Source organism: Emys orbicularis, chromosome 9 (genome assembly GCF_028017835.1).
Source record: "Emys orbicularis isolate rEmyOrb1 chromosome 9, rEmyOrb1.hap1, whole genome shotgun sequence".
In the NCBI taxonomy this organism is placed as follows: Eukaryota; Metazoa; Chordata; order Testudines; family Emydidae; genus Emys; species Emys orbicularis.
This window is the reverse complement of record NC_088691.1, coordinates 18,877,585-18,948,881: the sequence shown is the minus strand read 5'-3', so window position 1 is coordinate 18,948,881 and position 71,297 is coordinate 18,877,585. Positions and strand designations below refer to the sequence as shown.

Here is a 71,297-nt window from a genome sequence, read left to right as displayed (position 1 = left end):
CCCTCTTGTTCTTGTGCTTATAAATATGAGTGCTTCCCACCTGGTAGTCTCGGGATCATTACATCTGTGTTCTTCTAACATATTTGCTTTTCCTCCTAACTCCTGGGGAAAATGCTGGTACGAAGCCTTTCCAACACAGCTGTTCCCTCCAATACTGATATTTTGGCCGGTGACTTGCACCTGACCAAATCAAAGCTAGATTCTCAGAAGCAGCTTCCTTTAGCTTTTCTGCTCTCTAAAGAACCCAAGCCCACTGAAGTCAATGGAAAGAGACCCACTGACTTCAGTTGGTTTTGAAGCAGGTCCTAGGCCACTATGGGCCTAATTTTTCAGAGGTGCTGAGCAACTCCAGTGGGACCTGTGGAGGCCCAGCACCCCAAATTAGAGGCCACTTTTGAAAAGGCGAGTGTTTAAATGAGATCAGTGTGATCAATTGTACATATCACCATTCTGCCAAGTCCTCAGTTGGGATTATCCCGGCTGGAAGAAACGTTCAACTCTTGCACTGCTGTTTTCATGCTCAAAGAGCATTTTGCAGAAATGGCACTTCAATGTCTTCGAAAAAAACAGTCACATGCTGTAAAATAAACATTTTTATCTGTATTGGTACTATGTTCTCAGTGTCATTCTAAAGGCAACCTTCATCTTGCCTTATGGTAAACTGGACTTCGGAAAGGACATGTTTTCCACACTTGATTTTGTCCATTACGGGAACATTTGCCCCAATCCCTGATGCTATCACCCCAGAGGGCTCTCTGTCTTCTAGGAAAGACAATTGCCTTAGCAGCCTAGCTAGCAAATATCCACTAGAAATGATACAACACACACATATGTGCCTCCATCGAGTGCCAGTTCTGCATCCACGGAAAGAAAAAGCAATTTCCAAAAGAATTTGCAAAAAGAAACTTGGCCCTGTGTCAAACTGCTCCCAGGTCTGTGCGCTCAGCAGCACAGGCCATTTCAGGGGCAACAAGAGACAGTTATAACTTGTGAGCAGGTTATAACTGAAACAAGGTCTGATTTGTGTTGAATACAGCAGAACGCAAGTGTGCATAAGCTGGAGCTCCAGCCTGCACTAGGAAATGTGGCAGACGAAGTTCCTGAAGAAAGCAGAGCTCTGAGGCAAATGAACTCCAGCCCTCTCTGACTTGTGCCCATCCCATTTTGGCAAAGGGCTGTTTGGGATAAGTGTCCACAATGACAATTTCCACTTTTATGGAGCCTTTCATTAGAGGCTCTCAAAGCACTTGGCACAAGTTGGTAAAGCTTGTTATCTCCATTGTACAGCGGAGGCCCAGATGGACCGTGTGACTTGCACATGGTCACATAGTACATAAGTGGCAGAACAGGAATTTGGGCTCCTGCTTCCCTGCCCCATGCTCAAGCCAGTAGTCCCTGCAGTCCAGTACACATCCTTATACTATACTACTGCAGCACCTTTCTCCATGCACATGGATAAGTCTAGGCTGTCTCTCTTCTCCTTTCCCATCTCTGCCACTTTGTGGGCTCAGCTTTGTAGCATGGCAACGTCTACTGGCAGAGTGAAGAAGCTGCAGCTTGATCAAAGGTATTCAATTGCTTTACTGAAAAGGCAGGCAGCAGCTGCATTATTAAGGCCCAATCCTACTGCGTGCCCATTGAATTTGCCCATTGAAGATATTCTATGGCAGGGATCGGCAATCTTTGGCACGCAGCCCGTCAGGGAAATCTGCTAGTGGGCCGGGCCAGTTTGTTTACCTGCCACATCCACAGGTTCGGACGATCGCAGCTCCCACTGGCCATGGTTTGCTGCTCCAGGCCAATGGGGGCTGTGGGAAGCGGCGTGGGCCGAGGGATGTGCTGGCCACCCTTCCCACAGCCTCTGTTGGTCTGGGACAGCGAACTGTGGCCAGTGGGAACTGTGATTGGCCGAACCTGCAGACGCAGCAGGTAAACAAACCGGCCTGGCCCACTTGGCGGGCCGCATGCCAAAAGTTGCGGATCCCTGTCCTATGGTTTCCCACAACTAGCCAGTGTTGTCCAAGGGATAGCGCACTGTCTTGGGCCTCAGTTTTACCATCTGTAAAATGGGGATAATGTGCCTTAGCTCCTTTGTAAAGTGCTTTGAGATCTCGTGTGTGGTCCTGGCTCAATTTCTTGGCTCAAAACATGGCAATTCCTCCCCCACGTACATACCTGCCTCGTTTCTTTGTGACCATGCAAGCCTCACTGATTTTTATCCTTGCCTGGGGTAGGCAGGGACAGTCTGCACTCCACTTACTCTGGACGAGCTAGCCTAATGCTGGCATGCTAATTTAACCAACATATCACATTCTTCCACAGGGCCTCCCTGGGAGCGGGCCAACACCTCACAATATTACAGCAGAGCTCACCCCCCGCCCCCCCCACCCCCCCTCCAACAGTTACCTTCTCAATAGATCTGTCCAAATAGTGTCCTTAGTTGTAAAGCACCGGTGATGTGCCATGCAAATTAAGCCAGTCCTAGCTCTCAAAGAGCTTACGGTCTAATAGCCAGACAGCTACTGGAGCTGTATAAGGAAGCTTTAAGGGGGCCTTTTCCCTAATACAGTTGTAATGACTCAACAGTCCCACTGAGTGGCACTGCTGCTCTACAGTTGGGTTGCTGAGAAACTTAAAAATAACAGGAGTACTTGTGGCACCTTAGAGACTAACAAATTTATTAGAGAAACTTAAGAAGATTTAGGACTTTTTCTACACTTAAAACACTACCTTGGCGCTTCACTGTAGACATGGCCCCTACGCCAACAGGAGCACGTCTCCTCTTGGCATGGTGACCAGACAGCAAGTGTGAAAAGTCGGAACGGGGGTGGGAGCTAATAGGCGTCTAGATAAGAAAAAGGCCAACTATCAGGCCTGTCCCTATAAAATCGGAACATCTGGTCACCCTACTGCCCCACAAGGTGCAATACTGGGTTTACAGTGATGACAGTGGCACCATGGTGCCAGCCCACACTCAGAAGGGGCCCCAGTGCCCGGACCGTGTCCCTCCACCCCCGGCTCTGCCCCGAGGCCCCACCCACAGCTTGCTCCTCTTTGTCCTCTCGTTTCCTGCCCCCTGGGCGTGGGGCCAGTGGGCACAGCTGGGCCGGGCAGGCTCTTGCGGGGAGGAGGGAGGGTCATGTCCCAGGCGTCTGTCCCACTCCCTAGCCCGGCTCCAACTCTGAGCCGTCTCTGCTGGCCGTCACCTGCGGGGTCCCACCCACCTCCCCCTGGCTGAGCCGCCTGGGACCAGTGCAGGGGCCGGCCCGGTCCCCGCTCCCACACTGGCCTGGCTGAGCGTGCCGCTCCCAAGGGGCTGGAGCAATCCCCAGGGGCTGGAGCAATCTGCCGCCTCAGCCCAGCAGACATGGTCACCTTCCAGTGGGGCCAGTGAGTGTGGCTGGGGGGGGGGATGTCCTCTGGGGGAATCTGTGGGGCGGCACTGGGCAGTGTGGGGGCAGAGGCCCTGGGCAGTGGGGGGGACGGCTGTGTGTGTTGGGGCACTGGGCAGTGGGGGAGGGTCTGTGTGGGGTACTCCTGGGGGAATGAAAACAGGTCCATTCCCCCCCCCCCGGGGGGGCAGATTTCTTTGCTTCCCTGCAGAAAGTGACGGAGAAGTAAAGGGAAGCTGGGGGGGAGGGGCACGCTGGGGCTGCTCTTGGGGGCAGTTGGGGGAGCATTGCCCCCCCAATAGAGGCAAGAGGTTGGGGGGGGGGTACACAGGGTCACATGCCACTTCCCCCCCCCCCCGCATTTCTGCATGTGCCGAGCTGCCTGGCTGAAAGCTGGATGCCAAAAGCCCCTGTGCCTCTAGATTCCCCACTGAGCCGCCCACACCCAGCTTGTCCCACACAGACCCCCTCGTACCCCCATCTGGTTCCACCCACACTAAGCCCCTCTGCACTTGGCTCCTGCTGCCAGGTTGCGCCTGCCTATCCACAGCTGGTGCACATGGAACGGAGGGGCAGGGCCTCAGGGTGTTTCTGGGGCAGGTCCAGCCCTGGCACTGTCTCAGGGTCTGGTGCAGCCTCACTGCCAAGTCCTTGAACCGGGGTGGAGGGAGACTGCAGGGTGATCGCCCACCTCCATGCAGCCAGTGGCCTGTGCTCCCCACTGCCATGCTGGAGCCTCCACCTTTATTTATTGACAAATAACATTTGCAGAAGTTTAAAACGTGCGCAGAATTTTAATTTTTTTTTAAATGCAGAATTCCCTCAGGAATATGAGGTGTTGTGCACTTGTGGCAGTGGAGGGGGGGGGGGAGGGAGAGAGGGTGCGGGGCAGGGAGGGTGGTGGGCAGGTGCTGTGCAGTTGTGGGGACCAGTGGGGGGGGTATGTGTCTCTGGGCAGGGGGACACTGGGCATAGCAGGTCTGGGGGGGGGGTGCTGGGCATAGGAGTCAGTAGGAGGTCTCAGTGGTGGAGGGGCACTGGGCATAGGGAATCTGTGGGGGAGGTCTCTGGGCGAGAGGGCATTTGACATGGGGGCGGTGCTGGGCATAAGGGGGGGGATACGGGGAGGGGTGTGGTGTGGGCCTGCGTTCTGAGGGCCAGTTTACATATGGCAGCTGCGGGCTGCACAGAGCAGGGCCACCTCTGCCCCATTTACTCCGGCCGGTCCCTTGCTCCAGTGACCGCTCCTCCCCTCCCCCCCACACACACACCATGCCCCATTGCTCCCATGGGCGGGGGGGGGGGGGCGCAAATAAGTTTGGTGCCAGGCCCACATAAGGTTAAGCTGGCCCTGGCGAGGTGATAGCATGGGCACTGGAAGAAGACTAGTGCTGGTCTACTTTGGGGGTTAGCTAGGTGTAGCTATGTCACTTGGGGAGCGGGGGGTGGGAGTGGATTGTAACTATACTGATGTAGAAGCCTAGCGTACGCCTCCATTCGCGTTTTGCAATGGTGTTGCAGTCATGGTGGTCCCAGGATGTTCATGAAAAACAAGATGGGGGGGGGGCGAGGTAATAGCTTTTATGAGCACCAACTGCTGTTGGTGAAAGAGGCATGCTGTCGAGCCCCACAGCACACTTTTTGTGTTCTGTAATGTACTGGCAGCTTTCTTTGCAAACAAACAAAAAAAACCGTGCTTGGTAGCAGCTGTGTGACATTCACTCCACTCATAAAATGGTTGCTGGACTGGTCGCACAAATCTCCACCCACCCCTTTAGTCTTGCAACATACAGCTTGGCCCTGCTAATCATGAGCAAGGCCTAACGTTTGCACAAACCAGCGAGGTAGGGGCTGGCAAAGCAGTTCGCTTGTGAGGCTGCTGTACTGTACGGATGTGTTTCATGGCCAGCAATGATCCCTGCTACATTCAGCAGCATAGCTGGTGTGTTGTACTTGGCTGGACCTACTGCATTTGACAGCAATCCGGCATGTAACACAGCCACTGAAATTGGCCCCCCTGCTTCACTTCCATTTTGCTGGAGGCCTGAGGTGTGCCGTGTTGTGGGCAAAGGAGGAATGTCACAGCTGTCCCCAGCGCTGAGCTATGTGGGCCAGGATGCTGAAATGTGGAGCAGGAACCACTGGCTTTTCTTTGGCTCAAGTTGTTTTCCTGGCTGGCTCTAGGTGTAACGTGTCCAGGCATGCTGGGGGGGGGGGGGGGTGGTCAATTCCCTGCTGGTGTAAATTGCACAGCCTTCAGTGCCATTTTGCTGGCTTTACCTTGGTGTATGTGAGGGCAGAATATGGAGCCAATCAACGATGTTCAGTTTTGGCTTTCACACTGCCCTTTGGCCTTAGCTCACCCGACCTGTCGCTGATGTCACAATAAGCACTAACTCCACCTCCTCAAGCTGACTGACTGCCACACACCCTGACTGCACCCAAACCAACCCCTCCTCCCTGCTGCTCCCCCAGCGTGCTGCCCCCTCCACTGCCAACCCCCTCAGCAACTCTGCCAAGTGGAAAAACCTCTCACTAGCACTCTCCCTCCCCCTCCCCCCCCCCTGGGCACCAAGCCCTGAGAAGCACCTATCTCAAAGGCCAGCCCCCCCCACCCCATGACCCTGCCTCAAAAAGAATGCCAACTGCCCCTCCCAGCTGCCACCCCTACACGCTCCCTCCCCCAATCCCTCTAGAGCCGTGTTCCATTGGCACCCCATGCTGACTGCATCTACCATGCCAAGCCCCAGGTCCCCAGACAACATGCTGGCACATCTTCTGCAAAATGCCCTGCTCACAAGCTGCCAGCCCTTACGACACAGCCATGTTCCAGGGGGTTATGAATAGAAAACAGGTGGCGTTAAGCCTTGGAAGATGCTACCTTGTAAAATACCCACTGAACTGTCCACCTTACCGTTGGAAAAAGTGAGGTGGGGAGCACACTGGAAATATGGGGTTACCTCACAGCAGGCTTGAGTCTACTGATTGCCCGGCGCATCTTATGCTATCAAGTGCACAATTAACAATCCACTCCCGACTCAAGGACACAGGCATGTAGAGCACAGGACATACTTGCTGTTTCGTCAGCTGTGCGCACCAGCCTCCAAGGCAAATCATCACCGTCTGTCGGTGTCTGTTTGACATGAGCCTCTCGCAAAATCTGTCCTACAAATGATTGGCAGCATTTGACTTTTGCAAGACAGGCTCAAACGGCCACATTCTGCCCTTACGTGCACTGTTTTGGGGTTGGCCATGTTTAGCTAGCCCTTGCAACCATTAGGTGGGAGGGATAGCTCAGTGGTTTGAGCATTGACCTGTTAAACCCAGCGTTGTGAGCTCAATCCTTGAGGGGGCCACTTAGGGATCTGGGGCAAAATCAGTACTTGGTCCTGCTAGTGAAGGCAGGGGGCTGGACTTGATGACCTTTCAAGGTCCCTTCCAGTTCTATGAGATAGGTATATCTCCATATATTATTAGCCTCACAATGCCCCTGAGAGTTGGGGGACTTATAGGCTCCCTATTTTAATGATGGGGGTTGAATGCAGAGAGAATAAGGCCTGATTTAGAAAGGCATCTATCTGCCTAAAGTTGCAAAGTGGTACCTAATGGGAGTCATAGACATCACCTAAACAAGTTAGGGGCTTAACTCACTTAGGTGCTTTTGAAAGCCCACTTGGTGTCTCTTTAGGCACTTCAATACCTTTGTAAATCTGTCCCTAAGTAAGTGACTTGGTCAGGGTCACCCTGAAAGGCTGAGGCAGAGTCAGGAACTGACACAGGTCTCCTGAATTTCAGTGCACTGCCTGCCTCGTGCCATTGCTCATAAGATGAAAAAACCCTATCATAGGCCTTGGCTACACTGGCGCCGTACAGCGCTGCAACTTGCTGCGCTCAGGGGTGTGAAAACGCCCCCCCCCCCCCCGAGCGCAGCGAGTACAGCACTGTAAAGCGCAAGTGTAATCAGAGCCTGCAGCGCTGCACGCTCGCTCGCAGTGCTGCAAGCTATTCCCCTCGGAGAGGTGGAGTACACTCGCGCTTCACAGTGCTGCCGCAGCAGCGCTGCCATGGCAGCGCTGGGAAGTCCTGAGTGTAGCCAAGGCCATAACTAGGGCTGTAACCTGTTTCTGTCCATTCAGCACCATGGTAGCTGATGTTGGTTCTCTGAAGTGCGAACCTAGACTCTATATGACATTATGTTAAGCATAAACGGCATATAAGGCAAGGTCAAGACAGATGTGAGTGCCTGGAGTCTGATTGCCTCACTTGGCAGATGCTCACTTTACTATGACTGGCATGCTGTCAGAGAGAGACACAGTGGGTGAGGTAATCACTTTTATTGGCCCAACTTCTGTTAGTGAGAGACAAGCTTCCAAGCTACACAGAGTTCTTCAGGTCAGACCTAAAGCATTCTCACCCACAGAAGTGAGTCCAGTAAAAGCTTTTCCCTCACCCCCCTTGTCGCTAATATCCTGGGACCACTACAGTTTCAGTGCTTTTTGGCATCTTAGCGGCAGGGCAGGGCTGCTAGTGTTAAGGTTGCCCAACATTTCCCATTATAAGCCCCTGTTTTCAGTTGTTTGTAAGTTTGCCAAACATTAACAGTTTGGATTTAAATTTTTACATGCCATGTAGCTGCCGCAGCAAAATTTCAGTCAGAACAATTCAGGTGTTTCTGATGAGGCTAGTGAAAAATATGTGATTTTGTCTATCTTTTCTTTGAGAATCTCTAGTGCCCACCTCCACCCCTCCCCCACCCCCTCCAACCCCCACTTACTTTGGAGGAGGAACTTGAAATTTGTTGGGGGTGGGGTGGGGTGTTTCTGTCAGAGATGCCATCCCCATGAAAATCCATCCAACTTTGGTCATGTTATAAACCTTTCAACAATTGCAGTTTGTGCACGCTCAGTATAGACGACTTAGATTTTCACCTCTAACTTCCCTGAGGATTCCATCCACACTTGGCATGTTCCAGCCTGGGGCAACTATCCCTGCAATTGCAGCCCTGGCCCGCTGTGGGCCATGCTATGTCTACCTGAACTGCGAGCAGGAAGACTGTCTCTCCTTTGCTCTCAATGCCATCCCTGCTGGGCCTGGGCAGCATGGAATAGGAAGCTGTCTGAGCAATTGTAGAGAGGACAGGAGGCAGATCTGCAGGGGGAAATGGATTGGGACAAAAAGCCCGGAGAGGGGAATGGGGGGAGACTGGGACTGGTGGGGAGCAAGATGGAAATGGGATCTAGGAGCTGGGTTGGGAAAGAGTGGGCAAGGAGACTGACAGAGCTGGGGGAGGGGAATACTGGAACTGCCTAGGCTAGGAGCCTGGGACTAGAAATGAAGGGATGAGGAGAATGGGGCTGGGCCAGCATCCGGAGGTGAAGATTTGGCTTAGGATGAGAAGGGGGCCACCTTAGGGATCTGGGGCTGACTAGGTGAGAAAAGTGGCACTGGAAGGAGGAGCCAGGAATGGAGGCGAGACTGGGATAGAGACAATTTTGGAGGAGATAGGGCAGAAAGGATCATGCTTGCAGGGGAATGGGCAGAATGGGCTGTGGCCACTAGAGCAAATTCCCCTCGACTCTGGAATGGAATCCAAGATTCCTGAGTCTCACCATTCCTCTGCTGTCAGCAAATATCTGAGAGACCCACTGGCTGGCCATTCTGTGCCCTGAATGAGGCAGGAGTCTTGTGATAACCGTGTGTGATAATGTAATTAGCAACTGTCTCATAATGCATGTGCACAAGCCAAATTAAGGCTGCACAGGCAATCTTAATTCTGGCATTTCCTGACTTTGAGTGCTTATCTCTGCAACCGTAATAATGTTCTTTTAACATGGGGAAGGTGTGTGTGTGTGTGTTAGAATAAAAGATAAAGTTCCTCCTCCTTGTGACTTGTTTGTAGAGGCAGGGAATGTGGCTTATCTCCCACTGTGTAATACATATTCATTTATGGCATTTTATGGTTTATAAAAATGATAATGGGCAAAACATAAACTGAAAAATCACAGCACTAAGTGAAGTTTCCAAGTGGCAGAGCAGTGAAATACATGGCTGTCTAGAGCTTTGTAAAGCCAAGAGATACAAGAGCTCCAGCATCCGATGGAGGATGACAGGTAGGAGGACTCATTGAGGACTGACAGCTGATGAGTTAGTGTGAATGAATGTTTTGTCTGAATATAACTATATGAATCAGTGACAGTAGGTCTCAGAAAGGCTTAAAACATGAACAGTGTGAAGGAGTGATGTCTGCCTGAATTTGCAGACAGCCTGGAGGAGGGTGAACTACCCTATATGCATCTCAAAGAGGTGTTATCTCCAAGACCCATAGCTCTAGAAGCTTCTGCCAATGCAAACCCCGCAAAGGACTGCGTGTGTGGTAGGAAGAAAAGACTGCAGCAGGCCCAGTCCATACACTGCTGCCAGTACACTTACCACCCATGTTCCAAGTGCGGGGAGAACCACAGGGGGACCCATGTCACAGGGTGCTTAGGGCCCAAGATTGTCTTAATCCAGCCCTAATATTATTTTGCTGTACAACACAGGGAAATCCTATGGAGAGAGCTGAGAGAACACAAGTCAGTGGTATTTATAACTTTTATTTGCAATACTTTAGGTCCAAGTTTCAAACTGCAATATTTTTACACTCAAGACACAGTCATGCACAATCCATATTTCAATTTTCTATTGCTTCAACCACAATTTAAAATAACTTAATGTTGGAAAGAAAAAAATCTTTTAAAAAAATGGATGCTGAGGTCAGTACGATGGATCCATGCCATCAGCATATTTACAAAGTAAATAACTTAGTTCTCTTTTTAAAAAGCTCGTAAGTACCTCTTAATCCAAAGTTACAGAAGAATTTCACTACACACTTTTTTTTTTTTTTACAGATAAACACATCCTAAAAAAAGGAATGTACAGCAAAATGAGATACATTTTTGATAAACAATGAAAATGTAGGATCCTCCTGTTTACTTTTGTCTGGGTACCCTGAAGAAAAACCCAGCAGACACTAGTATAGCTGTAAACTAGTTGCTTCTGATTGACCGGGAGTTTACAGGTAGTTAAAACTCAAGCCAGTTAATGGTTGCAGGATTCTTTTGCCAGATCTTACTAGAATGTATGTGTATATGTGTGTACAGCACATGCAGTGCAGTATAAATATACATATACAAGCTCTAGAATAACTCCCTGGTGTAGTCCCTGGACTCAAGATCTACCCATAAGGTTAGTTATTATTTCCACCATGGCCTTCTGGTCTGTGCAGTACTTTGCAATTGGGTCATGTCCGTAGCTCACTCACCCTCCAAGTCCAAGCAGCCAGACTATGGGATCTGCAACCGAAGAGTTGACCAGCCTTTTGTTGTTGTTGTTCTACAGACAGATTTATTAACACGGCCTAAGACTAATATAAAGATTCAGAGCAATTGTGCACACATTTCGTTTGTAACCTGGAAGTTCAGAGGTCAAAATCTTAGCAGGCATGGATGCAAAAGAATGCCTCAAAAGTGCAACATTCGGCCTATTACATGTAAAGCACCATGTGCGAAAGAATAGGCTGGGTCTGACCCTCTTGCACATCCCTGCTTATCCAGGGAATACTTCCCAGCAGCCAGCACATAAAGTGACATTCTGTTTGGGTGGCTCTGCCTTATCAGAACTTGCTAATTAAGGGCCAGCTGCTGCTGTCATTGAAGTCAATGCCAAAATTCTTACTGATTTCAGTGAGAGCAGAACTGGATCCTGTATCTGTTCCCTAAGTGTACAGTAAGGTTGGACAAACAAAACAGAGAATATTCAGCAGCAAAAGGATTTTAGTTTAAAACAAATCAAGCCAACATTATTCCCTTAAGTCTCCTACTATATTATGCCAACATGTCACATCTGGGAGACAGGCTCAGGAATGTCTTGGGATTGCAGGCAGTGATCTAGTGGAGGTTATGCCCACGAGGGACTTGTTCTCCAGGCTGAGGATGCCGATTTAAAACACTGCTGTAAACAGGCAATCGAAAAAGGACTGAAATGAGAAGTGTGACCACTTTGTCTCAGATAATGATACTTTGTTAGAAGCCACTGAGGATGGAAGGAGCAGAGAGGGGTTCACAAAGAGTAATAGCAACCAAATAAAACGTAGAGACTAGGAAGAGCCGTAACAGCGGAGGGTTAACCCCCTTTTGCTTCTCTCTTTGGAACTATTCGTCTAGCTGTTCCAAGTCCCTGAAGGGAGTGAAGGGGAAGACACACAAATGATAATTGCTAGGTGCACGTATTTCTTCACTTGTAGTCCGTGATTCAAACACGTATTTGAAAGTGTGCATTGACGCCTCTGAGATCCATCTGCAACGATTGCCAGCTCACTGCTCCTGATTTCAATCCTCTCTTTCCCTACTTGTTTTGACACCATTTAGTAGGCAACTGGTAAAAGCAGGTGTCACTGGCCATGCCTTGCAGTAATTGAGCGCTAAGCATGAGTGGCTATGAATGTGGGCCCCACTGGCTTGGAGACAGCTGCACCTGGCACACAGATGCTAATGCAGGCATTTTTAATCCTTTGGGAAAATGTCAGGTGCAAAGCCACCATGCTCCAAAAGTAAAAAAGGTCATTTTTCATTAAAGCAACTTTAACACTAATATATTATGTTACCCACAATTTCCTTAGTCACGGTCAGATTCTGAAACTTAGTGCTTACTCAGAAGAATAGCTAAGCAGTGATAGTATTTGCAGAATCAGACCGATGACTGACCAGAAGGCACCAATGAAGAGAACATAAGCTTCTTTCCCCCACCCTGCCACACCCTTTTTGAGACTGCAGATATTCCCAAAGATCCACACAACCTGTGCGTTGAGCCAAAACAGGTAGATTTCACCTCCAAGTAGGGTTTTATGCATTTGTGACACAACCCCAGTATGCTGGCTCATCTCTGAACCATTCATAAACAGGGGAAGGTGTAAGCAAGATTCTGCAGGGTTCACCTAGAGAACTATCACTTTAGATCAAGGATGGGCATGAGCAATGAGATGTTTTAAAGATACTTGAAGATCTCAAGATGCAGATGCTCTGGTAGAAACCCGAGCGAGATATCAGAACGGTCGTTCTTGAAACACAAAGGTGGTCCTTTCCCTTGTCCTGAAAAATATGGTTTAAAAATGAAGATACTTGCCCAGTCCAAGAGAATAACTAGCTTGAAAGCTGGAGGCTTTGCTTCTGGGCCTTAGTCACTTCCCCCCACCGCCCATCTTTAAGTTACTGAGTGTGAATGAATGATACTCCATTGGGGAAAGATGCAGGCTAGTGGCCTTTTATACAGCTCATAAAGGCTATTCTAGCTTTGCTGTGCATGCCCTGGTGTTTCAAGCAAAGCAACATTTCTTCCTGCCTTCATTGGTAGATTTTATGGAATCTCTCTGGCTTGTCAACCAAGTCGTATGCAAACCCGCTGAGCAACGAAATATATTTATTTACATGCTTCATGTGCAGTATTGAGGAATACTCCTTATGTAGCCAAAACTATGACTCCATATTGGAAGTAACAACTACATAGGCAATTGGATATGATTTAGTATTTCCCTTCTTTAGTGACTGGAATGTATTTGGGGCAGAAATTGGGGGGACGGGCTGATAGGAACTATAATGTTGAGGTGCTCTCATTAGCCTCAAAGAAACCTGAACAACAACAGAATAAATAAATAACTGAGTTCATCTGTGTACAATGAGATTTGGCCAACCAGTAGCCAGTGATGGAAAACAGACACATACGTATTTACAAAAGCAGAAAGACACAACAGGTGATAACGCAACCTTTGCCCGATACTGTGACCAAAACCTGAGAGCACTGTAAGATCCAGCAATTCCTCTGGCTCCCGTGAATGCATGCAGAAGCCTTGTTACATGTAAGGCTTTTTTTTTTTTTCCTTTTCCATTTTCTTAAATAAATAATCTGTACTGTGCTTCTCAAGCTTCCCTGATTTTACAGCTTTCTTGCTCCTGTCCTAGGACCTTTCGGAACCCTGGCGAGCTAACGGCCATTTTCACACCTCATCATTATAGGGGACTGGAACAACATTTGAGATCGGGAAGTTCTTTACTGTATTACGAATTTAAAAATAAAATAGGAAAAGGCAATTAACCAGTCTATTAATACCTGGAATGAAAGTGTCTGAAACACGTACAGTATGTTTATCTTTATATATGCTTTTGGCAGGAGGAACAGCTTATCTCTAATACTCCTTAAAATATACATAAATAATTGCCTAAACCAGGGATGGCTCTCAAAAAACAAGATGGTACCAGAGACTTATCTGATTGCTTACATCTTTTTTGTTCTGCAAAGACAATGCCTATCCTGATGTGCTATTTTTCAATTCTGTAATTCACACACAAGGCCTGTCTTTTCAGAATTGTTTTCCACTTCCAAGTCTGCCTCCAAATCCAGGAGGATATAAAAGCAACTGCTATCTTTCTGCATCCACTGGCTTGAAGCATTTAGTGCCACAGAATCTCCCAAGCGAAGAGCTTTAGGAATGCTACTACTCCCTTAGATAAAGGGACATAAAGTAATTGGTCCCTTTTACAGAGTACTCAGCTGGGCAATTATAGCTTGTGTGCTGGATGCAATCACTGGCAGGAACTGGATTTCTATTGAATCTTGTTGGCATGCTAGGAATCTTTTTAAAAAGTAAAATCTCTGGATTTGGTGCTGCAAAATAAAATAAATATTTTTACAAATAAAATAAAAATTAAGGCCTCTTATTAAAGCAGTTGCATTTAAAAAGCCAGTGTCAACAATATTTCACACACTGGAGCATACACCATTCTGAAGTGTATATCTTTGATTATACCTTTTTAAATTTTTTCTTTGAAGGGTGGAGCTGGGATAAAAAGGCAAAATATTTATAGCTGAAGAAAACAACTAGTGAAAAAACCCAGCAAATCGAATAGCATAACCTCCCAAAAAAGATTTGTTCTGGATATCCAGCAGAAATGCTCCACAGAAAGTGCTTTCCTTTCAAGGGACGGATGTACGCACCTTTGTGGATACAAAGACAAGAAAAAGCTACCCTGGAAATAGAAACTGTCACTTGCCCCTTTACTTCTATGTGGAATTTAAATTCATTTCTTTACGATTGATTCTTTACAAAATAAGGTTGGGCCTTTGTGAGCTTGCATCACTGGATTTTCAAAGAAGCCTAAACTCCCATCTCCTAGATGTCTAACCTGAGTTGACAAAGACAAAAATGATCCCACTACAGAAGAAGAATCTTTACTTATTTGGGCATAAAACAAAAACTTGTTCTGCATCCCAGGAGATGGGGGAAAGTTAATTAGCAGCTGAGTATGGTAAACTAATAAACACTGCCTCAGTCAAGCCCCAAAGAAACTGAGGTGGACAAATAATGAGGGTCAGCCAGTTGGCAATATTAATGAAAGTCACAACCCAAAGATATCACTAAAATCCAAAGCCAAACGAAGGCTCAAGGCCTAATCCAGGAAAGGGCTGAGCACACCCTTAATTCTTACTAATGACAACGAGTTGAGGATGCTTAGCAACTCTCAGGAATGCTCAGCTCCTTGCAGTATCAAAAACTAAATGTGAAGTCACGGTGATCTACAGTCGAGGATTTATTATTATTTTTACAGAGGCAGGCTCCCCACTACCAATAGCCACATCCTACTGTTGTTTCGAAGGGCTTTGATTTTTAAATGTAGTATTAACCCTAAAATCCAGCAGCAAATATTCCATACACATTATTTTGCTGAGTGAAAGCCAACCAGGTCTGTCCATTCACATAATACAAATTGTTAATTAAACTATTCTGCTCCTTTACAAATAAATTTACGAGCCAGTACAATCCTCAGTCATTTCCAGCCATTATTCTCTCCTCGACATACACATACTAGCATTAAGGTGAGTTTGGTGCATGCATTGAGGGGAGAGTTAAAGGCTGACCCAGTTTATGGCCTAAGAGTATTTATGTACTCTAGACTGCATTTACCTTTCCCTCCCTTCACCCAGCACTACAAAACCCTTGTTTAAATACATTTCCTCCACCCTCTTTTGTTGCATTGGCAGGAGAGCTCATGCAGAATAAAATCCTGCAAACTCTTACTTGAGTAGCCCCAACATTTTCAATAGAATTATTCACATGACTAAGGGGCACTCACTGGAGTAACAGTTTAGAGCACTGGGCTGCCTAATTGATTGGGAATTTTACAGACGCTACCTGTCCTTTTTCAGCAGTCATAAGCCAGCCATGGGGATGGGCAAACTCGGTTCACACAATCGCTAGGCTGAATTCTGCCCCTCTATTAAATCTGTGCAAACCCAAATTTAAATAGGGCTGCATTGGCATGGAGGCAGCCGATAGCAGATTTCAGCCTACTGTTGGTTAGGGTCTCATGCTATGAATAGCTGGTGTAATCCCACAGGGCGCTGAGTGCCTCCCGTCTGCAAAGGGGCTGAGCGTCCTCAGCTCCCTTCAGTGGGAGTGCCCGTCTATCGCACTGCTGGGGAAGTTGTGTGCTGAGCACTTTGCAGGAGAGATTCAGCACCTAGCAAGACTGGGCCGCCATTTGCATTACAGCTTTGTAGCAGACGAGCCCTTTCTGAGCAAACTTGCTGACCTTTCTGCTTTTCAGTTTACAAGAACCTCACCAAGGCAAAAGTACCATTGTTAATTGCACAAATCATGCTGCCAAGGACCCGAACTCTGTATGTTCACGGTTGAAAGCATATATCTCATCAGGATGCTCTTCCTGCTCGGCAGGTGATTTATTTTTGGTTGGAAAAGCACTTTCACTTTCATCCTTACCATCTAATGGTACCATGAATGGGCAAATACTAGCAAATGGGTTGTATTCAAAAGACAACTCAGCCTGGAGGAGGTTTCTCAATGCAGGAGGACCCTTCTTCCATTCCAAACCAAACCAAAAAACTCAGAAAAGTGATTGTGAATCTTTAAGAACCAACCAATCATTTAAAAGTGAAATGCACAGGATGGTCACTGGGAGTCTCGCTACTGAGTTTGTTTGACCGTGGAGATGGCTGAGACAACAAGGCGATTTCTGGCCTGGCAGCTCGGTTTTGGGCCCTGTTTCATCTGAGAAATAAATTAAGAAATCAGAGAGCAGGAAGAAGACACGTGATAGGTTTCTAGTCCTCGAAGAGCTGGAAAACAGCTGGCCTCCATCATGACTGTGACTGTTTGTCCTTATGTCTGCCTGTCCTGCAGCACAAGAATTGAGGTTTTACAGAGTTTTGTTCAGTCCCGCTCTGGAGGGAGCTGGCCTGGGGTAAAGCCAGTCCACAATGCTAGCGGCTGCTGTTCTTAATTGCTTCCTTTGCTGCAATGATGAGAGGAGTCAGGCTGGAGAGAGGCTTGGCTAATTTCAAAAATGGATGCTATTAAAAACAAAAACAGAAAGAAAAATTATTCATTATTTTCCATTCAAAGCCCATTTACCCTAACTTTCAAGCAGCTTTTTTGTTGTGCTTGCGCCATACTTAGGCTCTAATTTTAACAAGACGCAATACTCTGTAACTTTTCAAAACACGAAGGACAAATTCATCTCTGGTGCAATTCTAGCGACTCCTGGGATGAATTTGGCCCAATCTTATTGTAGGCCCAGATCCTGCATTCAGAACCTCTGAGGCGCAGGTTCACATCAGTTGCCTTTTGCATGAAGGCAAAATTCTGACTACAGGGTGCTAGGTGACAGAGTGCACATTGGCCTCTCATCTCTGGGGCCAGACTCTCATCTCATTTACACTTGTGTTTCAGATTTGGTTAACTTCAAAGGATTTCCTCCTTAACTGAACCCAGGTAAGTGGAGGAGCATCAGCCCCACCTCACGCCCCCTTTCCCCTGCCCCATTCAAATGTCGTTACCTGGTTCTGAAAAGGAAAATGATACACATTACAGAACAGCTACTGCTAGTGTGAAAAGTGCCAAGCTTGAAGTGTAATGCACTATGAAGATCCGACTACGCCAACTCCCTGTATAGCTAGTGGGGCTCCATATTTGGAGGACACAAATGCCACCACTTACATAGACTTTTCACTTGCAATCACCTCCCACACCTGTGCCCATTTTACCTGTAAAAGCTCCTTGGCAGACCCTCGTCTGTCTACGTCCATTTCCAGACAGCGGTTCAGAAAGTCTCGGAACACAGCAGAGAGTCTCTCAGGATTCTGAAGTTCTGGGGTTCCATTAGTAGCTATCAGATACAAAGCCTAGAGAAACATTAAACCAGAGGGTTTAACCTATTAACCTCAACATCTAATAGGTATTCCTGTTTAAGGCCAGGTCTACACTCGCAACTTTTGCTGGCAAAGCAATGTCCATTACAGGTGTGATTTTTCGGTGACATTTCTATGCTGGCAAAAGCCCTAGTGTAGATACATAAATGGCTTTTGTCCATGTAGCTTATTGCATTTGCTTAATAAGCTAGCCCAACAAAAGCAATTTTTTGCTGGCATAAGTTGTGCCTGCAAGGGGGGCGGGAAGGGGGGTTGCTGGTATAGCTACCCTGGCAAAACATTTAAAGTGTAGACCAGGTCTAAACACATACACCTCTACCTCGATATAACGCTGTCCTCGGGAGCCAAAAAATCTTACCGCGTTATAGGTGAAACCGCGTTATATCGAACTTGCTTTGATCCACCAGCGTGCACAGCCCCGCCCCCCCGGAGCGCAGCTTTACCGCATAATATCCGAATTCGTGTTATATCAGGTTGCGTTATACCGGGGTAGAGGTGTATTTCAAAGAAACAAGGAATAATTCAAGTGCATCTCTGCAGTGCTCACTGTTCCCTTAAACACCGCTTCCATATGACTGAGTGATGCAGTAGATACTTCCATTCATTCTGGACAACTGGTTATCACTGTGATTTTGTATCATAACTCAAGTGCAGTGCACCAGTTCATCAATTCAGAGAGGAAAATAGGGAAATTTAGGACTTGATTTTCAAAATACGCCTACAATTGCATGCCCACTTAACAGGTACACAAAGTAGATGGACAGCTGCATGGTACAAGTTGCTAGAGAGTAAACTGAAGGTTTTGCCAGCTGGACAAGTGACAATGGGGCTCTGATTACTGGGGGGAGGGAGAGGACAGTTTGGACTACTGGCTAAGCACATTAGCTGGATGTTTTTGCAAAAGTATAGGGGCATGTCTACAATACAAAATTAAATTGACTAACTTATGTCGTCATACAGCTGTCACAGTAATGCTATCACTTGTGCATGTCTACACTTTGCTCCTTGTGTCGGCGGTGTGCGTCCTCACCAGGAGCGCTTGCACCGACTGAACTGTCAGTGGAGGGATTGTGGGATGGCTCCTGAAAGCCAGCAACAGTTGATGTAATCAACGCTGTGTCTACATTGACACTGCATAGACCTAACTACATCGACATTGGCTCCACACCTCTCGTGGAGGTGGAGTTATTAAGTCGGTGTAGTGAGCGAGTTACATCAGCGGGAGCAAAATTTTAGTATAGACACTTACAAAGTTAGGTCAACTTAAGATGCCTTGCGTCAACCTAACTCTATAGTGTAGACCAGGACTAAGAAATTAACTAGTTAATGCAGACATTTCAAGTGTAATCTTTGTTTCAGAGTATGCAACCCATTGAGATGAATGAGCTAGTTCACACTTCAAAAATGATTGTTTCAGAAGACTCAGAAAGATAAAACTATATCCGTTATGCTTGTTTCACATTTTCAAGGTCATCTTCTAAACCCAAAGTTGTAGAAACATAATTGGAACAAAATAAAAATAAAGGTGAAAGCTAAGATTCTGAAGCAAGCTAAGAATTCAGTGGCAAGGGTTGAATTCCACAGCAAGTTCCTGATTAAGCATCCACTGGGCCATTTGAGTGCACAAATACTCAGTTTGTGCACACAATCACATCATCAGCAAATATAAGCATGGCACACAATTGCACATGCATTTGTGTCCCTTCATATTTGAAAATACAGTCCTTAATGCTTGTGGATAAGGAGTAGTATATGTTTGTCATGAGTTGAGGACACATCAATGGACCTCCAACAATGTCTTATACTTTCATTCTGCTCTGCAAAACCCAATATGTTTGTTCTGGATATCTAATCAGAACACTGTGACACAATCCTGCGAAGGGAACATACCCAATGAGGCCTGAGTGAAGATCATTAGACACATTTCACTTGTGATAGAGGCCTAGAAAGTTGAAAACCTATAGCACAAGCCTATTATGCCACTACAGGATGTTGTTATGACATGAACACTTTGAATCCTTTCGTAGGTTACAAAAGGGACCTATGGAACCCTACCAACTCTTCGCACTTGGACTTTCAGAATAAGAGGAGGCCTGGAAATCCCTCCCAAAAAAATGTTTCTATTAAAACAGTACCAGTTCTGTCCCATTAGCATTCAGACAGAGAGTCACCAAATCCACGTTTTTTTACCATCTTAAAGATAGAGCAAGACTTTCTAGGCCTAAAAGTTACCCTCTTAGAGCAACTGCCGTACACAAGCAGATATTTGCTTTGATCTTAGAGGGTACCCAGAATTTATTTACACCACTATCCATCCAGAGTAATTTGACTTCGCGGATATCTCTGGATTTACGCTGATATCATTCAAATCTGTGCCACTGTGTCTGAGGACTGCTGAGTTCATAGCTGAATTGATCATTTTCAGCTTTTATCACCTAAATGACTCCATCCAGACTGGAGACATTCAAGAGGTCAGATGACTTTTTGTTTCCAATGGACTTTAAAACTTACTGACCCCCTTCTGTTTGCTGTAGGCTTAGTATCAATATACGAGTTGCATCTGCCCTGTTTTGAATTCCAAGTCAAACAGGAGCTGCAGGTTAAATGCAGTAGCCCTTTTAAAAGCTGACTCACTGTGCTGATTTCATCACAATACATGAGTCATGAGGAATAGTCATCCTTAGCCAGGCATTTCAGGGGAAGTGGGAAAGGAGGGAATTTTATCATTTATGTTTTGCAAAGTAGGGCAGAAAAAAAATGTCCAGTATGTAGGAAGTGAGCACATTTCACATTGGTAGTAATGGAACTGCAAAGGGGCAGTAAGCATTTGGCATAGAGAAAAAAACAGGAAGGATTCAGCAGATAGTTATGGCTGCGATTTGGGAAAGTTAGATACAAACCTTATATGGGTCACATGTCGTGCCCACGTGTGTTAGAATCAATTTATGAGGACTCTCAGGCTGGGAACTGTAGCATCCAAAGCACTCTAGAAATATTTTGCAATTTTTGATGAAAACTAATACAACTATGCAACAGGTGACTCATAGATCAAAAAGAAGAAAAGTGGGTTTTTTTAATTGAGGCTTGGGAGAGCCAACATGGATTTAAAAGTATATTGCATTTTTGTGCACTCAGGCTTGTGTCTCAGGGCCTGAGTGCACGTCTGGCACAGTGAAAATCACTGTGAAAAGAGAGTAACACTATTGCAGGCTGTATTCATGGAACTGGAAGCGAATTAGGATCTCCAGAGGCCAGAAAAGGGCACATGTGGCATAGACTGTCTCTGAACACTTGTAGTTCAAAGTGGAATGCCTTTCCCCTGCGCCTGGGAAATGACACAGGCTTTTGCATCAGGATGGCTATTAACTCTGTCCATGATTAATGACCTTTAAATGCCTTTATTATTTATTTATACATTTATATTGGTGCCAGCAACGAAAGCACCTGGGCACCTTGCATTATTAAAACAATTATTCACAAAATAAAGTATCAACCCTTCAGTTTAAAGCTTTGCAGAACTCCCGGAACACAGACAAACCCTTAAACACAACCATTACAATGACCTATAAATCTGCCAGCAAATTGGCCAAACAGGTCTATGGCTAGAAGCTCCCCAGACCACCCATGGGAGCTGGTTTCAGAGGCATGGACCCGTCACTGAGGATGCCCTGAAGAGTTTACTTCTGGGAATTAGGGTGAGCCAACAGATCATAACTTCAGCAGGGAGAGAGACCACCTCTTTGATTTCACCTGGGTGGGAAGAGGTATAACTGAATTTGAATGCAGTCACAGATGAGAAGCCTAATTAGCTTTGCAATAATTGATTTGCAGCTTCTAATCCGCTCGCTGATATCATATAGTAGGGAGATTGCAGCAGGTCAAAATCAGCTAGATTTCAGAGGACCAGCTGGAGACTTCAGTGACGCTAATTTTCCTTGCCAGAGTTTGGGCCAAATCCTGGGCATGAATGTTTCTGCAAGGGTTCCCTGAGGAAGATGATGGTGTATGGAATCATTCTCCCCACAAAGGAGCAGAGCACATCTGGTTGTGTTCAGAGGCCACTGCTGTAGCACCAGGGCTGCAGTAATAGTGTCTACTGCCCTGCCCTTTTGGAGGTGGGGCTCCCACGTCGTGTAATTATCAATCCACTCGCCATGTCCCTTCCCCCACAGTTCCTCCGTGCAGTGGTGCAGAAAGCACTGGACAGAAGCAGTCTGCAGGTGCAAATTATTGTGTGCAAGTGAAGGAAAGCCCACAGTGCAGCCTTTCCACGCTTAGCACCGCATACCCCCAAACTGTGGCTTTCCAAAAGAATCAAGAACCTTTTGCAAAAGGTTCTGCAACGTCAAGTTTGTTTAAAGCCCTATGGGCGACTTCATCCTTACGGTTCTTTTCCTTAATGGCAATGACCAACACAGTTTCGCCTCCAACATTATTTTTGTTCATCAGAGGCAGCGGTCTGTGTGCTGATGTGTGCAGTCTGGATATCACAGATCAGAACCTATGAGTATGTCTACACTGCAATAAAAGGCCTGCGGCATGGCCAAGGCTGGCCTGGGTCAGCTGATGCTGGCTTGTGGGACCTGAACTCACGGGGCTATGCAATTGCAGTGTAGATATTTGGACTTGGGCTGGAGCCTGGGCTCTGAGTCCCTGTGAGGGGGGAGGGTCTCAAAGCCTGGGCTACAGCCCAAGCCCAGGTGTCTACATTGCAATGTTTGACTCCACTGCTAGGGTTGCCAACCCTCCAGGACTGTCCTGGAGTCTCCAGGAAGTAAAGATTGTCACGTGATGAAACCTCCAGGAATACGTCCAACCAAAATTGGCAGCCCTACCCATTCCCTGAGCCCGAGTCAACTGACCCAGGGCCTGAGACTTGGTGCCGCAGGTTTTTTACTGCAGCATAGACGTATCCCATGAGAGAACCCAGAGGCCATGCTTTGTTCTGATATTCTCTCTACACAAATCTAGAATTATTTATGAAATGTTAATCCATGGTCTGAATTCCTCCTAGTGCCATAGGGAAGGGAGATACAAGCTGTACTTCCTCTGGTAAATGTGGGCTGCGGTACCACTCCAGGAATCCACCCCAGGGAAGGGAGACCAGTGTTTAGCTGGGTGTTCATTCAGTCATAGAATTATGTAAGATTGTCCCTTAATATTCACTCATTTTAATATGCAAATTGATTAACATAGGAAAGGACTAAATTTCTTAGGACAAAAATGTCAACTGTTCCATAGTATAAATGCCCCAATTTTTTACTACCAAATATTTGTGTTAAAACATAACTTTAAAACTGCACTTACTAATAAGTCATTACAGATTTCACTATAAGATAAGACATTTCATTTATTTAACAAATATGCATTTATCTGTATTTGGAAAAATTCTCCTTTCCCCCCCCTGTTCTGTTTGAAATTCTTTTCACAAAACTTCATCAGCTGGAGAAACTTGGACTCAGAAAGATTCTTGTCATCAGAGATACAACAGAAGGAGATTTCAGAAAACAAGCAGACATACTAAGAATTTTTTAGCAGCCCTGAAGGCAAAAATGACACATATTGAGAATAACTCCATGTCACTTATCTTCTGAGGTGCCCTCATTTATGTGCCTATAGCAACAGTGTATACTGGTATACTGCAATGATACTGTTGAAACAATATCGAGCTTGTGTGGTTTGGACAGGATTTTGTATCTAAAAGTGGGAGAGCATAGAAGGACAGTGCTATATGATTCCACTTGCACCTTACCCTGAGAGGATTTTCATTAAGGTACGGGGGTTCTCCTTCCACCATTTCTATTGCCATGATCCCTAAGGACCAGATGTCAACTTTGGGGCCATATGCTTTCCTTGTCACTACTTCCGGTGCCATCCAGTAGGGAGTCCCCACCATTGTGCTCCGTTTGCTCTGCTCAGGTGTGATCTGAGCACAAAACCCAAAATCAGCTGCAGAGAAGGGAAAAAAAATACTGTTAACACCAACTTGGACTATGAAGCAAACAAATACAAATATTCCATTCTCCGCACAAGAATGCATCAAGGTATCTGGCTGGAAACATGGCCATGCTCTTGCTTACGTAACAGGATATAACCAAACAACTATTGAATTTGATTGTTTAAGTTCTTTTAACAAAGTCGGACTCTACAGCTCTTATTTATGTGAGAAACTGCATGTCTTTCAAGCCCTTAGATCAGAACTCTGGGCTCCAAACATAGTCAAATAATTTTGAGTCACCTCAAAATTCTGAGGTTCTGAGATTTCCCTGTGTTGTTAAAATTGTTCTAAAATGAAACATTCCTTGGCTGCAGTGGCCAATGTACTATCACTTCCTTCTGATAACTGGCAGTCAGTTAGCAATTCCATAACAACCACTGGAATAATACCACCTGAACAAGAACACCTACTCAATTTGACAGATCCATCCATCCCGAGAAGAATGTTGTCACTCTTGATGTCTCTATGGATCACTTGGTTTGAATGTAAGAAATCCAGCGCTTGCAGGCACTGATATAAAAAAGGAACATAAAGGTAAAAATTAATGGCCTGATTTCATTATATGGGGGGATAAAAATATCTTTAAAAGATGTAATTTCTAGATGAATTGTGAGTAATGGCAGAATATTGTGCTGTCAAGTGAAATAGCTTGCTGCTTCAACACTATTAGAATAATAACTTTCTAAATGAAGGCACATTAGATTTTGAATTAGAAATGTCAATTATTGTTACAGACTATAGCCTGGAAGCACAGACGGAATGATTGCTGCTACAGTGAATTTTGCCATCTCTATCCCATATGACAAACTATTATTTGCCAGAAAAGAAAAAAAGTTCTTTCAGTATGAACTGGATCACTATTGGCAAAATGCTGCATGACAAAGACTTTGGGGTTACAACTTACAGCAGATTTTTAAATATTTTTTAGTCACGTAATTTCTCATACTTGAACAAATTAGCATTTGTTTTTACTTGCAGTTTTTTACATTCTGTGGCAAGATTATTTCCTTTTAAAGGCCAAGGAATAAGGTGCACTGCTGAATTACCGCAGGTAAACATTCAAAGAAGCAAAGCTAAACACTACCAAATCAATAAAAAGTGCCATCAGAACTGAATTTTATTACAAGGATGACATTTTTCAGCAGAACATAGATCTGATTTCCTTTAAGACGCTCTTCCTTCTCCAATATTAAAAAGACAACTTATCTCAAAATACATCTTTGTTTATCCTTTACATTCTTACCACACCATTACACTACATTACACACTATCCCAGCAAGCACATCCATGCATGGCACCTCTTACCTCCCTACACACAGCTGCTATCTGTCCTTCATCCATACAGGTCTCAGTAACAACGTCCGTTAAAGAGCCTCCTGCCAAGTATTCCATAACTACCCAAAGTTCATCGCCTACTAGGTAGCTGAAACAAGAAAATGAAAACACCACCATCAGTAAGCACAACTATTTACAGAGCTGTTTTGACAAAAAGAAACTCGCAGATGACTTTGCCTATTTGGCATTTTTCATTGATGACCAGATATAATTAACAGTTCACAGTGTTAGAAGAATGTGTGTAGTCCAAATGAAAAGGTAATACGTTATAGGCAATACTTTAACTATACAGCAAGATTTAGATAGCAAAAATGCAGTTTAGAAAATGTAAAGAATATGAAACTAGGCTGTCTCACATTACTTGTTTATATAGAAATATAACCATTAACTCCAAGAGGTATAAGATGCACAGCAGCCAATGGTGTCTGAAGATGGAATTTGATCAACAGTTTGGAAAACCTTGAATAATATAAAGATAGGGAAAGGAAATCCTTCATGTGCTGCCTGCAGAAAACACAATCCAGCTGTAGCTGAATGTTTTTCATGTAGCCTATCAGAAGCAAAGAAGTGACAATACAGCAAGAACATTTTTTTGTGCATTTTTGAAGCATCCATGGATATACAAAAACAATTTTAAAACTGACAAGGCATCCGTTTCTGAAGTGCTTTAAACATGAACATTTAAAAAAAAAAAAAGAAAAAAATCCCAACAGGAATCTAGTCTTCACTGAAATTACATGAATGGTATCCTAGTGGGAAGCACCAGTTGACATAGATTCTATCACTATTTGCCAGTGCCCACTTAATAAAATAGGAAGAATGTGTCCTACTAATAAAACGTGCAGATTTATGTAGTTATTGACATTTTTTTCAGTAAAAGCACGTGCTGGTCAACATTTTCAAAAATTGTGTCTACATAGTTTGTGGGAATCTTTCACATGCACACATGAAGGATAGCTTTCTGTATGCTTGTGTAAATGGATCCTTATGTTCAGTGACCTGCTTTGTGTGCACAAATGGTCATTTGCACACAAAATTTAAAAAAAAATGGTCTGGCTAAATCTTTGACGCACCGTATATAAACAAGCTCTACAATGATAACGACTGGCACAACTTACCTGTCTAAATAGTTAACAATATTAGAGTTCTTATTTTCCCTCATGACCAGGATTTCATTAATAATTAGTTCCTTTTTAGGCTGCTGCTGGAGATTCATTTGCTTTATGGCCACCTACAATGACATTTTGTTAAATACTAAGTTTAATAGCATAAATAAATGAAAAAGAAATAAATGTGTTTGAGACCATATGTTTCAGAGCAGCTGAGAACTATACCAAACTGCCCTTTTATTAGGCATTTGTGCTCAGTAACTTGCATTGCAATACTCTGCTTTATACTTTGAAATCCACACTATTTCACCCACTACTTGGGTGCCAATTACAGAGTACACTGCCTTACATGTCTTATTTTGCAAAGTATATAAAATGGCTTTAAAAATGTCATCTTCTACTTAATATCACTAACATTCTGCAGTCCTAGCTTATTCCAAAATGGTCTCAATTCATTGCATTCATTTTTGCAAGTAATTAGTGATTTTGGTACTTTGAGTAAAATAAAAAAATAAAACCATCTTGCAATAGTATGGCAACAATACAAGTTCAATAACTATTCTCCACAGGGAAGATTATTTATTCCCCTTACATAAATTATATAAAATGCATATATCAATTTCATACAAAAAGTGACATTAAAAGAACATTATTAAGGCAGAAGAGACATACTTAATACTGACATTTCCTAACTTGAGTGCTTGACTTGGCAACCAAAATAATAGTCTTTTAATGAAGTCTTGTGTGCAATTTTCTAGGTTTGTAAAAAATAAAAAAACCTGTAACCCCCACCACCCAGATATTCCATCTCATAGCATCATACTGGCACCAAGGTGGGTCATCAGCAGGATTAGAACCTCTAGATCCACCACGCAGATCTCTGCCACTTGAGCTAATGAAGTAGCTGATAGCAAAATTAGATTGTCATCCTCTACGTGGACCAATGTTAGAAGGGAATGAGATACTTTGCCAGCGGGTTTCACAGATGTTTGTAAATAGCAGAGGAATGGTGAGAGGCAAATCTTGGGTTCCATCCCAGACTGCAGACTCTTCTGCCCATATCTGCCCCAAGTATGACTTCTTTTGCCATGTCCTCTGAACCTGTCCCTACCCCAGGCTTGTCTCTTCTTCCCCACCCTGGTTGCTCATCCCAGTCCCATTCTCTTCACCTACCCAGTCCCAGTCTCCACTCATCAGGCTTCTTATCCCAGTTCCACTCTCCTTGACCAACCTGTCCTAGTCTCCCCATCTAGACTCTCCATTCCACTCCCAGTCTTCACCCTCCCCTGCGCTCCCAGTCTCCTTGCCCAGACATTTCCAGTCTCCCCTAGTTCCTTGTCCCCTGTCTCCTTGCCCAGCCAATCCCAGTTCACCCTAACCTGGCTTCTCATCCAATCTATCTCCTTCCCTCCCACCCCTGGCCTTCCATCACCTTCCCACCTCTCCCTTGCTTATGTTCCCCCTCCCCATTGTCTTCCTCCCTGGGCTCTTCATTTGGTCTCCCCCACCTCCCCAACTCTTTGTCGCACTCTCCTTGCACAGCTGGTCCCAGTTCTCCCCCTGCACACTGGTTTCCAGTCTCAGTCTCCTTGCACAGCCAGTCCATCTTCCCCAACCCAGCTCCCAGACTCACACTCTTTGCCCAGCCAGTCCCAGTTTCCCCCCAACCCCTACTCCCTGTTTCCCCTTTTCCTCCCCATCCACCACCCTCCTTGTCTAAATCTACTCCTAACCCTCATCCCAGGTCTGACTCTTGTCCCCTCCACATTTGAATCAGGCAGCTTCCTTCTCCACACTGCCTGGACCCAGCGGTGGGGGTGCGGGAGTGGTAATCGTCTCCCTGCTTTCATTCCTGGGCCCAGCCCACAGCAGCAACTTCAAGAAAAGTCCTACTCAACCCCCAGCTGGAGCATGCCCAGTGCAGACAGAATTTGGGGGAACTGAACTGCTAAAAATCTAAGACATCTCTACTGAGCACATGTAGTGATTTTTCAAACGCTTATAACGTTGCCAAATTTGAGCAGATTATTAATTGGGATGCAAAGGCACATCCCTGATAGAAAGGCCAAATTTCAAGTCCCCGCTTCAAAGCATGGAGACACTAGAGATTCTCAAAGAAAAGGTTGCCAGAATTTTTAAACATGGACAAAATAATGTAGTTTTCAATAGCCTCATTCTCAGAGATAGCTGAACCATTTTGACTAAAAAATTTCAAAAATAATGTGTGGCCTGCAGCAGATCTCTGGCAACTGAAAACAGGGTCTTATAACAGGAAATGTCAGGCAACCATTATATGACTTGGTATTATCTGTCCCATATGCACCGGAGGTGAAATTCACTCCATCTCAAAAAACAAAGGGTTTGAATGGGGAATGAATGAAATCCAGTTTATCTAACATGGGACAAGCAGCCCCTTCATGGCCACTACTCCAGCTCTGTGTTGGCCTCTTTGGACCTGGTTAAGAAATCACTTCCCTGGAATGCAGGTGAGCAGGAACTGTAAGGCATCCAAACAAGGAGTCTCAGATAGACCCCTCCCACAAGAACTGGGTAAGGTCCCAATACTCCAAGCATTTATACATGTGCTTAACTTTAAGCACATGAGCAGTCAGTCAATGGGATTATTTCTGTGATTAAATTAAGCACATATGTAGACGTTTGCAGGACTGGGGCCTAAACATGTATTTTCATGGTAGATGTTAACTATTCTAAACCATTCTAAAGGGTACAGGAACCCTTATAAAAATCCCATTACTGTATATTAGTCACATAAGCAGTTTAATGTGTTTGTGTCTGATCCTGAGAGAAGTCACTGGAAGCTTTGGTGGTCAGCACCTCTGTAAATCATGCCATTTTTATTTGGATGTAGGGGTCTCACTTTAGTCACCTAATCTTGCAAATGTTGACCTTTATACAGGATTTTATATAATTTAAAAAACTTTGGTTTGAAAAAAAAGAAAAGAAATTAACATGAAGGTGACAACTAAAAGTAGCAAATCTTGGGAAGTTCAAACTCAAGACATTCTTAATTTAAGATCTCATTCATTCTCCACTCCCCGCACCATGACCAGCTATTGCAAGGTCACACTTAGATCAATGTGTAGTGTCTTGTACTGTGAGACATGACCTACGCATAAATGGATGTTTTAAGGACAGTTCTTTACCTTTAATTTTGAGTTTTCTTGTTTTTAATGGTCTGGGTCAACCAACTTCAATGTCACTAAAATATAAAATTGTGGCTTAATAATGCTCTGTCTTTAATTAATATTTGCAATGCACTTTGAAGATGAAAAGTGCTGTAGATAAGTGTTAAGGGATATTACTATAGTTGAATCAATTATTAAGATAAATTGGAACGAAGTGACGGAAACATCCATCGGCTAATCTGACAACAGGTTGTTGTGTTAATACATTCAGTAATTAAGACAGAGCTAGCATGTCCTTCTGTGCAGGATATAACTTCTCTTTTCATACTCTTTCTGGTTACGCTTTCTGGCAGTGCTTAATCATGCTATTGGACAACTTTCTCAGGTCACTGCAATGAACCGTATTTATTCCTAATACCAATTAGAGATGGGCTGAACTGTTTGACAAACCCTGGGTATCTTCAAGCCTGGGGTTATCCATAGGTCTGTAGTTAGGTTAGAGGATGCACAATCTATATTTCTCACTAATCTAAAGTCTGATCTACACAAGTTTTGTGTGTTGTACATTTACAGATATGGGCTCTTTTGATATAAATACCTTTATACTGGTATAACTGCTTCCACACTATAGGATCACACAGATCAGTAACAAAAACGATGTGTAAACCAGCAATAGGTGCTATCTGGGATGCCTTTACAGATTTCTCTCTATACCGCAATACAACCCGGAATGCTGTAATACTCTAGGTTGCTAGTTGGGATTGATAAAATTTAAGAGGATGCAAGAACTGGTTTGAGGAAAGAGTAGGTAGGGGAAATATTCCACTTAACAACAGGCAATACTAAAGGTGAAATGCTGGTTCTATTTAAGTCAATAGCAAAGCAAAGTAACTGATACCTATATGTGAACAATGAGTATGACATAATATTCATAAAAGAGAAAATATTGAAGAATTACATAAAAATCCGGATTTAATATTAGCACTCACCTCTTGTCCTGTGGCAATGTCTATTGCTGTATAAACAGTACCCGATGCCCTAGAAAAAAACAGCAGCCAAGAAGTGAGGGGATGTACAGTGCCTTTGAGCAAAGTTAAATGCATACACCATATCTCTGCCTAAGATGTTTACAAAATACATTTATTCAGCCAGCACAGTATTTAGCTGTGTACAACAAACCACCGCATTATGCAAAGGATGCAAGATAAAAACCCAAGCTCAGCACCTGAGTGAAAGGAGCACCCTGAGTCATTTGTTGTGACTAGACCTGGCCAAAATGAAAGCAATTTTTTTCTATGAAAAATGCTTTTTATTTATGTTTTGGGCTTTTTTGTTGAAAAATGAAAAACCAAAAAATGTTCAGGGTCCTTTCTCCCCCCCCCCCCCCCTAAGCCAAACATTTTTGCATCCAAACTGTGACAAAAAATGAAAAATTTTCATTTTCTTCTGTTTTGTTATTGCAGGAAATAAGATACATCTCCCAACCAGCTCTACCTATGACCCCTCCAGATGATTTAGGGGTACACTTTATGGGCTTCAGAGGGAGCTGTGCTCAGTCCTCCTTTCCTAGGAGCGCTCTGGGGACTCTGGCAGTGGAGGATAAGCAAGCAGGCAAAAATTAGGGAAAAGGATTCCCTTTGTAGATCTTCCAGGAGTAAGGGTACGTCTACACTACCCGCCGGATCGGCGGGTAGCGATCAATCTATCTGGGATCTATTTATCGCGTGTAGTGCAGACGCGATAAATCGATCCCTGATCACTCTCCCGTCGACTGCTGAACTCCAGCTCGGCGAGAGGCGGAAGCAAAGTCGATGGGGGAGCGGCGGCCGTTGATCCCACGCCGCGAGGACGCGAAGTAAGTGATTCTAAGTTGATCTAAGATACGTCGACTTCAGCTACGCTATTCTCGTAGCTGAAGTTGTGTATCTTAGATCGATCCCCCCTCCCCCAGTGTAGACCAGGCCTAAGACACAGTCACAAACTGAGGATTATCAGTGCCTGAGATGCCGTTAGTTTACTACCCGAAGATTACAGCCTACACTGGGTTTGCTTGTAGGCTTTCTGCAAAGCCACTGTTTGTTTTCTTTAGTCTTAAAGCAACAAGCAACCCTTGACAATATCTCAATTTTCCTAAAGGTTTATCTTAACATTGATGAAAAACATCTAGGAGAGATTCAAATGTGGTTGAGTTGAGCTACTTATGTTTTTTCCTCTCTTCTTGGATGAAGCGCTGCAAAGTTTATTTCCTATTCTCAACATCCCGTTTTCTGCCCAATTGCTCACCTTCTATGAGCTCTCTTTTGGTTTTTCAACATTGCACAGCTGTCCTGATATTTTAAATGTTTTCCTCAGAGCCAGAGTTTGCTGATCTTCACAACATGGATGGATGATTTAGGAAGCCTGAGGTTCTTCTTGAGGCAGAGATTTGCTGAGGCCTCGGGCTGGCCCTGAGTTAACTTGCTATATTGCGCTATGTGATTTTTAATTGTATACATGCACTTAGAGATTATGTTAATTTTATTTGTAAAATTCTGCTAGGTGAGAAGTCCTAGACTCCTAAAAATGAATACAAATAAATAAATAAGAAGCCCCAGATTCCTAAGCACATCGAGGCACTCGGCAGCTTCCTATTTTAGGGTGTCAGACATTTGAATCCTTCATCGCCCTTACATTCATGTTTCATTTTCAAAGCAGATCTGGAGTCTGTCATAGAGCCACCAGAAAATAAAGTGACACACTGATCGGCATATGCAGACTAGACAGTCTGTTTTTTTGCCATCTGTTCCTGATTAAGAAAGATTCTTTCCCTACAGTGTTGTGGATGACTAGAATTGGGAAGAGGTAATACACAGAGTAAACCACCTAACGGATTTAAAAGTCAAGGGGCCATGGTAACATTTGTTAACACTACTGGAGGCTAACACCTGAATTAAAGCATTGGTTCTCAAACTGTGATCATCTAGGGAGCCTTTCCTGCTTGTCTGCAGAAGTGGATGGACCAGGATGGAAATGTTGGGAAGGGAAGCTGGAACGTTTACTTACTCTGAGTGAAAACCAGCTAATTTCAATTGAAACCAGTGTTGCCCAGTGTTACACGTTAGTTCTGTTCACCTCGAAGCTGAAATATTTCCATAGCATTTTAATTTGCCAGACTCACTCTTTTGTGCACCACAGACTGAGTGCCTGAACTGGAAACAATGTTATAATTTGGCATGCTATGCATTCTTTTAATATAAATGCAAATGCATTTTTCTATGCAAATGCATTTTCTAATTGTGGAGATTAATCCAATTTGTTTTCATAAAAATCCAACAGTTTATTCAGGGTTGCTAATACTGAGCTGTACTTCTTAGCTCACGCCTGTTAGGGTTTATTTAAAACAGCTATTTGAATTAGGATGCTTCTTTGTAGGCGCAAGGCTATCTGCTAAGAATTTAGATAGGAATCAGAAACTGATTTGAGCCAGTGTAGCCTTCTCTATCAAGCAGCCATAACGTATGTTTCCTAGGTATCTTGAAATGTCCTCAAATCCTAAACCAAGGACAAACCCCCCAAAAAGAGATTCAGCTCTGAAGCTCACCTATCTCTGAGTACTTGTGGCACCTTAGAGACTAACAAATTTATTAGAGCATAAGCCACAAGTACTCCTGTTATTTTTGCGGATACAGACTAACACGGCTGCTACCCTGAAACCTATCTCTGAGTGCGACTCTGCTGACTAATGTCCACTGTTTACTAGCCATATGGAGCACTGCTGAGTGATTGCCCACCCAATTCACTTTTCCTTATATCCAAAGCTCCTCTTCAACTGAAGTCTGCCAGGGAACCATGTCTTCCCCTCTAGTCTCCAGTCTCCTTATTAACAGCTACTGAAAGATCTAGCCACTCATTTCCTATTCTATTACTATCTTCAATATCATATTAACGGATTATTTGTAATAAATGCCAGGAAATCAGCTCAATAACCTGTGTCATCTTCATTAACATTAACTAAATACATAAACAGCCACATCATCTCATTTACTATGTCCCATCCTGTAAATAAGCACATCAACTCCTTGTCTCGCTTGAAAAGCAAAGCCTGAGTGGATAGCATCCTCAGAACAAACTTCACTTCCCACGTGCTTCAGCTCTCTTTTGGGATCTGTATTCAGTGCCAGGTAAAGGAGCATTTACAATTCCCTTTGCCAGACTCGTGAAATATGTGGAATGAAACTTTGATATCACAGCCGTCAAAATATATTTTCATCTTGGCTATAAGATTAAACTTCTGTCCTGTCCTCATAAAACCAAAGGGGTTGTTTTTGTACGTCTTTTCTTTGAATGCAAACACTGCTCTGCATTTGTAAGTCCTTAATCTGAGTCATTATATATTTTTCACATTTTAAAAAAAGATGGGAGTGTCTCAAAAAAGCTTCTTTCAGGGAAGCCTGCAATGATTCAGATGCTAATCCAAAATTCTGTGGTTACAAAATCAAACAGGAATTCTTAAGAGAATAGGTTCTCTTTCTCAAAGTTGTGAAAGATATTATACATCCCACTTTTAAGTGACTAAGAAATCCAGCAAGAATAGCTTCTCTCACTATTTTCCTACTTGCAGGTCTGAAGTTTAAAGTCATCACAATACACAGTAGGTAGAGAGTTGATAGTGATGCTGATAGTTAAGGCGGCTCAACGTTTTTCATTATAAGACCCTGTTTCCAGGTGCTTATAACTTTGCCAAACTTCAACCATTTGGGATGAAATTTTCCATGTGGTGTGTTGGTCTCAGGCTACTTTTTTTTTTTTAAGCTTCAGCTAAAAAATTTTTTTGAAAGTTCAGCCATTTCCAAGAATGTTATTTTGCCTGTTAAAAAATTCCTACAACTGTTTCATTGGGAAGCTCTAGTAAGTCCACGTTTGGAAGTAGGGACTTGAAATTTGGTGGGAGAAAGCAGGTTACCCTAGTGTCAAGGGTGCCTTTTGCTGTCCTCCTGACATTGAATGAGGCAGGGAAAGTTGTGTAAAAGAAGTGTGAGATCATTTAATTAAATACTGTCATAATGCAAATGCACAAGCAACCTTAATTGTGTAATTTCCTAACTTTTAAGAGCTTGACTTTACAACTTTAACATGTGTAAGACGGGTTGTTGGGGTGTTTTGGGGAAGCTTATATCTATATATATGAAGTTAACAAGAGCTCAAAATGGTTCTGGTCTATTTCAAGTTGAATTTTGGGCAATAATTCCAGACAGTTCTTATTTTATCTAAACTTCTTTGCATGATCATATTTTGGAACAAAATGTTTGCCATCAAAATAAGTTATTTTGGTAATAGCAATATTTATGTGCCTTGTAGTTCCCTGACAACCACTGCACTCGTCACTATCTGTAGTTCTAGGGTAAAGTGACCTGCTTAAAGGAAGAATGTGTTCGCTACAGTCTTAACATTGTTCTGTAGTGTCTGGACAGAAAAAGAAATGCAGAGAGAAGTGAGTTTGTTTCTATAGTTACATAGACCTTCCTTGTATCCATTGCTTGCTGTTTTCAGCAAAACTTTCCGCTTAGAGGCAAGGTCATGGTGTGTGTGTGTCTCTCTCCCCTCCCTCCTCCCTCTCCAAATTCACATAATCCCAACTAAAGAAACAGCCTCTTCATGTCTTTGATAAAATTGCTGTCTAATACACTGGAGTACAGCATGTTAAATTTAGATTTTCTGTGAAGTTTTGCGTAAAAGTGAATAACACATAATGCTCCAGTTCTAGAAGCCCAAAGTAAGAACACTGTTAGAATAATGGCTACTAAAGCTATACCTGCTTCTAAACTCCTGGAAAGATATTTGCTTCTACAATGATAATACATTGTTTAATGTACAACCCAGGCAAAAAATCTTATGGTTTCCCATAAGATTTCATGATGGTTATCAGAAATGCAAAGACTTTAATTCTTCTGTAAATAATATTTTGTGGCTGTGGTAAATAACTTGCAGTAACACATGCTATTAGTGTTTGTTTATCTCATCACAGGATTGCAATGATCTCATCTTTGTAATGCACAGCTCTGGTGAGAATATGCCTCGTGCTTAATCTACAAGTGATTAGATTTGTGATTTCACAAGTCAGAGAATTTCCACAAAAACAATACCATAAAGAGGCACCACCATAGCACAGGAAGACACAAGTTTTCATTGAATTAAGAACTCAAGAAGTTAAAGAAGAGCCTAATTTCTCAATACTTACATACATGCAGTTTGACCCCGTTTACAAGATTTACATTCTAAAATGTATATTTATGGACATTAGAAAATACTCACATTGGGACTTAAGATGATCAAAAAGTTCCTATCTAAACCCATTTAAAGCACCCTGTAAGGTGGACTGTGGCTCTGTTATACTATTGGTCATATTACGTTTCATTTCTGGTTTAACTCTAACTAGCACATTTGACGTTGTACAATCAGAATGAAGATGTACTTTTATCTATTTTAAGTGATATAAGGTAAATGAAAGTAATGAAAGCTGACATTATTTGAAATCGTCTTCCCATAACTGCCCTTTCAAACCAGAGTCTTTTTATTATAAATCTAAAAGAAAAAGCAATGTGAGCTTGAAAAGACATGGCCTCTTCTTGTTCTGCATATACCAGTTCCAAGTCAACCAGAAGTTACAGAAAATTCAAATCCAATAATATATACAATGCGCAAAGATACCTGCTAACCTCAGTACCCTTAATTCAGTGATAATTATTGCTGGTAACCTGAAGGCCCAATTCTGCTCTTACATGATGTAAATCAGGAGTAACTCCACTGAAAACAATGGAATTACAATGTTGCATAACTGGCTGTGATGGAGAAGAGAATCAGACCCTATCTGTAGTCAGCGTTGGTATTTAAAATGCATGTCACACACCACACAATTTCAAAATTACCTTGTTCTTACTAGTCTGATAAAGCATACATGGGATTCCATTCTGGGTAAACGCCTAACACTTTGAAGACACCATGTTTCTGATTACTAGCAAATGCTGTCTCTTATGGCCAGCTACGGAGGATTCTGTGCATCAGAATGAATTGCATTTCTCTATACATACTTTTCATTATATATGCTGGGAAACAAGTTATTTAGCCTCTGATTTTTGTTCTCAAATTACATGATTTTAAACCTGACTCCTGAAATATTCTCTTTAACCACTAAATGATTTTTGACTAATGTCATTTTGAGCTGTACAATAACACCCATCAGATAAAATGATAAATGGCATTTTTTATGCAATAAAGTACAAGGTAAACTTCTGTTTCTCTAGTAGGCCCATGTAATTCTTGGTCATATCAAAATTGGCTTCTTCCATGAAGGCAGATGAACCACACCACACAGATGAGGGATGACAAGTTTGCCATGTGCCAGTAACTTATGCAATCAAGCCAGCCATCATGAAAATTTCTTTGATGACTCCTCTTGGCCGCAGGAAAACACTGATCAATGTGGAGGGAATAAGTACAATCGAAACGAATATTCTGAATGTAATAATAAATGGAGATATACCTATTTCCTAGAAGTGGAAGGGACCCTACCCTGAAAGGTCATCGAGTCCAGCCCGCTGCCTTCACCAGCGGGACCAAATACTGATTTTGCCCCAGATCCCTAAGTGGTCCCCTCAAGGACTGAACTCACAACCCTGGGTTTAGCAGGCCAATTCGCAAACCACTGAGCTACCCCCTTGTCTTCAATGAGGTAATGCCAGCAAAGTATCTGGCACATATTTATACATATAACTCCAACTGTACTTACCCTTGACCAATTTTTTCAAATCGTGTATATTTCTTCTTAGGGTCACCAACACTCACAATGCTTCCTGAAAGAAAAAAGAACAATGAAGCTCTCTTGAAAATGAGTAATATATCTTCAATGACAACCTGTGGCAAGTCAAAAATCCACCATTATTGCCCGGCATTATTGCCATTATGTGCAGTTTAGATTCAATATGATACTACTAGAGCACACGGATTAGAAATAAGAGTAGCAGTTTAATAATTCAGGTGGCATCTACTTTTTTTTTAATCCATTGATGAGTATGTTTGACTCTGGAGCTGGAAAGAAAACTAAGAACACGAACTGTGGAGAAGAGCTCACATAACACTCAGACATGAGTTAACGAATGAATAAATATGCAAATGAGTTTGTATGCTTAAATGTTAATGAGTGCTAGCATAACAATGCTAATTTCCTCAGAACGAGCTAGTCTTTTTAGGATTCCGCAGGGGGGTTCATACTTTCATATATTGAACCCAACTTTGTTTTTGGACTCAACTTTTATAAACAGTTGCCATGTAGAGACTAGGAAGAAAGTGATAAAGAGTTTCCTGGAGTGACTCTCCATTAGCCCTTCCTTGGTTTGCCTTTTTAAAAAAACAACAGTTAACATCAAATAATTAATCACAGGCTTTTGACAATCTTTATTACGTAGGCTTCATTGTGAAAGAGATCTAATTCATTTATATAAGAGCAACACTCTTGTCTTCAGTCTGACTTTGATCAGTAACAAACATTTTACTCAATACTTTACAGTGTACACACATGCTAATCTTACTACATGAAACGGCATTTAAAATGGATTAGAAGAGCAGCAGTATTCTTCAGACTGTAGCTTTTAACTTCTTTAAAAAGTTATCTACATTAATAAGGTGCTAGTAATTTTATAAATAAATTGATCTCAATAACAAGCTATGGTGGATGGAGTGCTGCCCTCTACTGAATAATTATTGCAACAACAGGCATTGATTGAAAGGCTTTGCATGTAATATTCAGAAAGTTGCAAATGAATTAAGGGTGGGATTTTCAAAAGTGTGTGATTTAGGAGCACAAGTCCCATTGAAAACAAAAATGCTAATAATTTGGTAGTTTCTTGCTTGGCCAGAAGTGTAAATGGGCTGAATCAGGAGCAAATAGGGCAGTATTTGGGAAAGAGTGTGTAAGCAGAGTCTGAATGAGCTCTCACCTGACATCTAGTGGTGAGCTGTGGAAAAGGACTTGAGGAGCAGATCTCATTTGCATGGGCACACCCACCCTGCCTAGGTGCTCAGTCTTCTTGTTATGCTTGTGTGAATCGAGGGCAGCAGAACTGTATCTGGCATACCCCGATTGAGGGACTCACCCTCAGCTGAACAGCACTTGCCAGGCAGGGGACATGGGTTCCAAAACACAATGAGTTAAGAGAGGGTGGGGACTGGTACTTATACCTGTTAGTGTGGGTCCAGTTTAAGGGTCCTAGACACCATTTGACCCCCCCCCCTTTCCATGGTATAATAAAAGAGCTAATTTAGACTCAATTGAGGATCATGTTACATGCTGCAGAGCTGAAATCACTGATACCTAGATCTAAGTATTAGACCTACTTTGCAAGAGACTGCCCAGTGTGCACCAGCAATGAGGCTCCTCCACTAACAGCTGAGAGCTGTGTTAAGTGGTGAGCCCTGAAGACAATCTTGGCGATTGGCCAGCTGTGTGGCTGGTGGAGAGGCTCAGCGAGCAGGCGGCTGGTGGAGAGGTGCAGCCAGCAGAGAGGCTGATGGAGAGGTGTGGCCAGCAGGGCGGCTGGCATAGAGGTGTGGTGAGTGGGCGGCTGGCGGAGAGGCGTGGTGAGCGGCCAGCAGGGTGGCTGGCCGAGAGGGCCAGAGCAGAGCCCCACAGAGAGGTGTGACAATTGGCGGTGGGGCGGCAAGTGAGTGCCCGAAGCAGCAGAGCGTGTAAGGTGCCTCCTTACCCACCCCTTCCACCCAAGGTGGGAGGTGAACTCTGCAGATGAACCTCTGAACTCTGGGGCAGCACTAGCCCAGGACAGCAACTGTGAGTGGGGTGCAGAGGAGGGACGGGCACGTTAAAGGGACTTTTGGGTTGCTGGACTTAAAAACCTGACAAGAAAAGGACACTGCCCAACTTACTTGGGAGTGGGTCTTTTGCTCATGGTTTATGTTTATAAACCCTAGTTGTGGTGTTTTCCCAAATTAATGCGGAGTTTTTTCCCTCCTTTTATTAAAAGTTTTTGCTACACTCAGACTCTGTGCTTACGAGAGGGGAAGTATTGCCTCTTAGAGGCTCCCAGGAGGTGATGTGTAATTGTCCCAGGACACTGGGTGGGGGCTCAAGCCAGTTTGTGTTGTATTGGTGAAAAGGAACCCCTAGATACTGAACCCAACCCTCGTTGCTGCTGGCTCCACCTGGCAGAAGGGTTACATGTGCTTAAATTGGGTAATGAAGCCACAATCTTATAAACGCAAATAATACAAAATTAATGTTACCTTTTCTAGTCCATTTTCCTAGATAAAACATAAAAACTGATGAAAAGTAAAAACTAAAGCTTTAATGGCAGGGTAAATAGCTACTAAAGATTTAATGTACTGTGTATACTACTAAAATATGTTGAGAAGATTATTCCTTGACTGAGAAAAAAATGTCTGGAATGTGATGATTTTTGTGCACATATCTGGAAATTTACACCCCTCTCTCTCTCTCTCACACACACACACACACACACACACACACACACACACACACACACACACACACACACACACACACACACACACACGTACACGTGTTTGGCTGTAATTCCAAAATATGGACATCTAGTTGAGCTGCCAGTAATTGTAAGTAAGTCTCTTTCTCGCTCCTGTCTACGGTATTACTATGGAGCTCAGTGCTCTGGTATCTAATGCTAATGGGCATCTGATTGACTCCTCTCTGGCCAGTGCAGTGGGAAGCACAGATATTGTCTGGTGCACCCTTTAGTAAAAGAATCCTGCTGGTCAAGGACCGATCCCTAATGGGGAGCTGTGGGGAACGGGGATGTGCTGTGGCACGTGCTATACTACTCTCCCAACCAGGAGCATCATGATCCGCCAGCCAACACTTGCTACTGATCCCAGCAGATGTTCTTGCTGGCTGGAGGTGCAGCAACCGGCTCCCACACACCTCATCCTATAAGAGTGCAGCACAAGGTATTCTAACTGTATTTTCAGACTCCACGTCAAACATTTATTGAACTCAGCATTTCAGAGACCTTGCTAGAAGTTAACTAGTTTACACTTAGGTGGAAAAGCGATAATCCCCACTCACTGACAAATGATTGATAAATGGAAGAGAAATGGCCTCTCTTCAAGTGTGTCATGGGTTTGCTCAAAGCAAACTTCAAACAGAAGGACAGCACTGAAATGCTATTGATTCCAGTCCACTTATGCTCTCTGAAGTTGGTAGAGTGATTATATACGGCCACTAACCAACCCTTTCCCACAGATTGAGAGAAGTGCAGTAAATGTGTTTAAAATAAAAATAATAAAAATGACATCCAGAAAGGAGAAATGAAATGATTCGATTTTAAAGTAATTAAATACTTCCCATGATAGAACAGTGATTTCTGAGGAATATGGAAACAATTCTCTGCATTGCTCTTTCAGTTGTAGACACACAATCACAACACTTTACTGTCCCCTTTAACCAGAGACTTTTTTTTAGCAGGGAAAAATGTATTACGAATGTTTGTTATTTTAAGAAACAGTAGTGTCCCAATGACAGTGGCTTGGAATTATCCGTAATTAGAATGAAGGGCATTTTAGGCATAAAGGGAACTTACACAAAAATGCTTCATGGTGAGTTGAGATTCATTATAGCAGAGAGGAGCTATATTGCAAAAGAGCCACTTCTTCACCTTGGGAATAATTATATGCTCTCCTGATCCTCTGCAGTGGCGAGGGCACTGGCTGCTGGGGCAGAGTACACCTTCATTTTCATTTGATAGATGATGCAGCAAGACGAGCCAAACTCTGTTTTACTCCACAGGAGGGACAGCTGCACGGAGACTTACTTCTCCTGCATGGAGCAGCGGCAAATGCTCTTTAGCCTGGTCCATGCCACAAAAAATACCTGTTGCTGACAACAGATGCAGCTGAATTGATAATGAACACTGTTTAGCGCCAATCAGAGCCTAGAATAAACTGTGTTCAGCATCCCTTCAGAAACTGTACTTAAAACCTGCAGTCTGCAAGGTAGTAACTGCTGTATTCCAAGGGGAGTTGCACAATGGAACTCTATTAGAGCAGTGATACTTCCTATAAGAGTGAGCTTCCTTATAGGAGTAGAAATCCTCTGAGGCTAGGTCTACACTGGGCGGGGGGAGGGAATCGACCTAAGATATGCAACTTCAGCTACACGAATAGCGTAGCTGAAGTCGGCGTATCTTAGGTCGATTTACCTGTCCGTGAGGACGGCGGCAAGTCGACCGCTGCCACTCCCCCATCGACTCCGCTTCCGCCTCTCGCCGCGGTGGAGTTCCGGAGTCGACGGCAGAGCGATTGGGGATCGATTTTATCGCGTCTACACTAGACGTGATAAATCGATCCCCGATAGATCGATCACTACCCACCGATCCGGCGGGTAGTGTAGACATACCCTGAAATGCATAATGAAAGACAGGAGTTTTACTATATTCCATTTTGCTGCAAACAGAGTCTCCAAAGAATTGTATCCAGAATCACCCTAACATAGGGCTGTGTTGAATACTACTAAATCTGTGTCTGTATTGACGGCAATAGTGTACCCATCAAGAGGACTTTCCGGGAGCTCACTCAGAGGTGTAACAAGACACTAGTTTCCTGCTACAAGAGATCAGAGAAGAAAGAGACAAACAAATACATTTAGGTCAAAATTTTCAGAAGTGGCCACTGATGTTGGGCATCTCAACTTTCAGGTACCTAATTTTGTAAATTACTTTAGTAAATTTAGTTACAGTTTCTCCTCTCTTCTTCCTTTTACACCAGTGCAAACCAGAGTAATTCCACTGAAGTCAACATTATACTGTTGTAAGACCCCAATTCAGGATAGCACCCTGTAACACAGGTCAGCACTTAAGCATGTGACTAACTTTAAACTTACAGTTAAGAATATGCATAACTGCTGTCCTGAACAGGGATGGACTTAAGCTCATGCTTAAGTGCTTTCTCAAATCAAGGCCTAAAACAGGCGTATATGAACGCACAATCAGGACATTTATGTTTTACAATTTAATGGAAAATATTAATGATTTCATTGTAGACAGAATTTCATTTTATCCCAGCTCAATACTAGAGCATTTTCTCACCAGTAAAATATGTGATGAAAGTGATCACAAAGGGGGAGGGATAGCTCAGTGGTTTGAGCATTGGCCTGCTAAACCAGCATTGTGAGTTCAATCCTTGAGGGGGCCATTTAGGGATCTGGGGCAAAAATCTGTCTGGGGATTGGTCCTGCTTTGAGCAGGGGGTTGGACTAGATGACTTCCTGAGGTCCCTTCTATCCCTGATATTCTATGATATTTCACACAGAAGAGAACTGAACTAATTTGAAGGCTAGGATTTCTTTCTAAAATCTCCACGTCACATATTTGCTCGAGGCAGACCTTCAAAGACTTGCTCATGTGGATATCAGATTCCGGAGCTAGCAAAAGGAGAGCAGGTGGTCATAATGCTTCAAAGAAATAAATGGAAATAAATCCAGGGCTCAGTTCTAAGCTGAGAAACACGGGCAATTATAGCTGTACATCTTGAATAATCCATTGCTGCAGGTATGCATGCCTCATGAAACCAGCAGTGTGCATGGGGATCTCATGTTAGAAACATACCTCAAATATGTAGCCTTAGCTAAAGTAGCCATTATGAGTTAATATGCAAGGGGGTAGCTACCTGCACTAGAAAATATCTACTAACTCACTTCATTGTCTCCTGGATACTACCTAGCTTCTTTGAGATCCAACTCTTAATAGATCTACCATAGAATCATAGAAATATAGGACCTGAAGGGACCTCAATAGGTCATCTAATCCAGTCCCCTGTGCTCAAGGCAGGACTAAGTAATAACTAAACATTCCTGACAAGTGTTTGTTTGTCTAACCTGTTCTTAAAAGCCTCCAGTGATGGAGATACCACAACCTTCCTGGGCAATTTGTTTCAGTGCTCAACTGTCAGTTTTTCCTAATGTCCAACCTAAACCTCCCTTGCTGCAATTTAAGCCCATTGCTTCTTGTCCTATCCTCAGAGGTTAACAAGAACAATTCTTCACCCTCTATCAATCTACCAGTCAATCTGCAAAAGGCACTACAGTAACTCTACAGTAGTGTTTGGGTTCACACTTTTAAGGGGTAAGCATTAGGATTCCTATCAGATTGTAATGATGTTCGTTAGTTAATACTAGCAGTGATGAACAAGAGACACCTTGAGCACAGGTACAAGCAGTAACATTTGCCTGGTCAGTAAAGAACCACACTCTCTGCTGTGAAGAGGCGGCTGTTATTAAAGTGTTGCATTACAGATTATCTCAAACTTTTATTCATTTTAAGGACACATTTTTCTCAATTCAGAATGTCGTTGACTTCAGAATCAAATTTAAAATGTTAAAAAAAAAGATCTAGAACTCTCCACTCAAATTATTTATCAACTAGTTAGAGCTGGGGACAGACTGAAATGGCCTATTCTTGGAATCTGAGTATCCATCTGCTAAGAAAGTAGCAATGATCAGTCATTTTGCTTAGAAGCCTGAGTAAATCTCTTCTGCTCTAGACTTACCAGGATTTGGCATACATCCCTGGACCATGACCAATTTATTTTTTGGGGTAGCTCACAAGTAGACTCATTACAGAATTATTTGGTTAGGAATTAATTGTGACAAAGTCTCATGTACATACTACAATGGATGCATTGATGGTTAGCTACTGAGAGATGCTTGCAGAGATGTAATGTAATCAGTTCTCAACGATTTTTAATCAGCATCTGATTACCCCAGATTACTGGCACCAACTTCTTTTTATACACTTTTAATGAGTGAAGCTAAACAGTAAAACTAAACTGAGTATAGTATAAAGACAGATTTCCATTAAAAGGCATTTTTTTCAGGGTTTTATAACTTCCGTTCTTTTATATCTATCTTGATTTGATAACATACACGTCACGGCATACCAAACCCAGCTCCAGCAACCTTTAAAATGCATCCTGTCCTGCAAGAATGGAGTGTCTTTATAAAAAGGGACTCAGTCTTTTAAAAGGAACACAACTTTCAGGACATGAGATTCCTGGAAGGCAGGAGGAATTTTAACGGGGTTTGACTATGTATATGAATTACATGGTGACAGTAGTAATACCATATTTTGTTGAGATTCCAACAGAATTTACAAGCTGAGCAGGAACAGGCTGAGATGATGCCTAGTTGAAAGAACTCCAAGGAATACTTAGATGCTACAGGAAGTAGCAGTGGGTATTCCATCAGCAGCACTGTAATGTAGACCCCTGCAACCCAACGGCACCCAGCTACAAGTCTCAGGTCAGGTCAAACGACACTCTTTGGCTCGGGTCAGGACATTTTTAACATCTGCGTGCACGTGACTTCAATTTTCTGATGCCTTCATCCAACTTCCTATTTTTGCCTCTCTCCTCCCTCCCCTTTCCCAGTCTCCTCCCCACCATTCCCCTGCTCCTCTCTCCTTCCAACCTTCTTTCTTTAGTCTCGCTCCTCTCCCCTCCCCCCACCCCTTGTCTGAGCCTCTGGCCAGTGGCCCATAGCTCTCCGAGCAAAACTAACACCCTATAAGTGTCCGGCATGAAAACAAGTCAACACTCTTGGGCTCGGGTTGAGTTCTGGTCAGGCTTTAATATTAGGCCTGAGCAGACTTCCAGTGTAGTGCTGCTCTGTATTAACAGCTGAAGCTTTCCACCCCAGAGGCTGCTGCATTTCAATGGTTGGTGCCTTGTATAGGTAGTTTTAGTTACTGGACCAAATTCAGCCTTGGTATATATAAACGCCAGAGAGCACAGAACTGTAATGAAAATACAGTCATAAGGATCTCCCTTCTATACCACTAAGTCTGCAATCTGAGTTTAATAAAGATTTATATGAAATCACAACAGAAACAATGGCTTGTAAATATGAATATTTACATACTCAGGGCTAAGCTATAGCTTAATGAACTTAGCCATGCTGGGGCGGAAGGAGAGGCAGTGCACGGCCAAAACAGCAGTAATTGGCGGCATTATGCCACTGCAGACCCGAAACAGACATAGTACCTTGAGGGGATGGGATGCTCACCAGCAGCACTTACTACTACTGTAGAAGAGGTGTAGTATGTGTTTTCTGCTCAGCCCAATGGACACCTGTTGGTGACTCAGTACACCAGGGGTTACTAGGCAACAGTGTTCAGCTTATCCAGAAATGTTCTCTCTCTCTCTCTGCTGCACATTAGAAAGCACAGGCAGGCAAATGACAGTTGCCCACTGAGAAGGAAGGGATTCCCTCCATCTCTGTTTCCTTTCCATCGAGCACAACTGCTGTGTGTACAAGAAAGCCCAAGTGTCCCAGTGACACTAAAATAAGGACATTCCTTCTGCATGCATACAGGAGGGACACATATAGACAACGTCTTATCAAACAAGAGGTAAGGGCAGGACACTTACTCAATTTCTCTAGGATCTCTTCATCCGTCATCTTGGATTTTTTTCGTTGCCGGTCCGTGTTTCTGTACAAAGTGTTGGTGTTTGAGTTCTCAGGCTGAGGGGTCGTAGCCTCTTTAACTAGTGCTGGTGCAGCAACAGGTTCAATTACAGACCGAGTGTAGATCTGCAACAGAAAATGATTCTGAGGTCAGAAAGGTGGGTATGGAGATGGATCCCCATGAGATTTTATCTCACATATAAATCTTTATAGGGAATCTGCCAACTTAAGTGTCATACTGGAAAAAAACAAAAACAAATTATGTTCCTTTACTTATTATCACCAATGGCAACTTACATTAAGGTGTTTGTTTCCTTTGTGCATTTCTCAAAACAGGGACAATGAAAACTAATGAAGTCAGTTTTATCCTTATTTAGAGTCAGTTTCATTTTTAGGTTCTTGGTGCTGCAATTTTGTATTTCAAACCCTAGAGGGGAACATTTACTTGCTTATAGTCTGATTAAGCTCTGAAGGGTGACTGTAAAAATTACATTGTGAGACTCTATGTCTCAGTGATTCAAATTCTCTGTTTACACGTACAGTCTAGGAACAGAGAGACAAGTTGGGCTTTCTGACCTGGGCTCAAACTCCAGGCAAGGAGTGCTGGGAAAGCAAGAAGACAGACACTTGGGGAAGAGAGGCTGTGCCAAGTTTGGTGCCGGGGTGAAAGAATGAAACTTCAAAGAGAGAACAGACACTCAGGGAGGAGAGGCTAGGCCCAGATGAAACTGGGGTGAAGACGGTGGGTCTGAATTCTATTTTGAAATACTTTGTGCAGGGTTTAATAAGTTGGACCCCCAGCAGAGGAAATGTGGACATTTTAAGGGAAAACTGAGGCTGGCCTCTGCAGAGCCATGCTTGGCTAGTAGGGGGCACAACAGGGAAGGTGCATCTCTTGACAATCTGTAATAAAAAGATTTTTGGAACTCAGTTAAAACTGCTGCTGAAGATGCTTGAGGCAGAGGTGTATCCAGCTCATCCTCCAGAGCAGTGGTGGGCAACCTGCGTCCCGTCAAGGTAATCCAGATGCCCACCACTGCTCCAGAGCCTGTGATGGCCCTGTAGAACAAACAGGAGTAATTAGTAACAAAAAACTTATTTTAGGTCAGTTAAGTCAGAAGATAGGAGTGTGAATACACTGGGTGAATATCTATCTCTTTTCTGACTATTACTGCACTTTTAATTAGCCAGGGGAATCAGTAGAGTGATGAAAAGTATTCCATTCCCCCTCAACACAGGGTTAAGTGCATGCTTCTCCTCGGGACTTCAAGCCTTAGGAGAGCAAGATTAGGAACTGAGCTAACATCTCCTGCAGAGCAGTACCCAGCACTAGCTCTGTGCCTTTGGGATAGACCTTCTATAAATTATTTCTGTTGCACAAGGGCTAAATCCAGAAATCCTTACTCAAGCAAAACTCTCATGCATTTCAAGGGAGTTTCTGAAGAAAAAACCGAGGAAGGAATTTTGGATTTGTCCAAATCCTTTAGGATTTGATCATCGGTTCTTTCCACTCATTAATGTAAATAATCTTACTATTGTAATAGAGCAAATTAATGTAAATGCAAGACAGCTACTGCTATTCAGAAAGCTGTTTGCTTTTCTTTAAGAAGAAGAAAATCATCTAAAGAAAGGTAATGACATGTAGACATTATTATTTTGCTTCTGGAGCCATTTTGGTCTCATGTTACAAATAACAACAGCTCTGGAGAAGCTAGTCTATCAGACTGGTTCTTGGAATCCCTAAAAGTACATACTGACCTCACAGATCTAAAGAAAATATTAGTCTGTCTAGTCCATGAGCTAGGAGTTGAAGTAAGGACATGAAGGAGTTTTGGTCTTGATGGGAGCAATTTCCACAAAAACTCAGTAGCAGCCATGATGCAAACATCACCAAAGCCAACGTCTGCTCAGCTGAATCATAATGATCAGGTAACATTCAGCAGAACTGGATATGGCTGATTTGGGGTGGTCTGTATTTTCATCCTCTAAAGAGTGCATTTAGACATGACAGATCCCACTGTTATAATAAAAGGCCTTATTATTTTCATGATGGGGACCACATCTTAATAGAGTCACTATCCTGTGGAATTCCCTCCTTCAATTTGTGATCTCGCAGATCACTTCTCCCATTCACAACTGTGAATCATCCCCATAGTAACTACAGCAGTTGCATGCATAGAATAGCATCATTAGGAAAACATGTATATATTTTATCTGTCTTTTACTATGACAAATGCTTTGTCCTGTTAGAAGACAAGGAATCACACTGTCTATATCTGCTCTTCATTTCATCTCCCCATCACATCTGTTCAGTCTCTCTCTCTCTCAGCAAGGAAGCAAGGAGGATAGCCAGCACTATCATAAGCCTTCTCTCCACTGACCATGGCTAAGTCCACGTTTATATATATGTATTTTAAGTAACAGAGTATTACAAATACACAAACACAATATAAAAACTGAACTAAGAGTTTCGAAATACCTATTGGCATAATGGAAAAAGCTCAGGATTACATGAAAAGCCTCACATCAGAATCTCCTGGCTTCTGTAGGTTCATGGGAATTAAAAGCTATAGTTAGGATTCTAACACTGAGTCTTCACCCAAAAGGAACGCTATACACTTTCCTATTATAACAGATATATCTCTCAGTTATACCATATGATGACAACAGTAACCAAAGCTGCTAGTGAGCTTACTGATTTTGTATGCTCAGGTCGTGGTGCAATAACAGGTGGAGGTTCATTGTCATCTTCTTCTTCTTCTTCATCTTCATCCTCTTCTTCTGAAACTGGGGGAGCTAAAGGGGGTTCTGATGCAGTTTTTGTGCTCTGTGGAGAAAAGGCAGTAGCATAACTGATTGTTCACTTATTTTTTTTAAGACAGCACGGGAGGCTTGTTAATAATGTACAGCATTAATCTACTCAGACATAGCAGAGAATATTACATTTATATATAGCTGTAGAAACCTCAGTTATTAGTTGCATATGGTTCATTTTTTTTATGATTACAAATATATGTACTGTTTGGTTAATTCATTTTGGTGTTTTTCATCTTCCTCTTATTTATTCATGGCCAGTCTTGGTATGGTACTAGCATTTGGGCTAGTGAATTGTATCCTATGCTGCATTATTAGAGGAATTACATTAAATAAAGGCAAATAAATCATTCATTTACATACTTAATGAAAGACTAATTTAACTGAGAACAATACTTGAACATATGCAGGAGTTAGAAAATCACCTCTAGTTCATGGTTTATTGCTTTGGTAACATGTTTGCAGAAATGGTAACAGTTAATTAGCTAACAAGTCTACCAGTTAGATTAATTAATGCACTTCAAAGCTCAAAGGATCCTTCATTAAGTCTAACAGGAAATTCTGTATTATAGAGAAAAGCTATTCTTTTTTTTATTATTTTACCCTGCATAATATTATTTTTTCCTGTTTAGATGCTTTTCACATTTATCTTCATCTAATGCTTAATGCTTAGTATTTCTGCTCTTTGCCAGGTTTCAGTGAATCCGTGTATAAAGTTAATGGGGCTGCAACTACCATAAGCCCAGCTACTATACCTAAAATGTGGACTAATTGCTAGAAGAAGAATAGACTGGGGGGGAAAAGTCCAATCAAACATTTACCAAATGCTGAAGGGTATTTTATAGGGGGGTTAAGAGAAGGAACACAGAGAATAACATGGTTATCAAAGCAGGATCTTAAGCTGACTGGGGATACTTGTTCTAAATAATCAGGTCTCTCACATAACCTGTGAGATGACCACTTCTCTTCAGTACAGTATCTGGTATCAATATTAGAAGGGACAGAAATGATTGTATGGATCATCCAGTCTAAACCCCTATAGTTTGCAGAACAGTTCACTACATCATTCCTACCACTGCCTTAATTAATTTGTCCTTAAATATATATGCAGTGATACTGCATCTCCCTTGAGAATCTATTCCACTGCACAACTGATTTTACTGAAAATGGTGACCTGTAAAAGAAGTTACTAAAGTGTCAAAACTTTAGAATTATATGCTGCATAACCCAACTACCAGGTCAGAGGAGCATTCACCATATTCTATATGATATCATGCAACTTTGCCAGAGCTTGGAGCTGTCTCAGTGTAGAAGGGAAAGAGCATATATTATTCTGTGGCATATCACATGACTGTAAGGTTTCCTGTTTAATATTCATATTTTACACACTTACACATTTTTGAAAAAAAAAATCATGCAATAAAATAATCTTACTTCTATGATGCCAGACCACAACAAACCATTTCCATACCCTAGAAGGGTTCCACAGTTGATGTGACAACACTAGAATTGTGAAGCTAAACTATATACAATACCCTGAATATTTAATACCAGACTTGTATTACTGGGTGAAATTCCGTTAGTAGGAGTTGAATGATTTCTTTGTACTGCGATAGAGCTCCCACCTTCCCTCTTATATAAGATTCCTGTTGAATCCCTTGAATAGGCTATTGTCTTGTAGGAGCTTGTATCTTGCTACTGGTTATATCCCATCTGATGAGATACAGTGATAGTTCCTAAGGAGGCCATAACCACTGGTAGGAACCACTTTGAAGGCCATACTGATTATATTCCTATGCGATTGCAATATTCTTCCAGAAATGTATTTTATTATGGATAATGGATCTAGCTTTAGTTGAAAACCTTAACTGTGAAATTGAGTCACTGAATTTAAAATAAAGGCCAAATCCCTAATTAATGATTGATATTTAATGCAATAATGTTAATACTGATAAATTCAGTCAATATTAATATGGACATCATAAATATATCTCTGGGATTTCCACAGTAATTCAGCATTAATTATAATGGACCAATGTTTAAAACATTCTTACAAATTCTTTCAGTGAGTATTGAATCATTTCTAACCTTATTTATGTTCAGTCATATATCTAATTAAATCACAGAAGTACAAAAGCAAAAAAATTTAGTAGAGATTTTATTTTAAGATGGAAAAACTACACAGAGAGCCTGGAATAACACACTGTATTAAAGAATATAAATCATAAAGGGCTGGGAATAGTAAGCAATTCCTTGTCAACAAACCCAGACGTTAATCTGTCTGTCAGGTATTATACAGAAAATTTAAAATAGCCAATGGAATCTAAATACCACTGCTGCAAAGATGTTGTGTCTGACTTCTCTCAGCAGAGGAGACTGGTATTCCAGAAAATTCAGAGTTTATGGCTTACTCCACCACACTTACACAAACACCATAAATGAAATCGCTGTTATTTTTTTTACACTCACCGAAGGATGGGCTGCTATGTATCCGTGGGCGCTCTTATCTGAAAGGTGCAAAGGAAGATAAGCTAGATACTTTTCATAACAAAGCTTGTTCTGGGGAATCCAGCAGAACAAGTTCTCCAAAACTCGTCAGATTTCATTCAGAACACCCCTTTGGCAAAACCAGTTACTTTATAAAGATGACAGCAAGATGGTGGAATGATCTGGGCTATTTCTTTACTACAATGTCTACATTTTACTTTAGTGTCTGTTTTCCATGTTTAACTCTACCCTTTACTATCCCAAACGAGAGGGGAAGTGGTCCAGCACATGTCCTTCACCAATAGGCAGGGCCGGCCCCAAGCAGCGAAATGGGAAAAGAAAAAAGAAAAAAAGCCGCGATCGGCGGTACTTCGGCGGCAGCTCAATCATGCTGCTCCATTCTTGGGCGGCAATTCGGCGGCTGGTCCTTCGACCCCTCTCTTCCTATTCGGCGGCACTTCGGCGGAAGCTCAAAGAGGAAGAGAGGGACTGAGGGACCCGCCGCCGACCCGGACGTTTCGCCCCTTTCCATTGGCCGCCCCAAGCACCCGCTTCCTTCGCTGGTGCCTGGAGGGAAGGCAGTTTGAAGTCAGGCTTACGATAAAGTCACTTGGATAAAAAGATTGCAAATACATGCATTTTTCTTTCTAGTGGGGTCAAAACCTTCCTATAGAAAAGGTTCAGTATAACCCCCCTCATATTGTGATTGTTCCATTATTATGAAGCCACAATAGCAACTCCATAAGCACGTAAGTCAGTTTTCCTTCTAAAGCGGATCATCATCCCTCTAGCTTTTGCGAACACACACACATGCACAAAACTCCTACAAGCCTGAAATGTTGCATGTTTGATATCTTATCCCAGCGTTAATTGTTATTTTAGTGGGGGTAAGTTTAAGGTTACTCAGGCAATCAATTTTTGAATTATGGGTCTCAGTTGAGCCACCAGGTTCAAGGAAGTCACTGTCTCCACTGGCACTGATGGCGGCATTTTTATTAGCTCTATCAGATGAACAACTTCAGGTCAAGAAAGTTACAGATGCTGCTCACATGCTGCTGGGTTTGAACGCCACGTTAGCAGAAATAATAGCTATGTCTTTACAAACTTAACTGTATCACAACATTTTCGTGTAGGAATCAGCTCAATAATTAGGAGAGCCATGATACAGAAAAGAACACATCATTACTAAAGCCACACACACTCTACCCAGTCTGAAGCCTCAGCTTCCTTGGTAGACGTGATTTATTACCAGGCAACAGGGTTTCTTTAGCTAACAAGAAAAACAAAAACAAAAAACCAGAACATGCTGAAAAAAATATAAACTAAGATTCAGAATTATTCTCCTTGAAAACATTTTCTCAATGCTGCTTAGTGACCTTGCAGAATGTACAGAAAACCTAGGAAAAGTGACAGCAAGGTCACATTTGGAGGCTTCCGAATCATGGCACCTCGATTGCAATCAAATCCCCAGAATGAAGATGCTGTAGCCTCTAGAAGTACCTCTTTCTCTTTGATCCTTCATCCAGATTCCTAGGAAGACTCCATGACAACAGAAATGTTGTATACATTTCATATATTTATGTATAGCACCCACCTCCTGTGCAGATCACTAGTTATTTGTGGCTTCAGAATGAAAGAGCCAGTGACTGTTTCACTCAATCCTCTTATTTAATTTTGAAAACAAAGTAACAAAAACAACCAGATTCTCCAATTACTCTTCTGCATTTGCAACTGCATCTTTGGGAGGAAGCAGCATTCAACTCCAGGATATTAGATCTTTCCTTGTCATTGGAATGTCTTTCTGGTCACTTCTTTGCACTTCAAAGACACTTGTTTTACTTTTGAAGCAGTTTGGCTTTCGGTTTCTTGCACAGCATGGCTTCAACTTACCTCCTGAAGTAAAGCTCATGTATTTCTGGTTGTTAACGGTCTCTTTGGAATCGTAGAATTTGAGAACATCTAAAACAGCTTGTGGATTCTTCTTTTGCTCTAGTTTTGTTATATTGGAGGTCTGTAACAGCCTGGCCCACTGCTCTGGAATTCCCTGTGGATGCCAAGTAGAAAGAATGCTGATTTAGGAAATTCAGCGGCCCCAGCCAGCATAGTTCCTTACCAAGAATCCCATGCTACCTGTAAGATTACTTTCAGAAACTTTAATTGATGCCTTACATTTAAAATAAGAAACTGACACAGTAGATGTAATCATTCTCTTCTCTATCAAAATACAGAGCTAAAACCAGGATCCAACTTTTAGAAAAGAAAAGAAAGTTATGACTGACAGGAAAAAACGTGCATGAAACTCATCTTTAAATCAACTCTGCTCTTCCATGGAATAATGATTTAAGGCTTAGCTTGTTTTCCTGGTGATTAAGTGCAGACATAACAAGACTACTCTATATTTGTGGACAACAAGTGTATTTTAGGAGCTTTACACTGGATTTTCAATGCTTAATCATGGAAATATATAGTTGCTGTTGTAATTAAAAGATAAACCCCCTCCCTGATACTGTCAAATAAATGTATGTCTAGATCAGGGGAATATTGCTTCTAGTTTGGAGAAGGGGGCAACAATTTGGATTGAATTGTAAAAATTGTAACACTGAGTTGTAACACGGCTGCTGCTGCTAAAGAAGTCTCTTTTCAGCGCCCTCAGCTCTTTATGCTCGTTATTAACAATTTATAGAAAGTAGGAACTCAGAAAACAGGCTGGAAGTGCCAAAGCCTAGCATGAGTTTTCAATCATCTTAAGAGGTAGGGTGACATTTGGAAATGGATCCAATCTCGGAAAGCTGCAAATTTGCATTGGAATATTATTGTTGACAAATTGCTTTAAACATCCAGTATAATTTCCTAAGTTTCAGAGCCTACAATTTTCCCCTTTTACCACACAGCCAACATCTAGCAGCGAATTAGAGGAGCTACCGAATAAAGACTATACCTGAGGTGCATCTAAGCGTAACCTTGGTGCCACCCCGGTCTAGATATACATTTTACATGGCTTCTTCCTACGAAGTTCTCTGCAAATCAATGTGTGACATGGGCCTCCGGAGTTTGGGATTAATGACAAAAATGTGGGATAAGCCAAGCAACAAATCTACTGCACACACATGAACCTGCTGCTGCAGTGCTATGACATCTCAAAGAAGCACTTTGATGCAAGCTTCTTTTGGGCCTGTGACGCACCTCTGGGAGCTTCCCTGTGCACATCTGTGAGCCATAGAGATCTGGCTGTAATGGACGTAAATAAAGAAAGAAAAGAAAGTTAAAACAGAATGTGGGACAACTTAGAAGGTGGTAAGGAGGTGAAACCAATGGGCCGAAATGGGGAAAATCCCATCTAAAGTGGGAAAATTATGAGGTAAGTACCAAATAGATTAGGTGCTGGACAGGCTATAGGAAGACAGACTTAGGAAAAACAGAAAAATCACAATTGTTCCAAAGTTTGGAAGCATCATCCCCCTTTTTACCATTTTTTTTCCCTCCCTTCCAAAAATATATTACTGAGGATTAACGGCAAGTGACTGGAAAAATTACTCAGTGTTTTTTTGTTTTTTAAAACCAGTTTAGCAATTTTTAACAGCTGTATGCAACTTTTTCCATTGCTTTTCCAGTCCTGAGATCATAACTGGCCAGTGCACAAGTGAACAAAGTGCAACTGAGAAAGTAGTTGTCGAATTCAGATTTCATATTAGAAGGTCAAGTGTTGCTATAATACAAGTAATGTACGTGTCAGAGTGAAAAACCTAGGAAACTTTGGACAGACATTTGTTTAGGTCACTAATGTGCAAATTCTTTGGATCTAAAGCCATGACTTCCTCCAACTGGCTAAAACCTTAATCAAGAATTTTTAAAAATTTGGTGTGTGGCCCGCTTTTATTCCAGATTGAGGGTCAGGAAACTATTTCACTAAAAGGCATACCTTACAAAATTCACTTTAAAAACAAAACAAAACCAAAAAGCTACAAATCCGGAGCCTTCCTCCGCTCAAAATAAATGCAATAGCTTCTTCAAAATAAATAAATATAAAGCTAAAGAAGCATGCTTCCACCCAACAGTTTCCAGCCAATTTCATTTGGTGCTTTGTGCCCTAATTCCTAGCAATCATGGTTGCTCCAAGCACAGTGAAATGGAGTTTTAACATGCATACATGAGTAACAACATAGCTTGATGCTAAAACCTTATAGCTAAAACTCAGGATCCCATGCAGGTGTTCCTGATTCCAATTCTAGATGCAACGAATAGCAGTCAGGTAATACATCCAGGGGGGTGATTAACACTGGGTGTTAGAAATTTTTCTATGCATTGCGCGTAACCAATAAAGCAGACATGGCTGGCATGACAACCACTATAATCGCTTGAAATTTAAAATATTTTCACATTCCCATGGCACTTCCAAACTTTTGAGAGACACAGACAATGCGATCACTAAACAGTGGGGATTTTTTTAAAAAAGTTGTGTAGCTAATGGTAGTCCCTTCAGCAAAATTTACTTACCATGTGACTATTTGGCTGACACAAGACTTGTGTCCAGGCTGGGAAAAATCAGGGAAGCCAAATGTAACACAATACTTATATCTGGTGACTGGAATTAGCTCATGGCTATGGGGCAAACTGTGGTCCTTAATGGAGCAATATTTCCTTTGACTTGAATGGGCTTTTTGCTATATTAAGTACTGCAGGAGTAGGCCTATACCAACAAGCCTCATGACCAGCAGGCTTTTTTGGAGGGGTGGGATAAGTATATTCTGATGGCGCAGCCATCTCTTTATGGCAGCAGCCCACTGAATTAACTTCTGCACTCTCATGCTTCAGGAGCAAGTATGTATCGTTGTAGAAATAACTATCCAACAAAGTGTGGCTGGACAACAGGAAGCTAGTGCCCATAATTTAAAAGAGGAAAAAAGTAATTGAAAATAAATCATTGCTATAAAAGTGGGTCTGTGCACTTTTAGTCCAGAACAGGTGTTGCTTTCTATAAGAGGCCAGGGCCTGTGCTAATGGACTGCCGATGGCATTAGATGTGACAATAAGAAGTCTGATGCTGCAGACCTACTGTTTTGACACAATGGATGCTGGCAGCAATATTAAAACTGATCCAAATACTGATCTCTGAAGTGCAGGTAGAGGGTGCCTCAAACCCGAAAACTTATTTTTGTTGTTGTTCCACTCCTTTTTGTTCCAGCTGACAGGGAAGTGAAAATGACTTGGATCATTGTCTACTGGTGCACCAGGGAAGATAATTGTGATCCATTTCACTTTTCTTCCAGCCAGAACACAGAAGAGAATGAGCACAGGGAATGAGACAAAGAGAGAAGACCGAGGAGTACAGAATACAGAAAAAGGAAAGAAATAACAGAACAGTAACTGGGAGAACATTGAAAAATGGGATCAGAGAAAAGAAGAGAGAACACAAAAGAAAAGGAAGGAATAGGATAGAAAAGGTGGAAGAGAAAGAGATGGAAAATGTAAACACAAAAGGAGGAAAATAAAAAACGTGACAGAATGTAATGTGGAACTGAGAAATGGCAGCAAAGATTAAAGTTAGCTGTGAAGTAGTTACAGAGAGAGACAGAATGGGAGCGAGAAACAATAAAATGTAGAGCGAATACCAGAACAGTGTTCTGAAATTGATATATTTGTTGCAATTTTCTAAAGGCAGAAGACCAAATCTGGAGGTCTAAACTCAATCTCTACTCAGGCCTTACTTAGGGAAAATTCCCAGTGAAGTTAATCAGTTTTGCCTGAATAAGAACCTCAGGATCTGGCCCAGAATATTTTTTTAAAGTACACATTTAGAAGTCATGTCTATTCTTTAAAATCCAATATAAATATTCTGAGTGTAACATTTTCAAATGACTAAAAGCTCTTAAATTCTAGTTCTCTTATAAAGAGGTGTTGCCACCACACAGCTTTCATTTTATATGTATTAATTGATTTTATTTATTTATTTAGGAAGCAGGAAAGTTCTAGTTTTCTGAAACATGTTAAAGAAACAGAAGAAGCAATCAAAACAAAAATCACAGAAGAATTGCATTTGGTGCCCAGATTTTGGAAGCTAGTGGCACATTGGCCAGCAAGCCACAAAATGATTTGTCCCATCCTGCCTGTTTTACTTACACAGCCAATCAATACTAGCACTTCCTACCATTCAACATGTTTTTACAGCATAGTCCGATCCATCAGCATACTGGGTACTGAAGGTATGGGAAGTTACTAGTACTGCTAGGCTGGGAAAAAGTAAGAGTAAACTGACTGTAATGTTAGGCTTACTAATTAATTAATGATTCCAACACCTAACTAGTGACCCAATCCAAAGCCCAATCAAGCCGCCCATTGGCTTCAGTGGGCTTTGGATCAGACTCATTTTCCCCATTACTTGAGCTGAAACACATTGCATTAACTCTTCCCACTAATCTTACGTGGCAAAGTTGACTGTTACATTACTACCCTACTCAAGCTAAAAGCATGCCTGATTACCTAGTCTTTGGACAGGGAATACCTCAGAGGTTGTTTACTGAAACAAAATGATCAGCCTTCCACAATCCCTGTTCTGCAGCTTTCTGCAGATGTTTATAGGCCAGTTAGACTATGCCCCTTAGGGCCAGCTGTCCAGATGTGTGTGCATGTGCACACTTTCCTTATGTCTTTCCAAAGAGAGTGAACTCTAGCCCCAAAACAGCTTATAAGACTTATCCAGGCAGGCACCTGGGTTCTTCCTAGTTTTCATTTTCCACAGGTACTCTGCTGTTAATCCGAGGGAAGGCGGGGGGAGGAGAGAAGAGAGGGGAAGCAGCCGGAATCAGAGGTAAAGTATTGAAAATATCCAAAACCAACAAGTCTGTTTTTTCTCAGCCTGACTGCTGTCATCACCTGAAGTTTCTGGCTGCAAAAAACTATTTCACTGACAAGGAACTGGGAGACTTAATGAAGGTGCAATATGGAGGTTACTTACAGTGAATTCCCCGGTGACTGCATCAAACCCCACATGAATCGTATGTTCAAAATCTGAAGGAAGAGAGATCTCAGGACGCTCTTTCTCCTTCTTCTTATTGGCTAGAGGCAAAAATGTTAACATGCACTTATTTTCTGCATTTTTTTCATTCACAAGTTTTTACAATCAGGTTCAGTCAAAGTAACCATTTTAAACTGGGAAACAATTCAAAAGGAATCTTATCTGCTACATAGACCCAGGTTAATGAAGTGCCAACCTAATGTATACCCCTTTTTCGAGGTGGCCCATGAGATTGTATTTGATTTTCTTCACATGACCAAATCCAGATTACAGCTACTGAGAGTTAAGCAAGGAATCCACTTTAAACAATTGTAAAAGCCTTCTTAGACATCTATAAAAAGGAATCAGGTAGGTAAGTTATTTCCACCATCATTTCTCTTTTTAATCAAGCCTTCATATCCAGTGGCTAATACTTGATTTATTTTTTCAAAACTCTGAAGTTTGTCCTAACAGATTTTGGTGCTTCTTGTGGAAGGAGCTTGCTTTGGGCGGGGGTGGGGGGAGGAATCAATAAAAGTTGCATTTGCATTTCCTCTCCCTCCTGTTATAGCCCTTTGGTAAAATATCATATCTTATGGCTGTCCATTCCCAGCACTCTGCTCCATTGAAGAACTGAATGGCAGCACCACATCCACAACCAGTTTTACTGAGTATTCAACTGACAGTAAACAAAATTTTGGCCACTGGCTGGTGACCAAATCAAAGTACTTGAGGAGCACTCACCTTTTGTGCCTGGCACAGTTTTTGAGATACTATGAATGACAACCCTTTATAAGACAAAAGGTACCTCCACTAACACATCCAATTAGGAGTTACGGTGAAATAACTGTATTCATGCAACACATTTTGTTTAGGTTACAAAAACATCTGGGGAAACCTATCCAAATCCAGGCAGAACCCTAGTTAAAATATCAAATATAAGCTTATGAATATACCTAATTGTAGAACATATTTACATGAACTCCCAAATACATCTCTAAAGACTACATATAATTCATACACTATGTTCAAACAGCAGGAGTTCAGTGACAGTACAAGCTGAAGTATTTGGTTCCTTTGGAGAATCATCATACTTTACAAACAGAAACCATACAGGTAGATAGTATAGGACAGGGGTCGGCAACCTTTCAGAAGTGGTGTGCCGAGGCTTCATTTATTCACGCTAATTTAAGGTTTTGCATGCCAGTAATACATTTTAACGTTTTTAGAAGGTCTCTTTCTATAAGTCTATAATATATAACTAAACTATTGTTGTATGTAAAGTAAATAAGGATTTTAAAATGTTTAAGAAGCTTCATTTAAAATTAAATTAAAATGCAGAGCCCCCCGGACAGGGTGGCCAGGACCCTGGCAGTGTGAGTGCCACTGAAAATCAGCTCGTGTGCCACCTTCGGCACGCGTGCCATAGGTTGCCTACACCTGGTATAGGAAATAGCTACACCTCTACCTCGATATAACGCTGTCCTCGGGAGTCAAAAAATCTTACCGCATTATAGGTGAAATCGCGTTATACTGAACTTGCTTTGATCCACCGGAGTGCGCAGCCCCGTTCCCCTCCTCCCCCCGGAGCACTGCTTTACCGTGTTATATCCGAATTTGTGTTATATCGGGTCGCGTTATATCGAGGTAGCGGTGTATTTGCAGGTTCTTCTTTTATCCTAATGCAGTGCGCATCCCTGTGGAACAGCTTTGCCACTTCAGTTGAAATAGAATGTGCTACAAAGGGGACTAGAATGTATTCGAATTTCTATCTGCAATGTGTTTTAGTGACTAATCCCAATTTGAGAAAGAAGATGTTAATAAAATGTTTATGTAGAATGCACATTGCATCATCTCTAGTGCTTTAAATTGAAAATTTCTGCAATATACCCTTGAAGCCAGCTATTCCTTTCCTCCCTTCCCATCAGTTTAATACAAATATTTAGGGAACTGATTTACAAATTCTCTTCACGTTCCTAGACTGACTGGCTCTGCAAATCTGATATGACGCCACACTAACCGTCACAAGGTCTCCAGAGATATATGGGGCCATGATTTGGGTCTTTAGGTGCTGCTGTAATACAAGTTAATAAATAACATGGCAGCTGCAGGCTAAAGGAAGATCTGATATAAAGCACTGGTTTTGGGGGGGAAGGGAGAACTTTCACCAAAGGTGTGAGAGTCATGCTGTGAATCTACACGCAACATGCATGACAGTTTAGAAAGAGAGCACGAAGTGATTGTGCCTTCCCTTCATTTGTCCTTCACACTCCCTGGGTGCATTATTAAGGATAGCCAAGTTGTATAGAAAATGTTATATTGCAGCAATTTTGTTGAGAGACTTATTTCCACAAGCAAGTTTCCTGTTCTACTGAGAGAGAGCCATGGGGAACTGAGTGAATGAAGTCTTTGTTCTATAAATATTCACATTTTGCACTTTTACTTGCATCCGAGCCAAGTCAGACTTCTACCTTAAACACTAAGCTAGAGGCTTTTTATTTTGCCTTTCCTGATGAGTGACAGCGTTGGGTCTGCCAATTGATGGCATTAGTGAAGTCCCTCATCTGGTGCCTGAGCTTACTGTGTGTGTATGCATCCTGCACAATACCATAGTCAAGACACAAACCAGGTCCCTCTTGGTTCGCAGGCAAACCAATATGAGCTGTGCTAATCTCATTTCAGAAGGAAGTGTTTCTTTCCCTGTTTGACCTTAATGCCACTTTACACATCCAGTTAGTTGGCAGAGAAAAGTCAACTTTCCCCAAAGTTAGCACACACTGCCCTTTGTACTGAAAGTATAGGGTATTCTGAATTCTTTATTCCCATGTCCATAGTGTTGCATTTATCCCAATTAAATAATTACCTGCTGCATTTCTGCCCAAGATCCTAACCTCTACACAATGTTAACTGATAATTTATTTTCCTTCAGCACTTGGAAGAGACAACGGTAATATATTACGTCAGAATGCAAGGGGTTTTCCTTTCATCTATAACGAGTTGTTACTTTAATTTTCAGTAATAAGAGGTCATATCCTTTCAGTGTATGTAACCTTTTATTGTATATAACAAAATTGGCTTTTCCTAGCTTGCCACTTGCAAGTGATTGCACCAAAAATTGGATTTAAAGGGTCATCAAGTTCAGTTTAAAGGAACAGTCAAATCTGTAAGTGAAATTAGGTGCTATATAGTATGTTCTATCAAAAAATGGAATTTGTTATCCTTCACAGGATGCTCATTCCTGGTGACAAGCATTATAGATCACTTCAGGAGACTTGGCATGCATGCATGGCATACCTCTGCTTAAAGACTGCATTCAAAACACTGATAACATGTAAATTAAATAAGGAATTAGATGTCTATATTTAACCCCACTGTCTAAACATTTTGACACTTTTCTATGCCCTGCAACCCAAATCACATACACTCTATGTGAAGTGGTGAAATATAATGTGATGGACTGACTCCTCTGCAAGAATATCTGTAATTCTTGCTTGCTTATGTTACAAATGATCTCTGATAAATTGGCCAATATAAACACAGCTGTCAAAGTTTGGGAAATGTGAAATCACCCACCACATCTGCAACAATTATTACAGATCAAAAGATGACAAGGAAATCGACAGTGTTCTGTCTGGTTTCTCCCAGTCACACTATTATTATGCTAAAAAAGCATCTCTTTGGCAGTAAACTGTGACTCAGCTAAGTGGTGACTTTTTCTTTTCTCTTGTAAGGGAAAGAACAGCTTGCCCTCTTTTCACCTGCTCATTTCATTGTTTAATTCCCTTCTATCCCCATTTCATTCTGTTCTTTTCTCTGGGTCCTTTCTTTTCTCCACCCTCTTATTGCCTTATTCTAATCATTCCTCCTTCTCCCTTCTTTTCTACCCCAGCATCCCCATTCTTTTATTTCTCCTCCTTTCACCCTTATCCCGTCAGGTTTGTTCTTCCTCCATTTTCTCATTTTTTATGTATCTGAGGAAACTTAGCCACCAAAGGCCAGATTCTGCTCTCAGCTACACCAGTCTAAATCTTCATTGGGTTTAACATTGTTAATACTACTATCATTTACACCAATATAGCTGAAAAGAGGATCATATGGATACATTTCCTTTGTGATAATTTAGGTTTAATTTCCTGTAATTTCCTTACTGGGCCACCACTTCCCGCTATGCGGTAGTAGTTATTTTTGCAGAGCAGCAAATCCAGGTGTTTTGATGAGAATGGAAAAGAAGGCTCTATCTACCGGACTGCAAAAACCCCAACAACAACCAAAAAAATCCCACCCCACAATCCAGGCAATTTCCTTGAATGGCTCTGCTCCCAATTTTCCTGAAGGAACAGAGCCCAGCTGGGAGGAGACGCTCAGCCTCTGAATCCCCCGTAGCTACTGACTACTATCATTATTACTTAAGAGGAAGGAAGGTGGTTAGAGCACCAGCCTGAGACTTACAAGACCTGGTTTGAATTGCCTGCTCTGCCACAGGACTTTCTGTGTGACCTTGGGCAAGTTACTTAGTCTCTCTGTGCCTCAGTTCCTCATCTGTAAAATGGCAATAGTACTTCCCTACCTCACAGAGGAATTGAGGAAACACACATGACAGACAGAGGAACTTAGATACTGTAGTGATCATGAGCATATAATTACCTAACACAAATTATTTGTATTGTGGCAACACCCAGGGGCTCTAGTCATGGATCACGCCCCCTTGGACTAGGCACTGTACAAAGAGTTTAGGAACTAACTGTAAAATGAGAGATAACAGGTGGATACAACGATCAGACAGGGGGAGCACAAGGAAACAATGAGACAGTATTGGTCAGCATGATAAGTAGCAGTCACAGCACACCAGCTGCCTACCCATTACAAAGAAAGCAGGTTGACAGAACATTTCAAGTAGTCTAGCACTTCTCAGGCCTGGTGAATGAACAAAGGATACAAATGTCTAGTCTGTTTAAGGAGAAATATCCTATGATTCTCTTTCTCTCTCATTCTGTTTAAAAGGGCTGATAGCAGGATACTATAAATAAATATGTGATGCTGCAATCAGTTGCACTGGATCAAAATGGACATGTTAAAGTAACGTTGTGTTTTTGTAACGAAGACTTTCAAATTGTGTCACTGTGTAAGTCTGTGAAGAATGCACAAGCCAGCTGATACCCTGACATACAAGCCAGCCAGGAGATGAATCCACTTCAAGGGATTTGGCACATCCTGGGCATCAAAGCTAAATATTCTTACTATTTCACACAACAAAATTAAAATACAAAATCCTAGTCACTTCACTCCTAGTCACACCTGTAGTGATGAAATCTAAATGACTGCTAAATTGATTCTGATCTTCTATACGAGAAGAAAATTAACTACTTTTTTGGCTGTTGCAGATTATTTTGGGCAAGGATTCCTTCTGGATCTCCCCTTTTCTGCATCTGTTTCACACACTACCTCATGCAGAGGAAGTTTTCCTTCAGAAGACAGTCAACACCACTCTGATGCCAACCAGAAGGGGAAGTGACCCAAGTCATTCTGTCACCCCAGGAGCTATGGTGGTTTTCAATCAAGGGAGTCAAGTCAAAATGTCACCTCTACTTTTTAGTACTGTGTTAGAGCCAGAAGAGAATGTGGTTTAAATAATCGGGCCTGAGCCAGAGGTCCAAAGTCCTAAGTGGGATACACTCAGGGGCCAATAGGCCATCCTCTCCAAGGACACAGAAAGCAGCAGCAGGGTAAAGGGCAACTTGTAAATAGCAGGAGGGAGAACACTTCTCTTGCTGCGGGTGGTCCTCCTGGAGTATTGTCTTTCCTTCCAAGATCTCCTTTCCCCTGTTCCTCCCCTTCACCTCCCAGGCCTGCTGCTTTCGATTCCACCTGTATGGCCACTCTACAGTGGCTACAGCCTCCGCTTCCATTCGGCTGGGGCTTCCCCCACCCTGGGCTGGGGCCCCTTACGTCACCGGCAGCAAGCTGCTTCCCGTGCACTGCGCTGCACTCTGAGCCCCTAGGCAGCAGTGGCTGGGAAGAGAGTGCTGCGCACTGGTGGGAAAATGCCTGTATGGGGCATCTCCGGCTGTCTAGGCAATAGGGGTTGGGGCAGGGAGGTGCCACGGTCCGCAGACCCTAGGACCGCACAGCAGTGACTCAGCCCCTATGGCCATAGCTCAGACATCCCCAACCATCCCCACCCACTGACTCAACCCTGCCCCCATGCACATACAACCCTAACACCACCAGCTGCCCCACTACCCTCGTCCCACAGCACATACACTCAGACACTTCCCATTACACCGTCCCATAACACATACACCCCTAACACCACCAGCTGCCCCACTACCCTCGTCCCACAGCACATACACCCAGACACTTCCCATTACACCCTGTCCCATAGCACATATACCCCTAACACCACCAGCCGTCCCACTACTCTCGTCCCACAGCACATACACCCAGACAGTTCCCATTACACCCTGTCCCATAGCACATATACCCCTAACACCACCAGTCATCCCACTACTCTCGTCCCACAGCACATACACCCAGACAGTTCCCATTACACCCTGTCCCATAGCACATACACCCCTAACACCACCAGCCGCCCCACTACCCTCGTCCCACAGCACATACATCCAGACACTTCCCATTACACCCTGTCCCATTGCACATACACCCCTAGCACCTCCAGTCAGCCCCCACTCACCTCTGAATTCCCCAACACCCCCAAATAACCCCACCCCAGAAATTCACCCCAATACATTCATAACATATATGCCCCCATTAACGCCTAACGTCCCCACTGAACCCTAGTCCAGTAACTTACTCTTAATACACCCTCAGACCCACCTCGTGCTGACACATTACAAACACCCCCCTTAATATACAATCAATGTATCACGGTTTAAGAACTGTATGTACAACATCCCCCTCTCCCCCATACACTCACTCATCCAGTCCCAACTCTGGTTATTCATAAGGCAAAGTGCTGCGGTAGTCACAGCTCCACCTTATCTGCTCCCCAACCCTGTGTTGCCCAAGGCATCTCTTACCCATCCTGTGCATGCTGCATCAAGCCACTGAAATGCAGCTATTAGAGACTTTTCTCAAACTTCATTAAAATGGGGTACTAAAAGCCTCTCCAAACAGGGACAAGTGGCTGTGATCATGTTACAAAGCAAGAGCTTCCATTCCCTTTGCATGGTGCAGATCCTGCAGGTCAGAAAATCAATTGTGGCAACAACCTGGAACTGGGAGGAGCTCCGCTGCTCTCAGAGTAATGTCACAAAAAAACCTTCTTATACGAGGGGAGATTTGCATCATTTCCTGTCTTGGTTCTGATATAAGACTCACTTCTACCTTTACATCTGCAAATGCATTTCAACTAATGCAATACAGCCTACTGGCTTAACTGTAACTGCATTTAAAATACCCACCACCTTACCTTCCTTCACTCTGCAAATGCATTTAAAAATACAAGACATAGTTCTCTCCAGAAATTCAAATAACACAACATACATTCCTGGTTTACGCATTTAAAAAATCCAAGACACACTTCTACCGTAATTAAGGTGTTGTTGTTGTTGTTTAAAAATTACACACACCCTTCCTCATCTCTACAAGTGCAAATAAAAGCACGACCCCTCTCTCCATTCTTTAAATGCAAATACATTTTTTTAGAAATTCAAAACACATGCCTCCCTTAATTTTGCAAATGAAATTTGAACCTTATTCCCTTGGTTTCACTCTGCAAATGCAAGACAAAACCCAGTCTAAACCGCAACTGCATTTAAAAAATGCAAGACCACTTGTGTGTTTTACTGTTCTGGTCAGCTACCCAAAGATAATTAATTAAACATCACCTCCTCCTCTTTGAAAATATGGCATTAGAATTATAGTAACATAACGCTTTGGGGAGGTTTTTAATTAGCATGTCCCACAGATGAAACAGAAAGAAAGCACAGGCAGAAAGTAAACACAGCAACCAACACACTACAGGAAGAGAGAAAAGTAGCCCCTTTGCACTGCTGATACTTTACTTTTATCCCCTCCTCCTGGGAAGATGGAGCGCAGCCTGGCCTTCTTGTTCTTCTCTTCTGGGGCCATGGGGAGCGGTTTGGAGCTGTGGTTCAACGCTGAAGAATCACGATTGTTGCTGTTCATTCTCAACGGAGGGGCTGGAGGTTTCTCTTCAATATCCAGACTATCGGACATCTTCAGCAGCCCTCACAGCCTCCTGTAAAAAGCAGTACAGAAAGCTACAGATCACCAAGCTTGGGATGCTGGGAGGGGAAGAAGGAACCAAGGAGGGGCATGTGGTAGAAGTTTGTTTTAGCCTTTCGAATCGGGTACTCTTGGCGCTATAAATAAATACTACTGCTAATCATAACAGTGGTAAAATAAATGTTAATCCCAGTTAAAGCCTTTTAAAATTATATTTAAAACTCATTTTCGTCCTACTTACAAACAGGGTTTTCATCTCAAACCAGCACAGACCTACCAGAGCAAAAATTAGAGATATTCATTGAAAATATCTGACATTTACAACTTCTGCAATGCAGAAAATTGCTTGGCAAGGGGGTAACGGGTCACAAATATTGATTTCCTCCCTGCTTCATGCTTACTGAGAGTACTCCAGGGAGTGTGGGGGCTTCACTGGAAGGGGGGCATTTTTTCAAGGGAAACTATTCTAAAGCAATAATTTAAAGTATTTTACACATAAAAACGAACCATATGTTTGCCTCAAAATCAAGATTAAAAAATCAGAAAAATCACCACCACATATTGGAAACCATATTATAATCATCTTTTGGAAGCTTCAAACTAAAATCAGCTCTGAGTCCCACCCCACCCCTAGTGCTCTGTATTACCATACAGGTTTGTTATTGTAGGGTTGCTTATGATGCTTGGCTGACTGTACCATTTTGTTATTGTAGGGTTGTTAATGATCATTGCTTTGTGCACTGGTTTGTCACTCATAAGTGCTGGGCTATGTATACTGGTACTGTACATTACTTTAGTCACAAGGGCTTTTTTGCTTCATAATTGTAGTAAGAATTACCTAGAAATAATTATACAAGTTTTGCAAATAGATATAAGGGGGGGGGGGGCAAATCAAATTTTCTGTTTCACAACCTCTCTCCTATATCTGTAATATAAGTACAGGTCTGTCGCATCTTACGCGCATTTAACATGCGCGATTTCAGCTTTATGTGGTCGGAAAAAACAAAAACAAAAACAAAAAAAAGAGAAAAATAATAATTTTAATACTGTACCTGTAGTGCGGGCGATTTCGCCCGCCATTCAACTCAATATAATTTTGACTATACGTGGTTTTCGCTTTACACGCTAACCGCGGAACGGAACCCCCGCGTAAGATGAGACTCGCCTGTACAAAGTATGATGCTATCAAACTGGGGTAAGAAGCAAGCAATAATTTGGTCAAATAAAATCTTAATACATAAGACCTGAAAATAATATCTGATTCAGAAAGGATCGTTCATCAATGTTAGATATATTAAACTTTTTTAAAAGTGTCCAATTCTATAAACACCCTGCCCTCAGACACCCTCCAGTCAGAAAGAGCTTATATAATCCACTGGTGAGTGTGTGTTACTTACAGGTCCCCATCTGTGCTGATCCGCAGATGAGATGAGTTGTTACAGCCCCCAGCTAGGCAACCAAGGCTCTTTAGCTTAAGCTGAAGCAGCTTGTGGTTTTAGCTCTGGAGGCTCCCAGCGTGTGTGTTGGCTAAAGATGGCAGCCATCGCACTTGCAAGGTCCCACCCTGAGGCCCTATAAACGTAAATCTTATGCTCAAGGTTTGGCCAAGTGAAAGTTATTGTTTGCAGGATTGGGGATAACGTCTCTAAGAGTAACTGCGTTAACACTGACAGAGCTAAAATTCTGTCAAGACTTTCTCCTATAGTACAACCGTTTTTTATGCGTTAATAAAATTCCCATTGGCTTCAGTGAGAGAGTTACATGCATGTACACACTAAAGGATTGGTTCCAAAATTAGAGAAGTTCACCCCAGTATAAATTTGTTATAAAAACTTGGAAAAAATATATTTTTTGTTGTTTTTAAAGTACTGCACACAAATTGATTGTTTCATGATTTTTGGTCTTTATTACTGTATTTATTTTACCTGAATTTAGCCTTCATGAACTCACAGATTGACAGGCTTTGAGATTCAAATCTTTTTTCCCGCAGATAGGTACAATACAGGAAGTGGCAGTGCAAAACCAGCTGACGTGCCTCATTCTTGCACTGGAGATGTGATAATGGATTTTGCAATGAGTGGAGCTTTAAATCCAGTTCCTACAAACTAGGTTCTGAACTGAGACACGCCCCTACTCCACCCCACCCCATTTCATACAGGCTATTACTAGGGCTGTTGATTAATCAAAGTTAACTCACGCGATTAACTCAAAAAAATTAACTGCGATTAAAAAAATTAATTGCACTGTTAAACAATAAAATACCAATTGACATTTATTAAATATTTTGGATGTTTTTCTACATTTTCAAATATATTGATTTCTATTGCAACACAGAATACAAAGTGTACAATGCTCACTTTATATTATTATTTTTATTACAAATATTTGTAAAAATGATAAACAAAAGAAATAGTATTTCTCAATTCACCTCATACAAGTACTGTAGTGCAATCTCTTTGTCGTAAAAGTGTAACTTACAAATGTAGATTTTTCTTGTTACATAACTGCACTCAAAAACAAAACAATGTAAAACTTTAGCGCCTACAAGTCCACTCAGTCCTACTTCTTGTTCAGTCAATTGAGAGCCACTGCCTTAGGGTATGTCTGCACCCATGGCTGGCCTGTGCCAGCTGACTCAGGCTTGTGGGGCTCAGGTGAAGGGGCTGTTTAATTGTGTAGATGTTTGGGCTCAGGCTGCAGCGCAAGCTCTGGGATCCTTCTACCTCGGAGGCAGAGCCGTCCCTTGGGCAGGGTGAATCAGGGTGACTGCCCCGGGCCCCGCGCTTTGGGGGGCTCCGCGCTGTGATAAAATCAGGACTGTCCCAATATTTAGCCCTTTGTCCCGCGTCCCGACGATGTACGATTGGGATGCCATTTGTCCCGATATTCAGATGAGGAGGTGGGCAGGAAGATGAGGCAGGCAGGCAGGCAAATGGGGTGAGGAGGCGAATGGGGAAGCAAGCAGCAGGTGGACAGGCAGGAGGAGGGTGAGGAGGTGGGTGGATGGCGAGAAGGAGAGTGGCGGTTGGGCGGACGGCGCCAGACGGAGGGTGAGGAGACTAGCAGGGAGGTGAAGGGCAGGCAGGTGGGTGAGGAGTCATGCAGCAGGTGGGCAGCAAGCAGGAAAACGGCGGGCAGAGGGGTAGCGTCCTAGGATTTGAGCTGCAACCCGGGCCCGAACATCTACACCGCAACTGAACATTCCCTTAGCCTGAGCCCCGCAAGCCCGGGCCAGCCACAGGTTTTTAATGGCAGTGTAGATACACCCTTAATGTATTATAAATGGTTCAGTCAGCTTCCAGCCACAGTATTTTGCTCTGTGACAAAGAGGTTTATGCCCTCCTCACATGGCCTTAGACAATTCTTACAAACTATGAGCTAAAGGCCACAATAATCTCAAAGGCGTTTATTTATCGTTAACCCAGCTATAAATACTTTTCAGTGCGCCAAAGACAGCCTTCACCCTCTGAGATCACTAGCATTAAAGAGATGATAAAACCATTGAGGCAGCTTTTTAAATTTGTTATCAAAAGAAAGACGTTTATTTTGTGAAGTCTTTTGCACTGTATGAAGTTTCAGCTCTCCCACAGAATGGGGACAACTGTATCTGTTACTATATCTGTTTGTAAGCAATGCCAGTTTGCTGAAATAGGCCCTCCCATGGGATTTCTTTGCACAAAGAATACTATTAATGGTTTCTGGCCCAATTTGCCTATGATGTAATTGTTTCCAAGTTCTTGAAAGGAATACTATATTTTGTTCAGGGCTGCTTCAGGCTCAGTTTCAAGAGCCGTACACAGCAGAATTATTCACTTCTAAACCAAATAAGGGTGATAGTCTAAAAGGTTTAACGGTTGATATTAACTTTCTGAAAGTGTCTAAAGGAAAAATAAAGCAAGTCAGGAGGCAGTGCGCATGGAGACACTTTCAATTTACACTTTTCCTGCTCAAGCCCCATCTGCTGTCCTTTCCGTTTACATTTCAAACATCATAATACAGCACTGGATTGAAACAAAAGAAAATTAACTGTGCCGGGTTGGACCTGGCCTTTGCAGTTCCCTACAGGAATACAGGAAGTGGCAGTGCAAAACCAGCTGACGTGCCTCATTCTTGCCCTGGAGATGTGAATGCGGGGTGCTCAGAGGAGAGGGCAGAGTTGGGGCAGGGACTTTGAGGAAGGGGTTGGAATGGGGGCGGGGCCAGGGGTGGGGAAGGGGCGGAGTTGGGGCGGGGGCGGGACTGGGGCCCCGCGGAGTGTTCTCTTTTTTAAATATTTGAATATGGTAACCCTAGACAGGCCTTAACTGGGAGCCTAAACAAAGGGCTGAATTGAAGGGACCCAGAGCTGGGGCTCAGGACCCTAGAAAGCGAAATAGAGTCCAAAAAATAAGCAGGTTAGTACCTTGGAAGTACCGTTTGGATTTTGTGACTGGGCTGGAGGGACAAGCTACTGAAGACTCGCCATGGTCAGTCAGCAACCTGCAGGAGGCACTGGGGCAAGAAAAGGACTGTGGAACTGCACCCAGCTTCTTGGAGGCACTCAAGAGGTGAGTGTTCCTTTGCACTGTCATACCCAGCTTCAGACTTCCACCATAGGACTGCACAGTATGTCCATACTTTAAAAAATCCCTCCTGCCCATAACATTCCTAATCAGACACCGCTAACATTACCAAAGATTTTCCCTTTGTTCAGAGACACTTACAAGACTGGAAGATCAAAAACTGGCTTCCGTTTTCTTACGTTTGCAAAGGCCATAATTCTTTGCATGTGGAGTTTACTTTTCAAAACAATTCTTTAATTGCTCTCATCAATAATGCTGACAATAAACCAGTGAGTGTATAGCCCAACACTCATGGGAAACCCTCTCATTACAAAATGGTATTTACATCCCACTGGTTATAAACAAGGACCTATGACTTCCATGACATAATGAGACCAAATTCCTTGTTAAGTACCCCTAAATTCTACAGCAAAGTTTATTTATTCTCTCTCCTTCACTCTTATTCCCATCTGTACTCTTAAATACACACACTTCTGATCACAGATGAAAAAACTCATTGGCGTAAGATTCCTTGTTGTT

The 71,297-nt window shown here is 42.7% G+C and overlaps 1 protein-coding gene across 5 annotated transcripts; it reads right to left on the bottom strand.

Moving 5' to 3' along the window:
• Nucleotides 1–16,700: 16,700 nt before the first annotated feature.
• Nucleotides 16,701–66,207, bottom strand: PAK3 (p21 (RAC1) activated kinase 3). 5 transcript variants are annotated; one of them, XM_065410319.1, is made up of 16 exons: nt 66,033–66,207; nt 57,920–58,070; nt 54,485–54,500; nt 54,201–54,245; nt 52,908–53,061; nt 51,000–51,037; nt 48,412–48,543; nt 45,680–45,842; nt 37,002–37,065; nt 30,226–30,274; nt 26,100–26,212; nt 24,952–25,069; nt 24,057–24,156; nt 23,401–23,597; nt 17,484–17,621; nt 16,701–16,790 (listed from the first exon to the last, which is right to left on the bottom strand). In XM_065410319.1, exons 1-16 carry the CDS (start codon nt 66,205–66,207, stop codon nt 16,701–16,703), a joined length of 1,743 nt encoding a protein of 580 aa, XP_065266391.1. The 5 variants fall into 5 exon arrangements, with proteins under 5 accessions (XP_065266391.1, XP_065266395.1, XP_065266393.1 ...); XM_065410323.1 differs by lacking the exons at nt 54,201–54,245; nt 54,485–54,500 and adding exons at nt 53,307–53,321; nt 55,532–55,537 and having other exon boundaries at nt 57,970–58,070; XM_065410321.1 differs by lacking the exons at nt 54,201–54,245; nt 54,485–54,500 and adding an exon at nt 55,392–55,414 and having other exon boundaries at nt 52,908–53,068; nt 57,970–58,070.
• Nucleotides 66,208–71,297: the final 5,090 nt, after the last annotated feature.

Excerpts from the sequence above, each read along its gene's own strand:
- PAK3 (XM_065410319.1), bottom strand. The coding sequence starts at position 66,207 with ATGTCCGATAGTCTGGATATTGAAGAGAAACCTCCAGCCCCTCCGTTG. Across the intron at positions 48,544-50,999 it reads ACATAGCAGCCCATCCTTCG|AGCACAAAAACTGCATCAGA; the intron begins GTGAGTGTAAAA and ends TTTTCTCCACAG. Across the intron at positions 37,066-45,679 it reads AGAGATCCTAGAGAAATTGA|GAAGCATTGTGAGTGTTGGT; the intron begins GTAAGTGTCCTG and ends TTTTTCTTTCAG.